We start from the raw sequence: 72089 nt of genomic DNA, 5'->3' as shown, positions 1-72089 counted from the left end.
TTATAAATGAAACCGAAATAAGACTTGCCGATGACACCAGTGGTAACATGACACGTGATACAGCTGAATTCAATTTATCTGCCACGTGATATAACACAACCATGCCATCTATTTCAAAGTATCCGTTGGAAACAACCAGTATCCGTCGTAGATCTGTGGCAGAGAATTACAATGAAACAAATATTCCAACCACAGCCTTTTCATACACACCATCAATAATACCGGCTGCAGAAAAAACATCTATTACATCTTTTTCAAACAAACCACCAAAAATACCGTCAACTTCAACAAGTTATCAAGAAACGAACCAAGAAAATATCTACAAGACAAACTCCCCGATTAATTCAAAGTTAACTTCCAGATCTACTTCATTCGATCCACCTCCGTCGCCTTATATACCACACGCTATATCGAAATCACAACAAAGATCCTCTGATTCTGTATTGCGTGAAGAGGATTACGAAACCAATATCGATACGACATTTGACTTTTAAAGAACTGATGCCAAAATTTTCTTTCATTTATTTTTTTGTTAGAATTGTGTATTTGAACGATATGTAAAAAAATACAATTGAATCATATAATATTTTTTCTTTATTTACTCACCTGAGGCAGACTGATAGTCTTTCTTCAGCGGAAATAGCCAATCTATAAATTGGTATTTTGTTTCTGAATATGTGGCCCAAGAATTTTCAACAATCTTTCAAACTTGTCATAGTTCATTTTATAATAGTCATAATGAATGCTAGGATACATTATGTAAAGGAGATTGGGCAAGAATGTATGAAGTTTGGTCCAAATGTCCACCACGAACGAGACCTATATAATTAAATAGTCCACTTAATTTAGAGTAACTTTTACTAAGAAAGTAAAAAAAAAAACAATGCCAAAAAAAAGTTATAGCCAAAAATGTATTCCTCATTTTCGGTAGTTTTTGTATGTTATCATTATTTTTTATTTTATTCCACTTCCATTTCCGCATTTTATCTAAAACTAAGATGAGTAAGACACATTTGCATATAAACAGCCCATATTTTTTTGCCCGATGGATGTACAAATCACTAACCAATTGAGGCGCCAGAAGTGCTTGAATATACTGAGCGGTGCCTGGATCTAAGAAAGTTCGATGTAACTGGTGGTGTCTTCTCTCTAATAATGAACGATTCTATTTTGTCAGAAGTATGAAAATCGAACATCACGAAAAGTAATTGAAAAAATGAAATTGAAAAAATCTATAAAATGTTTTATTTGATTTTGCTATAACTTTTTTCTGGCATTATATTTTTTTTTACTTTCATAACAAAAAATGTTCTATATTTAACGGGCTATCTAGCCATATAGGTCTCGTTCGTGGTGGACATTTGGACCGGAATCGCCCATTGTCCTTTGTGCAAAATGTTTGAAATTGGCCAAACAAACGTCTTTTTTCCAAAGGTCGTGTTCCCAAAAGTTTATTTTTCTTTTTAATCTTTTCTTTTTTCTCATTATCTCTTCGGCTTCTTCGTCTTCAATTATATGTGCAATAATGATTAAATCCAAAACACCCATATTACAGCTTAAACACAAGTTTCCTCTTGTTTTGTTGAAAGTCAACTGCGCTAGAAGAGCGGCCCGTGAATTAATCGCGGGCGGGCTCGAAAAGGCGCGCGGAGTCCCGCGACTTCGCGAGCATTCCAGCGAATTCTCGAGCAGTCGCGGGAATCCACGCGCGTTCTCTACCGAGCGGGTCGCTGCGCTTCGCTGCCCTTCTCCGCGCTTTTGGTGTGATTTGAGCCTAAATGCGCTTAAAAAGCCAAAGGTATAGACATAAGTCAGCCGAAGCCAGAAGCAGACAGTTCTACATGGTTAAAAAACGATGGAATGGCAATGTTCATCATAACATCCAACATGGACTTGAAGCAAATAACGTTAATAGAAAATTGTGAAACCGCCAGTGAAGTAATGTTGAAACTCGAATCAATTTACTACCAAAAAAGGGAACTGAACAAAATGATACTACAAGAAAAGTTTTATCGTATCTCGAAAATTGAAAATTTAGCCAAGCAATTGAAAGAAAGTGGTGAAACTGTGAGTGAAACAGCCATTATGACAAAAATACTTGGTACTCTCCCCTTTAAGTATAGGACTCATCGCCAAGCGTGGTTGTCGTTAGATCCTTCAAAGCAAAATATTATCAATCTAACTGCTCGTTTTCTTGATGAGGAAGCTAGCTTAACCTGTGAGGAAGAGCAAGAGACAGCCTTGTTAGTGACTAATTCTAAAAGCCAAGGGCAACCTAAACAAAATGAATACAGTGGTAATGGCCCAAAAATCATGTACCCCTTATTTACTAACACCCATCCTACGACCAAGGCAAGGGCTGAAACTGTGAGTCATCATCATCTCAGCCATAGGACGTCCACTGCTGAACGTAGGCCTCCCCCTTAGATCTCCACAGATACCTGTTGGAGGCGATCTTTATAAAGTCGTCTGTCAACCTTGTTGGTGGACGTGCTACGTTGCGCTTGCTACTCCGTGGTCTCCACTCCAGCACTTTTCGAACCCATCGGTCATCTGCTCTGCGAGCAATATGGTTTGCTCATTGCCACTTCAACTTGCTAATCCCGTGGCCTATAGGGTGACTTTAGTTCGTCTACGGATCATTTGGGATTCGATCACGTAGACTCGTGAAGAAACACCGAGCATAGCCCTCTCCATAGCTCGTTGAGCGACTTTAGCTTTGAGATGAGGCCGATAGTGAGGTCACTGGTAACCAGTGGCGGCTGGTGGGTTATTGAACTGGTGGTGCACATTACTAAAATATTAAAATAAGAAAATTCTACAAAACAATAATTGACATAAAAAAAAATTGGATATTGCTTCTATACACAGAATCTAGCAGATTACGAATGTCAACTGTGCCCAACACAGACAAACTCATTACATTTTGTAGGTGTACTTGCGAAGAATCATGTTTTTTTTTTTCACTCAAATGCGTCAGATCCTTGATTCCAGTTTCTGTCCAAATCGATTCTCCGCCAAAAATAATGCAAGAAAAACAAAAGAATGCATTAAGACGCTCACATCCACACAACCGTTTCTTTCTATTATATGTACATTTCACTTTTAAAACTTCGTGTAAATGCTTTATTTTTCGATTTGCACTCTTGTTTTAAACTTAAAAAGGGCCGTGGCGGTCCGGCCAATTTTATGTTCACTTTACTTTGAAAATTTTTGTTATTTTTTTTAATATAATCAATGTTTATACACATTTTCATCTAATACCAAACACAGTACAGAATGAAAAATGTTCAAAAATTTTTTATATTTTTCTCGAAGCAGTTTTTGAACGCCACCATCTTTCCCCATCTTTCCCCGACATAGTGGAGCACCCGTCATAGTCTTGCCTAACACACTCTTCTGGATCCAGATTCACGTTTGTGATGAAATTTATCGTCCATGGCTATCAATTCGACGAACCCTAAAAATTCTAAAAAAATTAAATATAATTTTAAAAACGTTTTTAAGTTATTCATTTATTTTGCAAAAATTCTGTTGCTGCGCAAAAACAGAATGTCATCAATTATTTTGTCTTTCATGGAGAATCTATAGTTACTAACTATTAAATCTTAAAGATGACAATAATGTTTCCACGCTTACTTGAGTCATTGGTGTTGCAAGAACTATTGTCAATAATTTATAAAGATAGGGAAATTTTAATTTTGACTTTTCCCAGTAAGGCAAAATATGTTCTGCTGAGTTCAACAATGGTTCGTCAAGAAATAAGTTAAAACTTTGCTGAGTCACGGTGTATAATCCTGCAACAGCATGCAATGAACTCATATTAATAATTTTATGGTCGTTTGAATGGTATATAGCAATTTTACAACTTTATGCATTTAAGGGATATTACAGGAGGCAATGCGAGGATCACAAAACAAAAAAAATTACAGTTTTTGCACTTTTTGGCAATTTAATTTAATGGTCCTGTTGAGTTTGAATGTGTGCGTCACCGCTCAGAACGTCCTTATTTATTTCGCATAGTTACTTTGTCATTACAAATATCTAAATCGAATTCGACATCTTACATACTACACAGTAAGTGGCCTTTATTGTTAAGTAGTTGCAATACAGACCTCGTGTGCTACATCCGTCTTCCATGTAGTTTTTTTTTTTTTTTCCTGGCATGGCATTCGCTACCTGTGAAATTCTGAGCAATCAATAACCAACCTAATGTCATACACACACACACACATACAAGATATCCAAGCATGTCGCAGACAGGTAAACTTATTGTTTTGTAACAGCTTCTGTTACGAATGAAAAGTGTGTTGTTTGAATGTTGACGAATACGTAGAACAGTATAACAACCCAACTAGCACACCAGTGGAAATAGCAGCCCATTTTGCAACTGTTATCTGTACAGTAGTGCTTTAGGGGTTCCGAAAGTAACTTTAAGTTCTACTATTGCTTTCTTTCCTTACATCTCTCTGCTGATGTGTCTCTTGATTTTCGATGTAGGTTCTGTTTTTTTTTATCAGTCATGGTATTAAGTTATTGTACGTGAATTTCAATGTTTTATTTATAAAATATATATGTAAATTATAATTATTTATCAAAAAGATTTTGGTAGAGAAAAAATTCCGACATTGACGTTGACGTTTGCGTTTCAAAAGTTATAATTATTTTTAAGGAAATTACAAATTGGTTAAAGTGGCTCCGAGAGCTTCAGACTCAGCAGTAGCAGTAACTTCATTTATGGTTTGAGCTGCGGCAGTTTCATTTAGATTTAGCGTTTTTGATGTCTCTGTATTACAGGCAGAGGAATATAAACCTGTATTGTAGCCAGAGGAGCCAGCAGATCCATTATTGTAATAATAGTTTTGCTGTTGAATTTCTTGGATTTCTGCCTCAGAAACTAAATTAAATATTTTCGTTTTCAAACAAATTGTATTTAAACTCTTTACATATATGTTACAGCCATAGTGATTAAATAGATATTATTCATAATCACTGGTCATTATATACAATACCCAAATTGACCTGACAATGTGATAAATTAATCACTTTATCTGGATATTATTCATTATAGCTGGTCAAAGTTAGCCAAAGTAATAAATATGGTATAACCAACTTTTTACTGGCTAATTCTTAAATACGGGTTTAAGTTATTGTCGACTTTTTTGTGATAAATCATCAAATGCTTCCTCCCGCTGTGGGTTAGCAGCGTGAAAGAGTGTTAGACTTAAACCCAATGGCCGAAAACGAATTCGCTGCAAAACCGACTCCACGTAGTCTTGTTTGCCCTACCTCTAGAGTGTAATTCAAATAAGCGCGGAGGGGCGAGGCGGCCTGCGAGCTGGGGCGCAGGTAGTTTTAAGGCTCGCCGCCGCGGCTGAGCTTGAAAACCATCTGCGACGATAAGCTCGCATGGGACCGCCGGAGCCCCGCAGCGCTGGAGCCGTGACATGGCGCATCCACACATGCCGCCGGGTTTCAGACCGGGTTAGGGGGAAACTCGCCTCTGGGCCGCGGCCCAGATTACACGGTATAATAACAGTCGGGAAAACTGGTCCGAATGTGCGGGCCAGATTACTATGTGAAAAAAGTAACGTAGGTAAATCGCTCTTTCTATTGCTTCATTAATTCGTATTTTAATTTCATTTCCTGTTTCATTTTGCTGGCCTTTATGGTCTTCTTCCTTGATAATTATTCTATCATTAGTGACTAAAGAACCACAACAGATTTCTATTTACGGATCGCCAAACCTTATGCCTACTTCTCTGAGAATACTTCCGCCTCTCTGTGAAGGGATGATTTTAAAATCATCGCCCTAGTGGAAGGCAAATTTTCCATTTCTAAAAGAGAAAATATTTATTGTAAATTATAACTGTAGGTAAAATGTTTTTTTTTACGTAACATTGCAGTACTTTGTTTTCGTTTTTTTTTAATCTTACCTTGCCTGTTTTCCTTTTTTTCTTTCCCCGTAGATACAAATTTAAATTAAATAGATTTGTATGCAACTTCAATTGACATTGGAGACATGACATAAAGTCTTTTTGCCTCCTGACGATTTTGAGCTGTGAAAAATTTCACAACTACCGGATTTTATGAAATTAAGTTCCAATGGGTCGATTTACCTACGTCATTTTTTTCACATAGTAATCTGGCCCGCACATTCGGACCAGTTTTCCCGACTGTTATTATACCGTGTAATCTGGGCCGCGGCCCAGAGGCGAGTTTCCCCCTAACCCTTCAGACCGCCTTGCTGCCGAATGCAGGCCGCCGGCTTTACTAGCGGTTGCCGGCGGCCTGCAGATGCGGTTGCAATTTTCTGTCTGTATGTGTTATCGCCACCCGAAGATAGTAGTCGGCGGCGGGGACAGTCTCCCCAGTTGATGCGACGTGAAGAAGATGTTAAAGCGCCGGTTACGCCGCACCCCGCGCACCCTGCCTGTGCGCTGAAGAACTTGACACGAAGTCACACAGATACGCCTTCTCGGGATCAGGATTTCAGGAATAAAACACGAGCATTTCTTGGTTCCAACAGTCCGGACGCGTCGTGTTGCTTCAACGGAGGCTCGATGATGACTGACTGTGTGGGCGCCGCGGCCCGCCTTTTATTGAGCGGGTCGTGGGCCCGCGTTGAAACAACACTAGCGCTCGGTTGTGGGCGGTTTTATTTGTCATACATAGGTAAATTCTTATATTACAATGTATTTATTCTAGTTACAATTCCAATTTTAATTATAATTAGTTTCTAATACGTATACATTACGTTATATATTATTCCCATAAGAACCTACCTAGTTTTCTATGCTAAGGCCCTGTTCCCACTACGCCGGACCGGCAGACCTGCCGGAAACCGGACACCGGACAGAGTGTTCACATTACATCGGATCCCGGAAGAAATTCAGACAGTCAAGTACTTACCTCAGTTGAATTTGGACCTGCGCGCACAATGGACGACGAAATTGTTGTGTTGTGGTGGTATCTTAATAGAAGGCAAAATAAAAGAAAACATTGGGTACACCCTATTTTACGGGAAAGATTTTCACTTGGAACATTTGAAACATTAATGGGTGAACTTAGAAGAGACGAATCAAAGTTCTTCAATTATTTTCGAATGACAGCAACCACTTTTGACGATTTACTGGGACGACTAGACATAAGAGTACGAGATACAAGTTTCAGAGAATGTATTTGCCCAGAACAAAGATTAGCCATATGTCTAAGGTAAGATTATTTTATGCACTAGATTGCGTAATAATAGTTTTGACGTAGGTACCTACTTAAGACTGAATTAATGAATGAATGTTTGCTATGTATGTTTGTTTGATGAATGTGAATATATATAATGTGTGTGTGTGGGAGGGTGTATGTATTTGATAATCATTATGAATTAAAAATGCAAATAACTTATTTATGTATTTATTTGTACTCAAACTTAAAACCCTTCAAAATCTAAGTAATCTGAGTCTTGGGAATGTATGGAATGATTACTAGATGCTGATGGCGAAGCTGGAATCGGATTCGATGACTGAGATGAAGTTGATGGTATAGATGTTGTTGCCTGTTGATTGCTACTATTATATTGCGTAGAGTATCCAGGGTGGTGTTGATCTTGCGTAGGTGTTGCCTGTTGATTGACGCTATTATGTGTGTAGTATCCAGAATACTGATCTGGTCCGGTCATCTGATTATATGAATCACGCCAATGTCCGTAATTTGGTCTCTCATTATTCCTACTTTTAATTTTTTGCAACATTGTCATGACGCTAGCTTGAAATTCTAAAGTCTCTTCGATAGTTAAAGTGTTCAAGATTGGTATAATGCCTTTGAAGAAAGACAGATGATGGTTTTCCTTTTCTGGGTTTATTCTGGAGTCCAAAAACTTTACCATCCTGTCATTTACCTCTTTATTATCAATTTTTCTTTTATCTTTAATTAAAGGTGAACGAAAATCTGATTCCATGCCTACTTCAGTCTCGGTTCTTGCTTTTTTTGAAACTGACTCATGTGGTGGTCAAGGTTCGGAGACTTTTTTCAAAAACATTAATTGCTCGTGATATAAATAATTTCGTGTCTTTTTGGCCGAAGATCCAGATTTAGACTCATCTTTTTGTTTCTTTACTGTCTTAAGCCACGAATCTCGTATATTATTCCATTTAGTTGAAACCTGTTTTCCTGAAATCAATAAAAAAATATCATAAAACAATACAATTTGTTTCTTGGTGACGTATAAAGTAATAATGTATTAACAAAAAATACTTTTTTTTTCAGATATTTAGCTTCAGGATGTTCATTCAAAGAAATACATTACTCATACAGAGTAGGCGTTTCGACAATAAGTAAACTAATAAAAGAAATGACCCACGTCATTTGGGAAAACCTAAAGACAGATTTCCTTAAGCTGCCTGATACTGAGAGAGAATGGGAGGACATCGTTTCAGGATTCGAAAGAAAAGCCAACTTTCCTCACTGTCTTGGAGCAGTAGATGGCAAACATATCAGAATTTTGAAACCAGCCAAGAGTGGTTCTATGTTCTTTAATTACAAGGAGTATTATTCTTTTGTATTAATGGCAGTTGTCGATTCAGAGTACCGATTTATTTTTATTAGTGTGGGCTCATATGGCAAGGAATGCGATTCTACTATATTAAAGGATAGTACATTTTGGCAAAAGATCAATGATGGTACTTTAAATGTACCAAAGCCTAGACCGCTTCATGAAAACTTGCACGAAGAATTACCGTTTATACTTATTGGCGATGAAGGCTTTGCTTTAACACCTAATCTCCTACGTCCATATGGAGGTACACATTTGAATACTGATAAAAAGATTTTTAACTATAGACTAAGTCGAGCAAGAAGGTATGTTGAGTGCGCTTTTGGTATTCTGGCAAATAAGTGGCGAATAATCCATCGAGCTATAGATCTGAACGTAGACACAGCAATTCAAGTAATTAAAGCTTGTACAGTCTTACATAATTTTGTAAGAGAAAAAGATGGTATAAATTTTGAAAGTTACCAAAATATAGAACATAGACAAGAACAAGAAACGACACCCATGAATCGGAATGTGTCAAGTCGAGGTGGCCCTAATGCCAACGCTATACGGACATCATTTACTAATTATTTTGTTTCGGATATTGGTTCCGTTCCGTGGCAGGCAGCAGCTATAAAATAAAATTTATCAATGCATTTACATTTTATCAATAAAACATTAAAAACTCACCGTACTGTTTTCTTTCTTTTTCATCCAGTTCATCGAAGTTTGGTTTCAGTATTAAACATACTTCACGCCATGCTGCTAACTTTAAGAGCCCTCGCACATTACGGCCACCAGTCGCCGCCACTAAACGCGACCACCAGTAGTTCGGCTAGACCACTACACGCCGCCACCAGTGGCAGCCACTAGTGGCCGCATCAAGCCACCAGTGGCTGCCACTTGCGTCAGACACTAGCTGCAAGTATCTCGACAGAGGTAGACGTGTGTTGCCCAAGAATGGACGCACTCTTGATTTCGCTATTGTTGCTTATTATTCTAAAACGTAGAAAACGGCGCCGAATTCAGAACCATCGACGACCAATTCATCGGCGTCACTGGGTACATCCAATTCTGACATCACGCAATAAAAATGGACAGCACAAATTGCTGTTCGAAGAGTTAAAATGTTATCCAGATAAGTTCTTCAAGTATTTTAGAATGAGCGTGAACTCATTCAATGAATTACTTAGCGTTTTGCACGATGACCTCAAACATCAAGATACACGCATGAGAAAAAGCATCTCTCCAACAGAAAGGCTGGCTATAACTTTAAGGTAAGTATCATTCATTCGTATCATTTTGCTTCTATTAGTTTGCGACTCACGTGGATTCTAGAACGTAAAACAAACAATTAAAAAAGCCAAATTGAAATAGAAATTATTTATTAATGAGAATTGAAAAATCGCAAACTAAATCAAGTTACATATCGCAGATATACATGTAGCTCTCTTCGTGCCGGGGATCGATGACTTTGAAATAAAATCCCGTTTTAAACACTTATTACAACTTTTATTTCAACAACTTTGGCTCGTTCGTTACACTCAGTACCGCGTGGTTGCCTCTAACACCGTTCATTCAGTCCCTCTCTCTCACTCCTTCGCTCACTCGCTCACGCCTCCCTCATATTCTGTCACGTTCCATTCCACTCGACATTCATTCCCACATTCGGCCGTCCTGCACTCATGTCTGTCCTCAGACATACACCAAATCTTATGTACTAACTAGACTAAAACATCATAATAACCACTACATAATTGAGTTAAATAAAATAAACTGGAACCATACTCTACAACAACCTAATACACATAACTACTTCCTACAAGACAATCTTGTTTCTGAATTTAAAACATACAACTCTACATTGGCAAAAACATTTAAATGTTACTTCGAACTTAATACAATTTATAGGTTTAGAAAACAAAATGTTTAGTTTTACATAGAAAAATAACATAGTAAATACTCTGGTACAGATAGCCCTACGCCATGGCACTGTGATAATGAACGAAAGTTAACCCCTCCTGAAATAAGAACTGCAATAATAACCTGCGGAGTAAGGTGACTGCTACTCCTCCAGCATCTCGGCGTCACCGTGTTGAGGCCATCTCTTCATTTGGTCAGCTGAACTGGATGAACGCTGGGGACCCTCTACAGAACTATCAAGTTTCTCTACGTCATAGCGATCCTTACGCTTGCATTTCACCACTCTATAAGGGCCTAGGTATTTAGGTTTCAGCTTCAACCCTGGACCGAACTGTGTTCTTTTAATCGCCACTAAATCACCTTCCTTATACTTTGAACTTTCCTTTCTCTTTCTATCATATTGTTTTTTATTTTCCTCTTGTATCTTTAGAATCTGTTCTTTGGCTTGCTGCCTTATCTTCTCTCTATTTTCATCATATTGTAGTGTATTTTCTTCCTGTAATAGTTGTAGAATTTCCAAATCTTCCTTACCCTTCATTTTTACTCCCATCAGTAGTTCAAATGGTGTTGTGTTTATGCTTCTCTGGAAAGTAGAGTTGAGTGCCCTCTGCACTTTGCTTACATGCTTGTACCATACTGCAGGATTCTCCAAACATAGTTTTGTTAAAACTGGAATAAGTATTCGATGTACTCTCTCCACTTGGCCATTACCACGTGGCACACCAGTAGTAATCTTTACATGAGATATCTTTTCTTCTTCACAATAACTCTTAAACTCATTACTTGTAAATGCCGTTCCCCGGTCTGTTATGAACCGCCGGGGGTTCCCAAATATTTGCTGATGAATCTGAATTTTCCTTAATGTCTCTGATGATGAGTAGTTTTCGTGGGAAACAGCCATACGAACTTCGTAAACCCATCTATCACCGTGAGTATGTAGTTGTATTGCTTTCTTGTCTCTGTAAGTGGACCAATATGGTCTAAATGCAGGGTATCAAATGGAACACCTTCTTTCTCTATCGGATTCAAGAATCCTTCCTGTTTTCCTTCCTTCCTTGTTGCTAGTAGGCAAGGAATGCAACTCAATAAAAAATCCTGCATCTTCTTGTCCACATCTCTAATGTAATATTCCTTATTCAGTAACTCTTTCATCTTAGACTTTCCAAAGTGACCTTTGCTGTGTACTCTGTTAATAATTTCTTTCTCCAAACTTCTTGGCACTACAAACAGCTTCTGCTCAGTCTTATACAACACACCATTTTCTAACCAATAATCGTCGTATGGACTTCCTCCTCTCAAAATTTCCTTTATGGCTTTTATGCCATCATCTTGATCTTGTGCTTGGCGTAAACTCTCCTGCAGAGTAGTAACCACTGCCACTGTTGGTATGCGGCTCAAAGCATCTGCATGCTGCATCCTGGAGCCCGCTCTGTGCTCCACTTCGAAATCATATTCACTGAGCATGAGGACCCACCTGGCTACCTTGGCTGACAAGTCTTTCTTCTTAAGTGTTAATTCAAAAGCCTTACAGTCTGTGACTATTTTAAATGGAATACCATAAAGGTAGTGCCTGAACTTCCTGATACCTTCTATGATGGCTAGTGCTTCCAATTCGTAGCTTGAGTACCGGCTCTGAATGTCAGTTGTCTTCTTACTCATGTAATGTACTGGGTGTAAGCCTGACCCTGGATGGTGTTGCATGAGTATTGCAGCCAATGCTACACCTGAGGCATCGGTGTGCAATTCAGTCTTCAACTTCGGATTGAAAATCTTCAGAACAGGTCCGCTAGCTAATTTATTCTTCAGTGTCTCAAAAGCTTTTCTTTCCTTATCCTCAAATATGAACTCTGTATTCTTCTTTAATAAATCAGTCAATGGCTTCGCCACAGAAGCATAATTTTCAATGTACTTCCTGAAATAGCTTGTCAATCCAACAAAACTGTGCAAGTGCTTGAGGGTTCTTGGCTCAGGGTACCTTATGACTGCATCCACCTTATCTGTACTCGGCCGTACTTCTCCATCCTTCACCCTGTGGCCCAAGTACTCAACTTCACGCTGCAGTAGGTTCGCCTTTTTCCAATTGATCTCCAAGCCATAATGTGCTGCGACTTCTAGCACTTGCTTCAACCTCGATACAGCCTGAACTTCATCCAAGGCTGGAATTATAATGTCATCGATAAATATGATTAACACTCCTTGGGAAATCAAATTTCTAAAGATTATACTCACAAATCTCATAAAAGTTTTGGGACAGGTGGACAAACCAAACGGGGCACGGAGAAATTCAAACTGCCCGTGGTGAGTGACAAATGATGTGTACTTAATAGACTCCTCGCTGACCTTCAAATGAAAGAACCCACTTTTCAAATCAAGTACACTGAATACCTTAGCTTCCTGCAATTTGTCAATCAGATCATGGATTACGGGAAGTGGAAATTCATCCTTAACTATTTTCTTGTTGACCTGCCTATAGTCCACACAGACCCTAGTCGAACCATCTTTCTTCTTTACTAGCACTAAAGGACTGGAGTAATCTGAGAAACTCACCCTCACGATGCCTTTATCAAGCCATTCCTCGATTTGATCTTCCACTACCTGTTGCTCCATAAGTGACAGTCGTCTGGGTCGCTGTCGCACTGGGATGTCATCCTTCAATACAATTTGAAGTTGGATCGGGGCCTCTTCCTTATACAATGGCTTATACTCCTCAACACATTGCATAACCTCACTCCTTACTGCTGGATCTTGAATGTGATCAACATTGACTGCTACACATCCTGGAAAACAATCAATTTGACCAACCCATTCACAACAACCAATGGGAAAAAACCTAATACCCCCTTCATTCATTACCACAGTAACACGACCCAGGAACTCTTGACCTATTATTACGTCGTAGGGCATCACCTCTGGTGGAACTAAATGAAAAACTACACCATTAAAACACTGATTATCAATCTCAAGTCCAACAGAGACGCTGCCCCTTGATTGTATTTCACTACGGCCTAATCCAGACATCGTTAACGTTTCACTCGCCACTTCGGCGTTCAACATAGGTAAATACAACAAAGATAATAGGTTCACATCACTACCTGAATCTACGAGAGCATTTAAAACTGTATTATTAATTTTAATGTCTTTTACCGGCTTCCGAACACATTTGTTTACATGCGTGATGTTAACGTTTCGATCTTCGTAACTCGTAGCTGTCACATTTACAGTGTTGACATCTGTCAATGTCAGTGACGTTTCATTGTCTATGACCGCGCGGACAGCCTCGTTTCCGCTTACTTCGTTCACCGTTCCGAACATAGCCGCGGGTCGCTTGGGTCCCAACTTTCCGGCCTCCCCGGAACCGGAAGCCCCGCCTCCTCGGCCGCCGTGAGCGCCGCTGCCGCCTGCGCCCGCCATCTTGGCGCCTGAATGACCCGATGCCGATGCTGTAGCCGTAGATCTCATCGGATTTACGGGACACTGGTTACGAATGTGACCGAACTGATTACACCCAAAACACTTCAATCCGTTTTTACACACACCCGCTTCATGTCCCATGTCACCACAGCTATAGCACCGCCTCGCCGATCCCGATGCTGCCGAGGACGCCTCCGCCGACCTCGCATGACCTTTTAACCTCTCGGTTCTCTTTTCTCGCTCCCTGGTTTTGGACTTCATTTTCTCATAGAAAGCCAGCTTTTCCTTCAATGCTGGAAACGTGGTCACGCCGTACAGAATCACCTTATTGCTCTCGTAATCGTCGATGCCATCCACGATGTACTGTATCGCGATGTAGTCGGGAAATTTCGCACGCCGCGCTAGCTCTTTCATATGCAACATGTACTGATAATACGTCTCGCCTTTTAATTTCTTGCGTGCCGCCATTAGCTCGTGCATTTCCTTGACGTTCGCGGTGTCTGGAAATTCCTTCACAAGCGCAGCCTTGAGATCGCCGTAGGTTTTGAATGCCTTCTCGGATTTTAACCATAGCTCAGCCGTCCCGGTGAGTGACCGGCGAGCCACGATCAAAGTTTGTTGCGGCGTCCACTGAAATATCTCAGCGTTATCCTCGATGTCTTGAGCCCACTTACTCGACGAGTAAGATTTGTCGTCTCCGCTGAACTTCTCGATGAGCCCCTCTGTGAGCCCGAACGCCACCGGCGCCGCTGCAGTCGTAATCGTCGTTGATTTCGATTCCATCGTGCTCCGTAACTTCGTAATTCAAATTTAATGGCCGCCGCGTCGCGCCGGCCGGTGCGTCGTAGAAAACTTCGTGGAAATTCGTCGTTGATCGATCCCGGACGAGCCCCCAAAATCTGTAGCTCTCTTCGTGCCGGGGATCGATGACTTTGAAATAAAATCCCGTTTTAAACACTTATTACAACTTTTATTTCAACAACTTTGGCTCGTTCGTTACACTCAGTACCGCGTGGTTGCCTCTAACACCGTTCATTCAGTCCCTCTCTCTCACTCCTTCGCTCACTCGCTCACGCCTCCCTCATATTCTGTCACGTTCCATTCCACTCGACATTCATTCCCACATACAGTTTTTATAACAAATACACATACATAGTCAGTTGTCAAAAAGATGTTCATTTATATCATCTGACAAAACAGAATTCATAGTATTATCAGATGCAGATGGCGAGCTAACGGAAAAGTCATGCTCAAAATTTGATTGATATCCCATAGAAGGTGGACGCGAAGCCGATTGATATCCCAAAGCAGATGGACGCGGAGTCGGTTGATAACCCGAAGTAGATGGTTGCATAGTATGGTATGAGCGTGGTTCCTGAAATGATGATGTGAAATATCCATGTTGTTGATTCTGTGATGTTCGCATATACTGTTTATATTTTTTTAGTACCATCAATACATCGGTTTGAGCATCCAATTTAAATTCATTGGGTATTTGTTTAAAGTGCGGGACCAAGGACAAAGCAAAGTTATGGTCAGCGTCTTCTTCATGCTTGTTAGAATGACGAGATTGTAATTGTTCTGAAATACTAACAAGTATATCAGTTTCTGCTTGAATGTCTTCATTATTTGTCTTGTTCTTTTTTGGCCTTTTTCTCTCAGTCGCATCGTGTACCTCGTTCGGTAATGGGCTGGGATCACGTCGTGTGTCAGCCAAGTTTTTTAAAAAAGATAGTTGTTGATAATATATATACGGCTTGCGACTCGATGATGCAGATCCACTTTTAACGCTCATTTGTTTAGAGTGTTCTCTTTTGAAACAGTCACGAAGGCTTTTCCATTTTCGCTGCAACTGGGATGCTGAAACATAAAAATAACATAATCAAAGGTTTCTAATCTGTTCTTTTTGTTGCAGGTACCTTGCTACTGGTTGTTCATTTGGTGATTTTGAATTAGTATATCGATGTGGTGCGTCAACTGCGAGATTGATTGTAAAAGAAACATGTAAATTGATCTATGCATCACTTCAAGATATCTGCGTACCACAACCAACTGAAGAGATGTGGAGTAAAATAGCTAAGGGGTTTGAAGAATATGCTAACTTTCCAAATTGCTGTGGTGCAATTGATGGAAAACATATAAGGATTATTAAGCCTCAAGATAGCGGATCCTTATATTATAATTATAAACACTATTTTTCCATCGTACTTCTAGCTATCTGTGACGTGAATTATAAGTTCACATTTATTGATGTCGGCTCTTATGGGAAAGCTTCAGATTCGACTATCTACAAAGAATCGAAATTATTCAAAAAATTGAAAGACCAATCCCTGAATTTACCTGCACCAAAAGCAATTTCTAGTAGTTCTGGTCCTGTAAACTACTGTTTTGTTGGTGATGAAGCTTTTGGTCTTGCAGAACACATGTTGAGACCTTATTCAGGAAAACACTTGAATATTGAAAAAAGAATTTTCAACTATAGGCTTTCTCGAGCCAGGCGTCATATCGAGTGTGCCTTTGGGATATTAGTGAATAAGTGGAGAATACTACATCGACCATTGAATGTGTCAATAGATTTCGCCGAAGACATCGTGAAGGCCTGTTGTATACTACACAACTTTGTTCGTCAGAGAGATGGATTTAATTTCCATCATACATTGACTGTACCAGGACTTCACGATATCGATAACGCCCACGTGCAATCTCGTCGTTCATTAAACACCAGAGATATATTGAAAGATTATTTTATTAGCAACGAGGGAGCTGTACCTTGGCAAAATAATAAAATATAATAAATATATAATAATAATGTAAAATAAAATTGTCCAAAAACTTACCTGCTTTGTTTTTTTCCGCTACATTTTTTTCACTAAAATTTGGAATAAATTTTAGGCACAATTCCTCCCAAGCTTCAGTTTTCTTACCCCTGTCGCTATACAAATCTGACTTTAAATCCCAAATAGCGGGTCGCTCTTCGACATCGGAAATAAAAGCGTCTACATCAAAATGAGGAATCGGATCCGTGGACATCATGCACGTGCATTCAGTACGCAGCTTACAACAAGACTAGACCCGGGAGACGGGATTGGGGAGCGGCGCGCAGGGGTGGGAAGAAGCCGGCAACTGTGGCCGTGTATGCGCACGAGTCGAACGACAAAACGCAGCCACAAGTAGCGAGCGCGCTCGACTCTCGCAGCTTGTGGCTCGGACGCGGCCACTCAAGCGCTCAGTGTGCGCCGATTCTATATAAAATGTATGAAGAAACGCGTCCGCAGGTTGTGGCGGCCACTAGTGGCTGAAGCGTGGCCGCCACTAAGTGGCCAGTGTGCGGGGGCTCTACGTTTTTGTCTTTATAGACGTCTTCGGTCTTATCCCACAGAACAGGTCTCTCTTGGACAAGCGTAATTAAAGTTTCTGCTTGAATATCCATGCTAAACGTCTACTTTTACCAGAAAATGCGAGCCGAATGACGTGAGTGGAACACGGGCGGGGCGAGGGGAGCACGAGCGGGGCGAGCGGGGGACAGATACCGGCACAAACTCGTTCACATTACTCCGGGCCCGGTCGTTCTGCCGGCAATTCGTAGTGACAAAACGCTCGGTAAAAATGCCGGGCTCGGCAAAAATGCCGGACCCGGGATAATGTGAATAGCTTCATATAAATTGTACAGCCACTAGCCCTTCCGGCAGATTTACCGGCGCGGCAGATCTGCCGGTCCGGCGTAGTGGGAACCGGGCCTAAGTCTCTTAGTAGGATCACCATTTTCTAGGCTAGACCTAATCTAGGAAGCCAAAGTGGTGATCCTAACCTTTGGCCTTGGAGACTTAGCACATGGCTGTGATCCGTATGTACCAACCACCCTTTGACCCATTCATGGTCACGAGGTTGTGTCCTGGCTCTCTGGCGCTGACACCCCTCGGCGTTTTACCCTAGGGTGGTGGCACTCACCGGATTCCCTAACCCTGCTCATCACGTCCCATGGTGAAGAGCAGGTCGCCTATTCCTGTAACTAAGCCGCCTTTTCACCACTAGCAGCAGCGGGGCGAGGCCCTTCAAAGCATGCTGCAGGCGACTTAGTTCTAGGTATCCTAAATATTGACTAAATAAAACCACCCCAATATAATATGTTTATTTTCCAACATTACTTACAAATATAAGGGTGCGTCCACATCTGGCGAATGCGCCGCGAATGCGCAGCACGCGAGCCGATCGCGAGCTGTCCGCGAGCTGCGCGCGTGCAGTCACTGCAATAGTTCGGTGCGCCTCTTTAGCGCAACTCACGCAAGGCTCGTATAGAGCGCGCGAGCGGCGCGCGATCTGCGCGCAATCAGTTCTCGCCCTTACAGTTCCGTATATTGGCTCAGTACTATCGAAGATGGCAGACGTCGCGCGCCGCCTGCGCGCCGCTCGCGTGCGGCGCTTAGGTCGCGCGCGAGCTGCGCGCGGGCGGCGCAGAAGCGGCGCACGAACAAAAATGCACGCGCGCAGCTCGCGAACAGCTCGCGATCGGCTCGCGTGCTGCGCATTCGCGGCGCATTCGCCAGATGTGGACGCACCCTAAGACATCTTAACTTATTGTTAAGGTACACATTAAACTTAACCCGTATCTTCCCAAGTCCTCAAAACTCATCTGATTGAAGCGAAACTTTCAGAATCATTTGTTAGTAGCCTAATTATCGATAATATGCAACAAAAAAAAAATTTCGATTTCCGGTATTTCAGTTACAGTACCGATCCAAAAATGGAACAGTAGGAGAATATGCCACTGTATTTTATTGTTGGTATTGTGTGCTTTTTAGGAAGATTGCTGTAAATAATGAAAGATATTTATGAATAATCTTATTTATTTTTAGTATATAATTTTAGTATTTTTAGTATTTTATATAACATGTAGTATAACATTTAGTATTACAATTTTATTTCGTATGAAACGCAGGAGAACACTTTTGGTGTAGGGCGACGTTGCATTTGCCACATTTCATTGTCGTGTTTTTATGACATAAACCACAACGGTTTTGTTTATCACTTTTGATAATATGGTGTGCCTTTCCATCTAACCTAATATCAACTGGAACTCGTTTTATGATTGCTAGAGATGATCTTGGAATAGGCTTCTTTACTGAAGAAGAATTTTCAGGAAAAGTCTGAAGATATGTTGTTACAACATGTCTTGTAAATGACAAATAGTCATGCTGATTGTTTTGTGAAGCTGGCGATAATTTATATAACTGAAAAGCATTATTCATACATACATTTATAGGAAACATAAGTAGCTGCCAGTACCACCTCTTCAGGCGTATAGAAATACGATAGCATCCCACATTTTGATCCAAACGGTCGACACCGCCCATATATTTGTTATAGTTGACGATGCAGCGAGGTTGGTCGACGTCTTTCTTCTGCTTGTCACAGTAACGTTTTACCTTAGCTAAAGGCTCCACACCACATTCGGTTGAGGCAACGGTAACAATATTGTTGTCATTGTAACGTACGAGGGTGATGTTCGTCAGAGTATCTGTACACTGGTCAAAAGACCCTCTGCTCATTTTCTTCATATCTTTCGCTTCTTTCAAGGGTGCCTTTTCTACCCTATTTGCCCTAACCGTTCCCGTCGCATCGTGTCCTAATGTTTTTATTTCATCCAACAAGGGTAAAGATGTAAAATAGTTGTCCATATAAAAGCTGTAAGTACCGGGCGGCAATTTGGATATGAGGTCTAAAACAACAGAAGCACCTACACCAAGTTCTGGGTGGGTATTTCCTGTGCTTGCCCCTTGATAAAGCTCTCCATATATCAAATATCCAAGACGAGTACATATAGACCAATTCTTATAACCGAACCGAATGGGTTTACCATGAATATGTTGCTTCGTCCCATGTTTCCCGAAATATGGAATCATGGATTCATCAATGCTTAGATTCCTGTCACCGGGATAATATTTTACCCATCTCTTATTGAGTAGATTCCAGAGAGGACGAACCTTCGCGAACTTGTCCTGTGGAGCTAAGTTATTATTATCGGCGACGTGAAAGAATCGTAATAGTTCTTCAAATCTGTTCCTAGGCATAGCAGCTGCCACACCTTGAAAATTACAATCAACACTTTGCTCCCAGTACATACGATATCTAGCAACACTGTTGTAACCAGACAGCAAGAGAATCCCTATAAATCGTTTTATTTCCTCAGTTGTAACTTTGAAATTGTGGTAACCTTTTTGAATAGCATTTTTTTCGGTTTCAGAGCGAATCAATTCAAAAACGTCTTCGTCAAAAAAAAGTTCAAAAAAGTGAACAGGAGTATCTAGGTGTTCTAAGAAATGTGGTGGCTCTGATGTTTTCTCTGTCTTCACTGGAATATCTACTTTCCTCCACTTTCGGGTAGCTGGACATTTTTTTTTCTTTGCCGGTGGTTGTACTGATAAGTCGCCGTGTGTATTATTATCTATAGAAACTTCATTTGATACGCTTTCTATAATATCTAAATTAGACTGTGAAGATACAGTAGCCCTAAACTCAGCCTGTGCTAAGAGCTGCTGCCTGGACAGGTGATTTATGTTCGAAGACTCCTCATCTCCACTGTCTTCATCACTTTTGTCGTAATTATCTGGGGGTGTTATGTAAATATCTGCTGACAATACGTCATCGTTGTCTTCAAGATGCGATATTATGTCATTTACCGACAATCTAAAACAAAATAAACGCAAAATTCAAAAATAACAATTATGTCACTACATAAAATGTTCCATATCCATATTATCCTACTGATCCATTATTGGATCGGTACGTATAAAAGTAAAAAATAAATGTAAATAAGCTAAATGTGCATTTCACTGTCTTGCAATATGATAACTCAACTCCTAGCCGATATAAATACGATACAATAATTATAAATTATCTAAAAAAAAAACAAGAAATACTTACATTCGGCGATGAGACATTTTTTCACAATTTCCAAAAAATTCAGTGCGTAACAAAACACAAATTTCGCGGCCCACCGAGGATCTGACAAGTGAATATGGCGGCAAGAACTGTCAGTGCTGCCACCATAGACAAAAAAAATGGCTGCGTTCACGAAATTTTAGTAAAAAAAATATTAAACTAACCGATCCAATAATGGATCACTGGGATGATACGGGTTAAACAACATAACACTTATACGTACATAAATCACAGTAAAACATGGCACATAATAATTAAATAATAACATCTTATCTTAATCTAAACATAACATTACTACATAAAACAAGTAAACAAGACACTTAAAGTTACGAAATATTTACAATTCAAGGAAGGAGACCGGTGCGCGCCTAACTGTGGATGGCTCTGCCTGCCACTACTTGAGACCCCCGTGTCCGAGGGTCTATGTTTCGCTCGCCGCGCGTAGTCCGTCGCCGACAGTCTCCCCCTCGTGCGTAGCACCGTCCTCCTGGCTCGGCGACTCTCCCGGCGCCTCCACCAGCACCACCAGACGCGTAGCAGGCCGTCGTAGCACGCCGCCCTTGGTTGTCACGTCCACGATGCGCGTTCTGCCGTCTGGACCAGGATACACGGCCGCGACCTTGCCGCGCGGCCAAGTGCACCGTGGAAGAGTGCCGTCGACAATGAGCACTACGTCGCCCACGCGCAGATCTGTAGCGCAGGCTCTCCCGCTGATCTTCCTCGGTAGTAGCGTGGGTAGGTACTCCCGCAACCACCTTTGCCAAAAGTGGTCGGCAAGGCGTTGCGTAGTACGCCAGGTGTGGCGTCCCACTAGCTCGCTGTCTGTGAAGCTCCCGATGCGTGCTCCACCACAAGAGCGCCCGATGAGGAAATGGTTTGGCGTCAGCGCCTCTTCTTGCCAATCCGCGGCCAAGTGAGTGAGTGGCCGCGAATTGACGACGTGCTCTGCTTCCAAGAGAAGGGTAAGTAGGACCTCCTCTTTGGGATGTCGTTCCTTCAGCGTGGCGTCTAGCGCTGCCTTGATCGAGCGCACTAAACGCTCCCATGCTCCCCCCATGTGAGGAGCGCCAGGTGGGATGAATTTCCATTGTAGACCCAGCTTGGCGGCCTCGTCGGTGATGTCAGGCTGCAGTGCAGCCATCGTGTCTTGCAGCTCCTTGTTGGCCCCCACGAAGTTGGTGCCGTTATCACTATAGATAACGCGGGGCATGCCGCGTCGCGCCGCGAAGCGTCGCAACGCCAGGATCATGCTGTCTGTTGACAGCGATGACACCAGCTCCATGTGCACGGCCCTTGTGGTGAGGCACGTGAAGAGTGCGCCCCATCGTTTTTCGGTGCGTCGGCCCACGGTGATCACCATGGGGCCGAAGTAATCGACGCCGGTGCACGTGAAAGGTTGGCACCCATGCGCCAGCCTCTCCGCAGGTAGGTTGCCCGTTGGTAGCGCGTGTGGCTGCGCTCTCCGCAGCTTGCACCACTGGCAGTGGTGCTGCACAGCACGCAGCGCTGCCCGTAGCCCGAGGATCCAGTAGTGTTGCCTTAGCTCGTTCATCACCGTGGCGTGATTCGCGTGATTGAACCGGTGATGGTAATGCGCCACGATGAGGCGCGCCACCTGGTGGCGCCCGTCGAGCACCAGTGGACGCCTGTATGCAAGGCTGACGCCTTGCACAGCGTCGATGCGGCCGCGCAGCTTGATGACGCCGTCCTCGAGCACCACGTCAAGGCGACGCAGCTGGCTGCCTCGCTCCAGCTGATGCTGCAGCCGGAGGTTGCGCAGGTCGTCTGCGAAGCTGTCGTGCTGGCTGCGCGCCAGCAGTAGCAGCTCTGCGTCGAGTGGCACAAAGCGCGTGCTAGGCGCCTGTGCGGTGGGTGGCGCCCGGGTAGGCGCCCGCTTCGGGCCCGCCTTGCGCCAGGCGGGTTCGTGGCAGGCGTGCACATGCACGCGTCGTCGGCACAGTTGCGTGAATTGCAGCACGCGCGCTGTCGCGCGCAGCAAGCGCGTCCAGGCGCTGAAGCGCGCCGGGTCGGGTGTTGTGTGCACGACGCTCTGCACCGTTGCTACCGCGTCGACTGCTCTCTCTTCGCCGGTCGGCTCGGTCTTAAATGACCGCCTGGCCGGCCATTTGTCCTCGCTATAGGTAAGGAAGTCGGGACCTGTGAACCAACGGTGATTAGCATTGAAGTGTTCGGGGACGTCGCGCGTCGCGTCGTCGGCGGGGTTAAGTGCGGTCGGCACCCAGCGCCATTCTTGTGGGCGCGTTGATTCTTCAATTTCGGCCAGCCGATGAGCAACGAACATCTTAAACGTCCGCGGGTCCGTCTTTATCCACGACAATACAACGCTGGAGTCTGTCCAGTAGACCTTTCGCTCGACTTGCAAATCTAGTTCCTCTTCTACCGAGCGCGCCAACCTGCTCCCAAGTAGTGCCGCCTGCAGTTCTAGTCTCGGTACCGACACGGGTTTCAACGGTGTGACTCTGACTTTAGCTGCCACCAGCCGCGTGTGGTTTCTGCCGTCTGCAGTACTGGTCCGCCAATACACTGCAGCTGCATACGCCTGCTCACTTGCATCTGTGAACGTATGCAGCTCCCCTTCTGTGCAGTGTGGCGCCAGGCACCTAGGAATCTGTAAGTCCTGTAGAACCTTCACGTCTTGCAGGTACTTTCTCCAGGCAACGTCCTCTCGATTCTCGATCTGCTGGTCCCATGACACTCCGCTGCGCCATATGTCTTGTAGTAGTTTTTTTCCCTGTATTAAAACAGGAGACGCTAATCCTAATGGGTCAAAAGTCGACATTACTGCGCTGGTTACCTCTCTCTTAGTGGGCGTGCGTATGCCCGACGCTATGTCCTGCGGTGTGTTGCGCAGGTTAGCCCTGAAACCTAATTTGTCTGAAGTTGTAAACCAGCGCAGACCCAGCGTCTTCTCTTCCTTCTCACCCAGGTCCACTTCCGTTTTTACAGCGCTGTTCGTGTCGATTAACTCATGCAGGAGCCCCGGTTTATTAGACGCCCACCCACGCAATTCAAAACAAGCCTTCTTGTGTATCATATTTACTTGCGACGTCACACTTATGAACTCTGTTTCTGAATGAAAACTGTGCAAATAGTCGTCCATATAATGATTGTTTATTATTGCCTCAGCCGCGGCGGGGTATTCTGTAGCGTGTTCTAATGCGTTTTTGTTTTTCACATATATCGCTGTGCTTGGCGACGACGTCGCCCCAAATATGACCGAAGTCATTCTATATTGAGTGGGCGTTACCTCTCTATTGTCGCCTCGCCATAAGAAGCGTAGACTGTCGCGGTCCTTTTCCCTTATTTTTATTTGTAAAAACATTTCCTTAATATCGGCTGCGACAGCGTACGGTCCGCGTCTGAATTTCAATAAAACACCGAATAGCGATTTTAATAAGTCCGGGCCCGGCAACAATGCATCATTTAGGCTAACGCCACGCGACCTGGCGGCTGCGTCGAAAACTATTCTTATTTTCTTTTTTACCGGGTGCGTCACCGCGAAATGAGGTAAGTACCACTGCTTATCATTTTTTATCTCATCAGCGCATGTCGGCGCCTTTTCTGCGTAACCGTTTGTTATGAGGTGGTCGATTTGAGCAGAGTATTCTTTCTTTAAATGACTATCTTTATCTAGTTTGCGCTCTACATTTTTCAATCTATTAAAAGCAGATGCGTAACTTTCCGGCATACACTTGACGTCGCGTTTCCACAATAGGCCGGCCTCAAACCGCCCGTCTTCTAGTCTTGTGCACGTACTTTCCAATATGTCAGTGGCCTGTGCCTCTATATCTGTGGACGGCCGCCTAGGCGTCACGCCTAATGATTCTATATCGAAGTGACGTTTAATTGTCTCGTGCATTTCTTCATCTTTATTAACTAAATGTGATATCGTGTTAATGAAGTTTACCGGGCGTGCTGCGCCCGCGTCGGTTCCGTGTAGCACCCAGCCTAGGTTAGTACGCGACGCCACTGGTTCACCCGGCTGACCTCGCCTGACCTCTCGAGTTACTATGAGGTGCCAATTGTCTTGGCCAATTAGGAGCCGTGGTGACTCGGGTGTATAACATAATTCATGTACAAGTTTGCTCAAATGTTTACATGCACTAATTCTATTTTTATCAATATACTGCGGCGCCAGCTTTAAATTATCCATGGTTCTAACGCGCTCTAGAAGTCGTTTCGTATTTTGGTGAACGCCTCGAATTTTAACATTTAATTTTTCAGATTCTAAATGCCTTATTAATCGACCGCCTACTGTTTCTATTAATAATTCCTCCTTTTCGCCGTTAGCGCCTATCTCTGTCGCCACCTCGGCATCTAACAGTGAGACGGTAGAGCCTTCATCTAATAAAGCCATTATCTTTTTAGAACCCGTGCGCCCATATATTTCAACCGGAATCATCTTTAAATATGCGCGTGTAGTGCACATAGTGTGCACAGGTGCGACCACGTTAGTTGAAATTTCCTTGACTTTCTCGTCGTGCGCACCTTTATTATCACTGTGAAGTAACTTGTGATGCCAACGTTTACATATTCGACACGGCGGCTTCCTGCATGAGCTTTTTCTATGTCTGTCTTTCAGACACTTGAAACATATGTTCGACTTTTTGACAGCTTCCCAGCGGTCATCGACCGACATCTTTAGAAAGTTGCGACACTCGTGCAGCGCGTGATCATTATCAGTGTTATTGCAAAGTGGACATACCTGGTTCCTTTTCGTGTTCCTGTTATCACTGCAATCCATGTGGTTTGTGCACTGACGTTGCACTCGGTTATCACTGCAATCCATGTGGTTTGTGCACTGTCGTTGCACTCGGCGAACACTGACATTTTCACTATTGGCGAACGCACCGCACTTGTCCGCTTCTTTGTTCAAGAACTCACTGATCATTGTCAAGTCGGAAAGTTCACTGCAGTCCGCACCTTCATGGTAATCGTACCATCGAAACTTTAACACTGTGGGCAACTTGTCAACAATCTGTTTTACCATTTCGGGCGAGCACAAATACTGTGGCCTTTTCAGACCTTTTATTGCCGCAACACTATTGTTTACTTGGCTCGCAAACACACATATGTCCCGCGGGTTATCACTAATTCGTTGTAACGCACGCACTTTTTCTAACTCCGCGAGCACCAGCGCCTCCGGGCGGCCGAATCTCCTCTTGAGCGCGAGGATGACGTCACCTGGTGCCGCCTCGGAGTACAGTAGACTCTTGATGGAGTCCCGGGCTGCCCCTCGTATAGCGCGTCGTAGGCGCGCCATATTCTGTGCCTCGTTGAATAGGGGCGCCGTATCTTCGTAGACAACCCGGAAGGCCGTCCACTCGCTGCTGCTGCCGTCGAACATCGGTAGTTCGTGAAGATACTTTGGCGGTGCCGTTGCTGCGCCGCTCCTCCCGAAGGCGTCCCTTAGGGCGGCGGCGAGCGTCTGCACCTCCATCGACGCGCTTCCCGATGCGGCCTCTTCCTTGGCCGTGACTTGCTGCACCTTCTTGGCCGGTCGTTCCGGGCTTTTCCGCCGCGCCTCTTCTCTGGCGCCGTCCTTAAGGACTGAGGTCTGGATCCAATCCTGGACCTGGGCGGTCTTCTCTTCGTTGTCTACTTCCAAATCTGAGTCGTCATCTTCACACTGTGCGAGTTCTAGGCGCACGCGGGCTAGTTTAGTCGCCGCCTGGGCAGCTTCCAGCTCCAGACGCGCGAGTTCTTCCCTTGCTTCTAGTTCGCGGCGCCTTGCTGCTGAACTCGTTGACTTGACGCTTCTTGGCCGACGACCTGCGCCCGCCGGCTTCTTCGAGGTGGCCTCTTCCTCCCAGACTTCCGGCGTTTGGTGTGGCGCCTTCTTGGCAGTCGCTTTTTTCTGACGCGACGCTGCCGTTGTCACAGTCGTATCCGTGGTGGTCGTAGTCTCCGTCAACGTTGTCGCTGATGTTTCTTCCGTTCCCGTTGTACCGGTGGACGCCGTCGCGGACGACGCCTCTTCCGACGTCGCTCCCCCCGTGGCCGATGAGGGTGCTTCTTCATCCTGACGCGTCGGCGGCCGCACCGGCACGCTCTTTTGCGACCTGGTAACTGGCATGTTAAGTTCTTCGATTGCAGGATCCGGCTCGAAGGACCAGCTGTTATCGCCACCCGAAGATAGTAGTCGGCGGCGGGGACAGTCTCCCCAGTTGATGCGACGTGAAGAAGATGTTAAAGCGCCGGTTACGCCGCACCCCGCGCACCCTGCCTGTGCGCTGAAGAACTTGACACGAAGTCACACAGATACGCCTTCTCGGGATCAGGATTTCAGGAATAAAACACGAGCATTTCTTGGTTCCAACAGTCCGGACGCGTCGTGTTGCTTCAACGGAGGCTCGATGATGACTGACTGTGTGGGCGCCGCGGCCCGCCTTTTATTGAGTGTGCGTTCGCGCAGCGGAATCACAAAATACATAGGTACAGAAGTCAATCTCATGTATGTACTTCACTTTTCATGCCTAAACTCGGCGGTCGCGCTAGGGTTGTCAACTTTTTATGCGCATAAAACTAACGTGGTAGTGGTACTCGTAGGTATCTAATTATTTGATTTATTGTTGAGAATAAAACAGGAAAAATGAAATATAAACCAATAATAATAAAATATTTAATGTGGCATACAAGAGGTTAATAAACACTTTCAACGGAAATTCGTTTGAACGAGATACCGAACTTTTTCAGAAACCGCAATTTACAATTTTGTTATTCATACATAATATACTTACCCTACTCTTTACTTGCGAAAAAAATATTTTTGTATGTAATGGGTTGGTGGTACAGTCCCTGATCTAAGCTTGCTTCTACCTACAGAAACCTTGATTTGCGAGTTTTATTTCGTCTACCTTACAACATACTCTCGCCATGAATTATCAACTCCTACTACTTAGTAATAATCTTTGAGGGTAGGTTGGGCGGTTCGCCTGGGCCGACACTAGCAAAACTTATTACGGCATTGGGCCAGAGGGCGCCAGGGCGCTTACCTACCCACCTAACTGTACCTACCTACTGCGTTTATTAAAAGAACCATCGAAATATGAGAAAATAAGTAGGTCCATACTATAGGTAATACGGCAGGCTAAAAAACGACAGTTCACTTTTTATTGTTGTATTAAAACAACCGTCCACTGAACAATTACATATAATACGACTTTTTTTGTTACTCCATTATTACTTTTTCTTTTGTTATTAAAATTAAAAATATTACAGTCAAATTACAGTTAGGTAGGTATCAAAACGCGTGCACATTTATCTACCTTGTGTGTGACGCGCGTATCTCAAGAAAACGGCAACCCCGCTCGCACTGTTTTGAGTTGTTTTGAGACAGCGCGTCTGTGAACACGCACACATAGACACCTATGTCTGCGTGACTCGAACGCGCTTTATATGTAGATTGACTTCTGTACCTATGTATTTTGTGGCGGAATGTTGTTGAATTTAAAGATTTTAATTATGCAGATAATTAGTGTAAGACGTCCTATAATTGTGTATGGTAAATACAAATTTGTGTATGCAGCCATTGTGGAGAAATTCACCAAAAACAGATTCCGCTGGGCGAACGTTGGCAAACGTTGTCCTGGCGGAACTTTTTTTAATCCATAGACTTTAGAAGAAAAGAGATGTGTCCGAAAATTAGTGTGTATTTGTGTATAATTGATTATGTATGAATGAAATCAGTGCATGCATAAACTTCGGAGAAATTCAAGTTTCCGCTACGCGAACGTTTGGCCATTAGCTAGTTTTCATATAAAGCGCTTACATAGAGAGCTGTAGATTTTTACGTACGTTGTTTTGAATTTGTTTATATTTGTTTAAAAAACAGATTTAGAAAAAGTTGTAGGGTTTAAAAGATAAAAATATAAACGTAAAATACACTTATTAGGTCTTAGTTCTTAAAGTATGCAGTTTGGGGTCTAGATTTTCACGTTTACACAAACCTTGTAAGTGTCTCCAACATGTTGCCAAGTATCAATGATATTCCGTTAGTAATTAAAAAGTTATAGGATATTTTACCATGAACAGATCACTGTTTACAAAGCAGTCGAATATCACGACGTTCTAAAGTAATTGCATGGTAAAATGTATGCCAATAATTAGTTTAATCATTCAACTATTCACTTGCAAAATTTCATGTCATTAAATTCAGTAATTAAAGAAAGACAATTATAATACTGACGGAGCATCGAAACCCTACATAATCCGACCAAGTTCGGACAGGTACAAAAAAGCGGCCGTGCCATATGTCTAAGCAACGTTCTTAACTTGGAAGGTTAGTATATTTATTAATATGGTACATTTGCGTACACAAGTGTTAGGAAAAAATAAAACAATTGCATTTCTTGAATGAAAAATATTTTTTAATAATAACGCCACTATCTACGACATTTTAGTTAAAATACGTAACGTTTATTAACGTTATTTTTAATCACGTAGTTAAGTAATTTATGTAAGTAATAATAATAAAAATATTTTTGTACACTCATATTTAAATAGAGAAGTACTTGTTAATTGAAGATTTATTTTTATCGTAGATAGTGGCATTATTATTAAAAAAATGTTTATCAATCAAGACATACAATTGTTTTATTTTTTCCTAACGCTTGTGTACGCAACTGTTCCATATTAATAAATACTAACCTTCCAAGTTAAGAACGTTGCTTAGACATATGGCACGGCCGCTTTTTTGTAGCTATCCGAACTTGGTCGGATTATATAGGTTTTCGATGCTCCGTCAGTATTATAATTGTCTTTCTTTAATTACTGAATTTAATGACATGAAATTTTGCAAGTGAATAGTTGAATGATTAAACTAATTATTGGCATACATTTTACCATGCAATTCCTTTAGAACGTCGTGATATTCGACTGCTTTGTAAACAGTGATCTATTCATGTTAAAAATCCTATAACTTTTTAATTACTAACGGAACATCATTGATACTTGGCAACATGTTGGAGACTCTTACAAGGTTTGTGTAAACGTGAAAATCTAGACCCCAAACGGCATACTTTAAGAACTAAGACCTAATAAGTGTATTTTACGTTTATATTTTTATCTTTTAAACCCTACAACTTTTTCTAAATCTGTTTTTTAAACAAATATAAACAAATTCAAAACAACGTATGTAAAAATCTACAGCTCTCTACGTAAGCGCTTTATATGAAAACTAGCTAATGGCCAAACGTTCGCGTAGCGGAAACTTGAATTTCTCCGAAGTTTATGCATGCACTGATTTCATTCATACATAATCAATTATACACAAAAACACACTAATTTTCGGACACATCTCTTTTCTTCTAAAGTCTATGGATTAAAAAAAGTTCCGCCAGGACAACGTTCGCCAACGTTCGCCCAGCGGAATCTGTTTTTGGTGAATTTCTCCACAATGGCTGCATACACAATTTTTTATTTACCATACACAATTAAAGGACGTTTTACACTAATTATCTGCATAATTAAAATCTTTAAATTCAACAACATTCCGCTGCGCGAACGCACACTTTTATTGAGCGGGTCGTGGGCCCGCGTTGAAACAACACTAGCGCTCGGTTGTGGGCGGTTTTATTTGTCATACATAGGTAAATTCTTATATTACAATGTATTTATTCTAGTTACAATTCCAATTTTAATTATAATTAGTTTCTAATACGTATACATTACGTTATATATTATTCCCATAAGAACCTACCTAGTTATCTATGCTAAGTCTCTTAGTAGGATCACCATTTTCTAGGCTAGACCTAATCTAGGAAGCCAAAGTGGTGATCCTAACCTTTGGCCTTGGAGACTTAGCACATGGCTGTGATCCGTATGTACCAACCACCCTTTGACCCATTCATGGTCACGAGGTTGTGTCCTGGCTCTCTGGCGCTGACACCCCTCGGCGTTTTACCCTAGGGTGGTGGCACTCACCGGATTCCCTAACCCTGCTCATCACGTCCCATGGTGAAGAGCAGGTCGCCTATTCCTGTAACTAAGCCGCCTTTTCACCACTAGCAGCAGCGGGGCGAGGCCCTTCAAAGCATGCTGCAGGCGACTTAGTTCTAGGTATCCTAAATATTGACTAAATAAAACCACCCCAATATAATATGTTTATTTTCCAACATTACTTACAAATATAAGACATCTTAACTTATTGTTAAGGTACACATTAAACTTAAACAACATAACACTTATACGTACATAAATCACAGTAAAACATGGCACATAATAATTAAATAATAACATCTTATCTTAATCTAAACATAACATTACTACATAAAACAAGTAAACAAGACACTTAAAGTTACGAAATATTTACAATTCAAGGAAGGAGACCGGTGCGCGCCTAACTGTGGATGGCTCTGCCTGCCACTACTTGAGACCCCCGTGTCCGAGGGTCTATGTTTCGCTCGCCGCGCGTAGTCCGTCGCCGACAGTATGTCTGTGTACTTATCTTTTTCATGTCATCAGCTTTGTTTGTCATGCCTGTGTAATGTACCTAATTAAAAAATATGAATAGAATATTGTTGTCAAAAAAAATTGTGTAAAAATTTACCAATTTTTTTTTCAAGAGGGTGTAATACTGTGGGGACAACAAATGATTGTACAACGTAGGTATACATATCGCGTACTATACTGAGTATTAATATCTAGCCTAATAAACCAGTTGACTTCTAACAGCGCATTGTTTCAGTCGTCGCCTCGTACACACATAATCCTACAACAACAAAGCTGCTTTCTAATCAGTTCCTATACTGACGCTGAACCAGTTAGCAGGATTAAAAGATATTGCAAGAATGCCAAGAGGAAAGTCGATGTTGATTATCCTAACATTGTGAAAGAGTATAACAAGAATATGGGCGGTGTAGACTTGGCCGAAATGTTGATCGCTTTGTATAGAACTCCGTTCAGGAGTAAGCGATGTTCGCACAAATTATTGATATTTGCGTCGACAATGCGAGGATCCTGTATCGCAAACACGCAAACCATGCCACTAAATGCATGCGGCTGAAAGATTTCCGCTACGAAGTGTACCACAGTTTGAACAGCACAAACAAAAGTGTTACGTATAAGAAAATGGATGAAAGCACGATGAGGCACCTTTGTAAAACAAGACCAGACAGTGCACGCTACGATGGAGTTATGGAAATAACTCCATGTATTTAAATGTATGCACAAGACCTGATATTTCTTATTGTTGTAGTTTATTAAGTCAATTTAATAATAACGTCAATCAAAGTCATTGGTTGGCTGCCAAGAGGGTCCTTCGTTATCTTAAGGGTTCAATTGATCATGGTTTGTTATTTTTGAAAAATAATAAAAATCTTGATCTGGATCTTAATAAAAAAACCCCCGACCCAAAAAAAGTACGCAACAATTATGACAAAAGGTTAAAAACGCTAAACCCTATAAAAAGCAAAAAATAACTTTTAACACTACGTAAACTAAATTTTGTCGTGTCGGGGGACCGCTCTAATTCATTACTTTAGATACGTGTTTTTTTTTTAAACGAATGTTGTAATTAGGTAGGTATCATTTGATTTATGTAAGTATTTATGAAGGTAAAAAGCGGTCCCCCGAAATAACTCCATGTATTTAAATGTATGCACAAGACCTGATATTTCTTATTGTTGTAGTTTATTAAGTCAATTTAATAATAACGTCAATCAAAGTCATTGGTTGGCTGCCAAGAGGGTCCTTCGTTATCTTAAGGGTTCAATTGATCATGGTTTGTTATTTTTGAAAAATAATAAAAATCTTGATCTGGATCTTAATAAAAAAACCCCCGACCCAAAAAAAGTACGCAACAATTATGACAAAAGGTTAAAAACGCTAAACCCTATAAAAAGCAAAAAATAACTTTTAACACTACGTAAACTAAATTTTGTCGTGTCGGGGGACCGCTCTAATTCATTACTTTAGATACGTGTTTTTTTTTTAAACGAATGTTGTAATTAGGTAGGTATCATTTGATTTATGTAAGTATTTATGAAGGTAAAAAGCGGTCCCCCGACACGTCAAAATTTAGTTTACGTAGTGTTAAAAGTTATTTTTTGCTTTTTATAGGGTTTAGCGTTTTTAACCTTTTGTCATAATTGTTGCGTACTTTTTTTGGGTCGGGGGTTTTTTTAAATTTATAATTTAATTTTATTTCATGCTTTTTAAAGGAGCTCCTTAATTTTTCCTTCTTTCATTTAATTTATTTTATCTTAAGATGGGTTCGCTATATGCGATCTCGGGCAAAGGAAGCTGTTTAACAATCCTCATGACAAACTGGCTCTGGGAGAATTGCACAGATTGAGAAACAATAAAGATTAACCTTTGGACATTCTAGATTTTCAGCAAAAATATAAATCGGTTTATCCGTTTCGTTCCGGCATTCCAGGGTTTCATCCGCCACATCCCATTTCCAGCATCAGGTTCTCGTCAATCAGAAACATGAAGAGAACTCGTCAAGACAAATTCAACGAGCCCAAACTCGATGGGTTTACTAAGAGGCAGTTCAGGGTTACGTCTCCTACCTTCGTGCCCTAACAGCAGACCAGCTCAGTGGTTCCAAAAAACATTAGTGTTTCAAATTTCAGATCCCACATATACTTGCAAGTAAACTGAGCGTGTAACATTCCTATCACATCTAGCAAACGAGCTGATGACCTTGAAGACCTGAACCAATTTCCACCAAACATAGCTAAGAACACTCCTGACTGACATACCTTTTAAACAAAAAAAACCGCATTACAATCGGATCATCCGTTTGGGAGCTACGATGCCACATACACACACACACACACACACACAGACACGTCAAACTTATAACACCCCGTCGTTTTTGCGTCGGGGGTTAAAAAGCTTTTGCAGATACAGATTGGGCGAATGACCCAACTGACAGAAATTTAAGTCATCTACTGGTTTTGTAATTAAATTAGGAGGAAATACTATCGCAAACTAAATCTAGAGCTTTTGGACTGCTTGTCCCTGATTATGAGAACAACCATGGGTTTTTACTAATTAATAATATAATAAGGACTAATTATGTAATTCTTTAATTGGGAAAGTAGAAAACAGCGTTGTGTTGCAATGTCAAGTACAGAGGCTGAATATATATCAATGAGTGATACTTGCTCTTTTTTTGTTCGAGTTAACTGGTAAATATTTTAAATGTGAATTAAGAAATGATAACCAGAGTGCTATTAAAATGTTAACAACTAAGGATTGTCATAAACGAACAAAACATATAGACTTGCGATACCATTTCATTAAAGATTTAATACGAGGGTCAAACTGAAAGTTCTTAGAAAATCAGAAACTGATTACATTAGCCAGTTATTAGTTTTATTATATGTTTTATTGTAGTGTTAGTACGTCGAACACAGCATTTGAGTCACCTCCGTTAAATCTTTCAATCATTTTACGGCACCAATCCACACTATGGAGATTTGAGCCTCAGTCAAATTATGAGGTATCCAGCGGGTGCAAAGCTTCCTGACCGCTTAATGTTCGTGGAGGATTTTGTGCACTTGACTCATAACGATGCCTAAGCTTGTCCGAATGTGCTGATAGGTCACTCTTTTGTCAGTCTCTATCATACGCCACACAACACAGATTTTATCTTCAGTCGTCGCCGTAGAAGGCCGTCCCTCACGTAAATCATCAGTGAAATTAGTGCGACCACGTTTAAACTCATTAAACCAGTTGTAAACAGTCGCACGAGATGGGGCTTCATCGTGAAAGGCCAATCGTAGTCTATCATAACTTTCTTGTTGACTTAAATGACATCGAAAGTCATAAAAAATCATTGCACGAAATTTTTCTCGTGTTAAATTCATGTTGACGTGACACAGACAATTTTCAATTTGCCGCCAAATCGTAAAACAAATGACAAATGAATTAAATATATACTCAGTAATATTGGCAAAGAGTTCTATTTTCAAATTTTAGAATTATTTTTTTATTATATTGTTTATAAGTGGCCAGTTCTAAAAACTTTCAGTGTGACCCTCGTAAGTAAAACTATGTTAATGTGAATTATCTTCCCACTATAGTTCGGCCGTTCAGAGAATGCGTTCCTGACACATCGCGATTGAACTGACGACGTAACTTTGTAATGGCGTTGCAGTTACGATAAAAATTTTTTGCTGATTGTTTACCGTTTTAACAATTGATGAAATAAATTTAAAACAACATTATTATATCAATAATCAATGAATGTTATAATTTTGGTCCAAACTGAGTGTCAAATAACTTGGTAAACAATATTTTTCTAAATCTATACTGCGCAATTACAAGGTTATGTCAGCGCTTTATATTTGTAGTGCTGTGCTAAAAATAACAGGCAAGTATCGTAATCAGTTCTTTTACAGTTATACTTATATTATAAAATAAAAGATTTGTTTTTCTTTTTTAAAATTTGAAAATAATGGACTATAAGATAACTTTTATGAATTTAATACAGCTAATTTCAGCTAATTATTAAAAGCTTATATTAGTATCTTAAGGTAACAAACTGCGTAAGTTAAAACTTCAATACCAATCTGTGTTTAATAATCTTAGCAAATTCGGATTTGTCTCACATAGCTTAATCTCATAGACACCAATAAGTAAGTAGTATAATATGTGCGCAGTCCTGTTTACTATATTATGTCTATGGTTTTTATTTGATTATCCGGCTTATGTTTAATGGACTTGTAGCGACATGAAACGCATACAACCTTTTCGACTCGCAACCTTCAATAGTCATGAAGAAAAATACAATGAAGTTCAAATGTCAAATTCAAAATTTTAAATTTTCAAAATCAGATTTTCGTTGTCGCAGGCGTACACATATAAATAGGGCGCCGCCCGTATAAATAAATTAGTCGACATAAATTCTTCGTGCGTAACTCATCTCCTTAAGACTGTTTCTGCTTTTCAAACTGACATCGGCGCTAAATAGGACTTCGATTGTGTTTTTTATTGCGTTCTTTTTACTTTTGGTGCATAATAATGCCTAAACGTGGACAAACATTGAAAAGTGGAGCCCGTGAGTTAATCATCAAGCTGCAAGATTACTTTGAGCGGGAGCGGCAAAATTGCGGACCCCTGATACCTGTCGAACAAGTACAAGAACGCGTCTCTCAGGCGCTTGGAGTTAGCAAACGAACGATAACAAATATTAATAAAGAAAAGTTCGGCTCGACTGGCATGGAAGATAATATTTTACGTACTCCGAAGAAGAAACGTAGAACTAAACCCGTGACAGATATTGACACCTTTGACGCCGATGCAATCAGAAATCATATATATGGTTACTATTCCAGAAATGAATATCTCAACAGGAAGAAGCTTTTGGCATCCTTAAGAGAAGCTGGACTGTTTAGGGGGGGTAAAACTGCTTTAACCAAAATCTTAAAAGATATAGGTTTTTCGTATAAAAAAACAGACAAAAGAAAAATTTTATTAGAACGATACGACGTAATTTTAAAAAGGATAAGTTTTTTGAGGGAAGCAAAAAAAATTGATAACTGGGATAATGTCGTGTTCATTGACGAGACATGGCTAAACGCCAATCACACGGTTTCCCGTTCCTGGACGGATGATACACAAGCGTCAACGTCAAAAGTACCAATGGGTAAGGGGGCCCGTCTGATAATATGCCACGCAGGTTCTGCAAAATACGGCTTTGTGGAGAACGCGTTACTGGCATTTCAATCAAAAACCACAAATGACTACCACGAGGAAATGAATGCCACTACATTTAAAGAGTGGTTCCAGAACGTGCTTTTGCCCAGCCTAGCAGAGCCTTCTGTAATATTCATGGATAATGCCTCCTATCACTCGGTTCAAATACAGAAACCCCCTACCCAAGCTAATAAAAAAGAAGAAATGGTGGCTTGGTTACAAGCAAAAGGCATTGACGCAAATATGCAGATGCTAAAAGCAGAGCTAATTAAATTAGTTAAAGAAAATAAAGCGGCAAATGTGCGATACGAAATCGATGAACTGGCTCTGGAGTACGGTCATCGCGTTCTAAGAATTCCACCGTATCATTGCCAATATAACGCGATCAAGCTAATCTGGGCTCAAATAAAAGGTTACGCCGCCCGCCACAATACTTCCCCGCCATTCAGCACGAAAAAGATGATGACCCTATTAAAAGAAGCCTGCGGGGAAGTCACAAGAGATGACTGGGCAAGGGTTGTTGAGAAGACTAAAAACCTGATTTTGGAACATTTTGACCGAGATATCAGGATTGATTCTGTTATTGATAATAATATAATTATACATGTAGGGGAAGATGATGATGAAAACACCACCTCCTCAAGCGAATCGGAGTCTGATTAATATTCTGTACGCACATTCAATTCAATGTACTTACTTTATTGCATAGAAATTGTAACTTTGTAACAAAGAATAAATAAAACAATTTTATTATATGAATATTACCTTTTTTTGGTTTCCACTTAAATAACTAAAATAAAAATTTAAATGATTCCGCCAATTTAAAACGAAAATAATCTTAAAATAATTTGGCGGTTCATTTTGGAGGAACGGTAACGAACTCAGTGTTATGTTGTGCCCATCACTAGTCGTGACTAACTGACAGGTGTCAGGAACGCATTCTCTGAACGGCCGAACTATAAACCTTTATCAGCTTCCAAGCATAAGGATTTCATAAGTCAGATAAATGTAAAACATGGTTTTTTAGTCTGTGGCAACCCTGTTGACAAGACGTCAACAAAACTTCTCCCAATTAATTAATTTAATTTAAATATAATTTTAGTGTTAATTTATAAATTATAATATTAATTCGCAATAATAATAAACTCTTATTGCTGGGACGGTATTTTTTTTATATACTTTGTGTTTTTACTGTGTAAATATAACCAAATCTCGACCTGTCAAAGTTCGAAACTTGGTATAACTGTGGTATAACGATCTTTGAAAGTTTTTGAATTCAAGTGCATTGTCATCGTGAAATCCTGTAAGTACTATCTTTTTTCAACTTAATTATCTTATAAATCTTCGTCAGTGATTACTGGGGAGAATAATTATCCTCAAAATAGTGCCTAGAAAATAGTTTCTCACACAAACTTAAACACTTTCATAAACATCTACCTGAGTTATTGTTTTTTTTCTGTGCAAAATGGAAAGAATAATGACCAGGAAAGCCACTGCACGTTTGGAGGAAGCTAAACTTGAACAAACACTAGTGGAACTTAATAAATATAAGGATTTGTGTGGGGTTCTACAGAGGGTACAGGATGACAATGAGAAGGAAGTACTTAATATTTTAAGCAATAATAGTAAACTAAAGAGTGAGATGGCAGAACTGCACTGTCAATTAGTAAACATCACAGAAGAACGGGATAAGCTCCAACACATTGTTGACCAGTTTGACCGGTGCAGCGATGAGTTTGACACAACTCTCAAACACAACGCTGAACTGAAGTGTAGGTGGGCAAATTCACTATAAACGGCGCAGGTTTCGAAAACCACTTTTAAAAATTTAGGTTTCTTTTCGGGTTTGAAATTGATGATTCTTTATAGATAATGTTATTAATTACATAAATTAGCTAAAAGTTTCTTGTTTAAATACATAATTATTACGTTAATCGTATTTTTATAAGGAGAGTAATGAAAATTTTGTCCTAATAGTCACAAAAAATAAAACTAGATAAAACTTAAACTGACAAGACGACATGAGAAAAATAGACTAGTGATTTTTACCCGTGTTCAATAGATTAAAAAAGAAAATTTTGATCGTGTTAAAATAACCACATTTTGTAAAAATTAAAAAAAAATGTCCATTAAGTAACAAAAGAATCCAAACTTAGGTTTCATTTTAAGTTTTAATTATTTAAATGATGAGCTAATGATAAAATGTTAACAAGAAATTATTTGCAATATGTTTTATTTATTAAAAACATAATAAGTTACATCATAATTAGTAATAATTCAACTGCTGTGAAGAAAAACAAGAAAAAAATTTAGGGACCGTTACTAAATAGACATTAAGTGTTACGATTTGGAATTGTTAAGAGTAGTCCACAGCATACCATTCAAAAGTAAAAAAAAAAAACATTTTTTTCTGATAAACTCTTTACTAAATCAGCTGTTTAAAAAATAAAAAATATTCTACCAATGCCTCAGGTTATAATTTGTTTCTGAAAACCTACTTAATTTTAATCAGTCTTACTTTAATATCAAATTAATATTTTTTATTGCCGTTTGAGCAGATCGGCACATAAAACTAACAAACAAGAACTACAACTATGGTCGATTTGGAGTTGAACACCAATGTATGAGAAGAAATGCTCATACGCTGGTGACCTTCTTCAAATTCTAAAATTTTATACTAAATTAAAAATTCACATTAACGTCGCCGGTTTTCGGGCTATTTGATCTTTTAAACGACCTTGTAAAATGTAGCCCGGAAAGGGTCGAAATCTTACTTTAAAACAAATCAAAAAATTTTAATCAAATTCAGCTGTTTACAACTGAATTAAACAAAAATTAAACCTCTAAAAATGCCTCGCATTATAATTTGAAAACCTACTTAGTTTAATCAGCCTTCATTCAGTCTTACCTTAACATTAAATTATCAATTTTCTTTATTAAAATTAGTGTAAAACATAAACCTAGAAACAAAAACAAATCAAAAGTCAATTTGGAGCTGAACTTCAATGTACGAAAAGCAATTCTCGTAGGCTGGTGGCCAGCTTCAAATTCATAAATACTGTACAAGATGTAAACCCTTAGGTACGTCCTATATAGTACTTATAATAACGGAACAATCTTCTAGCAAACTTCTTTTTCAGGAAACGAAAATAAACATCTTGTGGAAGATTTTTCAGTTTCAACTACTGAGTAAGTCCTTATTCGTCGACATATTATTTTACACAAATCAACGAGGGATATAAAAAAAAAATGGTAGGTACATAAAGCTAAAAATTGAACGACAAACAAGGATCACAAATAAAGTCAATTTGGAGCTGACCACCAGCACATGAGGAACAATACCATAACATGCAGATAATACACTTAGCCAATTGTCCAGTAGTATGACATGCAGTACAACACAGAACTCGCTTGACGTTTATTGAGGTTTTTGTTTCAGCATTATATTTATTTTCATCGGATTTTTTTTTTAATGGCTTGAGTGATTCGAGACATAAAAATGATGAATTATCTGTACCGGACGTCAAATCTATATATTCAGTAGGCGGTGATGGACTGCCGGATTTTGCCATTTCAACGGGTATCACAATAGACTCCTCAACACTGATTTCGTCAACAATACAATTTTGATCAATTTGGAAATGATTACTGACAAATTGATCATTCCCCACAATCTCATCTACTGAAAATGATTGATCAGTCATTTTCAGTAGATGAGATTGTGGGGAATGACACAAACACATTCCTTTAACATCGCCACAAAAACAGCTCAATTCTCTATATTTAATCTCGTTCTTTTCACTTGTAATTACTTGATGTAAGTTTAACGTGCCAGACAAGGTTTTTAAGTTTTGAATTTTGGAAATATAGTTTTCAATTTGACTGTCATCTACAAGATACATTTTTGTTGTTTTAAAGTGTTCTCTTAAAATGTAATATATTTGTGTTGCATCTTTTGCATCGACTCCGTATGAAACGTGTCTGTCCAAGGTTCGTTTGACAGCTCCACCTATGCCGTCCGCAATACTTTTGCCATGACCACTCTCTGAAAACGACCAGGTGCAGTATTCAAACTCCATTTCTTTGGGAAGAATATTCAATAAGTGAAAATTTCCCTTTTGACGGTACTGTGAGGTGGGGCCATCGGAAAAAAAGTGTAAAATGTTGACATTAGGAGTCATTTTTTTTATTTCCTGAAGGATGGGATTTAAATGTGTCCATATATTTTCTGGTCTATGGCTTGTATTTTCGGATATTGTACAAAACGATTGCATAATGTCTTTCCAAAAAATAGCCCCGGTATGTAGAGACACTTGGTTTTTGGATGATCCAAAGTGAAGAGCTTGAACTTCTTCTCTCATTTTGCAATCATAGTTTTCACTGAAGTCACAAATAATCACAGCTTCTTTCTCGCTTAAATTATTAATAATCATTTGATATTGTTTGTATTGATGCTTCATAACAAAAACATGTTTTTTGAATTTAATAATATCGGAATCAAATGCACATTTTAGTTCAGCGATTGATGTTGTTTTTAACGACTTTACTGTCTTTTTTGTCTTGATAATTTTGGATTCGTTCCCTTCCTTCTTTACAAATTCGTGGTCAACACGTTCCCATTGCCACCAGGTGGCATTTTTACGGTCATCATTGTCACTGTCATTATATTGTATTTTGTAATTTTTGCACCGAGTACATCTATTTGTCGCACAAAAATATGACTGACGGTTACAAGTAACTTGATCCAAAACTTCCTCCAAAGATATTTGTTTTAATGGTCCGTATAGCTGTAAAGCTTTGAATTTTAATTCAATATTCGCATGTTTGATACATAAACAAGTGTTTCTTGATTTTAATCCCGGGTAAAGGACGTAATAGGGTTTGTATTTCCACAACGACGTTATACCGTATTTACCACCTAGTTCTTTATATTTTTTAAATAAATTTTGTAATGTATCGGTTGTGTATCTTATTTGGTGTTTTTCGTTACCACGAGACCTGCATTCTTTTTTTCCTGCCGTTGCTATGGTGACATCGTCTCTTAACCAAAACTCTTCAATTTCTGTGCAACACGTTACCCTATTTTTTTTCTGTTTATTTCGAGCTGTTCTTTGAAGGCCAATTAATTTGGCGACATATGTCTTATTTCCGTATTTAGAGTTTCTTATTAGTCTTTTCAATACTTGTTTTTCTATTCTTTTCTCACAATTTTTATAAGTCCGGCGCAGTGTGGCTTCGAGAACTTCTTCTCTGGCTTTAAATTTATCAATTAGTTTTTTCTGTCTTTCAATTATCTTTGACGAAGATAATCGTAGGCGATAATATTGTTTTCTTTGTTTTTCTGTAATTTTAGTCAGCTGTGCAATTTTATTAAGTCCTTGCTTGATGGTTTTTTTAAGAGATTTAAGATTTCTTATAGTCCGCTTATCCTTGTCCGTGTTTTGTTTTTTCTGCGAAACTGTGGCTTCGTCTTTCAAAGTTCCTTCACACCGGTTTGCATTATTAGATTTCCTTGCTCTTTGCTTTCTTTTATTTTCTTTCCACTGTTTACGGCATTTGGTCTTTTCTTCTTCTGTCATTTCAGATATTTTTATCCGTTTGGCTTTTAGTCGAGCTAATTGTTTCTTTCTCACTTCTGCGGCCTTCTCCGGTAAGTTTTTAAGTTTGTCTCGGTACCTTTGAGCTCTTTCAGCAGGTGTTAGTGCCATGTTTACCTAAAAATAATATATAACTAATTTGAACACATAGTGTGATAAGTATTGTCATCATCACGTGAGCGGTTCTCATCATCATGCAATCATGACAAACGTGGGTTAACTTTGTGAGACATTCACGAACTGTACGATTTTATATAACTCGTTCATAAATTTTGTACATCCATTATTAAAGTAAGTTTTTTAGTTAAAAATAATTAGATTAAGTTCAAGTTTCGTAAGTGGGTAGACTATTTTACAGGTTACTAATATGGATCATTCATTACAATGATCACATTCATCGGACGGGAAGTGATCATATACAGAAAAATGGCACGTTTGACACCAAAAAAAAGTAGCTGCTGACAATATTTTAACGTCTTCTTTAGTCATAGCCAATATAAAATGTAGTGGCAAATTCTCCTCAGTTTTATTTTTACAGCCATAACAAGTTTCTAATAGTATAAAATGAGTCTGCGCCCAGGGCCAGGTAAAATTGTTCTGTACACATATCTGTAAATCTTTCTTCTCCAAAAATTTATCTATGTTAAAGAATATAACCATTTTGGGAAGTGATCTACGCCACGACCTGTAAAGTTATAAAAAAATGTTGTTGAGATACTATGAAACTAAACTAAATCAATACTTACCTATATTAAAATGTTACAATATATATATATATCTGTCTTACTAAATTTCATGGCTATATCACTGAAATTTTGTATGTTTAAGTTTTACACTGAAATACGTAATGATCGAGTATTTTGTATCTGACCGATTTATAATATAACCGACAATCATGCGGACTAACGGCCATTCCCAATATTCTATCTATCTGTTGACATCTATACTAATATTATAAAGAGGAAAACTTTGTTTGTTTGTTTGGTTGTAATGGATAAACTCAAAAACTACTAGACCGATTTAAAAATATTCTTTCACCATTAGAAAGCTACATTATCTGCGAGTAACATAGGCTATATTTTATCCCGGTGCGGGCAGTAGCTCCCACGGGACGCGGGTGAAACCGCGGGAAAACGGCTAGTTATTTATATGGAGCTTTTGACAAAATTCTATCTTTAGTAAGCAAGACAAAAGATAGGACATAGATTATTCGGAACGGCCGTAAGACCTGGTCAACAAAATTAGACCAACTTCCAGCCACAGAAATGAGACTTCACTTTTTAGGAAGTTTTCAGTGCGCTGAATCCAAATTTGGCTTCAGAATTGTTCTGTTAGCTCGGGATTTTGAGATATTCTGACCTAAAAGTGCGTAAAACACTGTTTTAACCATTTTAATGTATGCCTATGTAAACCGGCGAGTTTTTATTTAACCTGAAAAAGTATTCCAGGGGTCTCAGAGAACAAGTCTTTTTCTTTCAAATGGCGTTGAGTTTGCTCAAATATCATTTTTTTTCACTGAGATATTGCGATTTGAAGTTAACAAGTTTTTATCCAAATATATTGAGTATTTCCAATTATATGGGATTTTTACTTGGTTTATATGGAAAAAAACTTGTAGACCAGTGAATGAGAACCGCTCACAACCTACATGAACATTTAAAGTAGGTATGGGTAACCAGGTAATAGGAACAGACAATATCACTTAAAATCAGGTGGCCTGTAAACTCAAAATTTTATACCTTCTAGGTACTCACAGTGTGCAGTAAGCTTTACTTGTCCTTTTCGTAACGTTTTTGTCCACCCAATAGTAACGGTTACGAAAAGGACGTTACGCAAGTAGTTCACTTTTAAAACAAATGTGTATTACTCAAAAAATATAACTTTTAAGCTTCTAAATAGTACATAAAAGGCCTCACTAAACTTCAAGGTATTACTGCTCCAAAATAATTAACAACCAGATAAATAGTTTTATGTAAAAACACGTTACTTACCGAGACAAATTCTTTGGATAAAATTTTCGTTACGCACACGTGCGGCCACCAATTCACCTTTATTGCGACTAAATTTAAAATGGCGGCATTTGTTCCGTAGATTTTGGGCTTGAGGTTGCCATTAAAATAAAAAATAAATGATAAATGGGTGAATTGGTAGGAAAAGAACGTTACTATCTAGACTTGTCCTGTAATGTTTATATTATGGGACAACGATTTTATGCAATTATCTTACTATTTTGCTATTATAGCTATTGTTTATACTTAGTTTATTTGTAAGGATAACTTTAACACAATTGAATTAAAACATCGCAAAACTTATTGTGGGACATATATTTTTTTAATATCTATTAAATGCGGGAAAACTGATCTTGGGACAGCTTCAAATTAAGGTTTTGCTTCACTTCAAATTAATATAAAAAATATAAAACCTTATATTTATTGATAAATAAAAATCTTATTGAATATATTAAGAATTCTAATTGTGTTTATTACAAAGCTTTTCCGATAGTTTTCAAAATATGTTCAACTATCATTATTTGTTTTCATGGGACAACACGAAAACAGCTTGCGCCATTTAAATTGAAAATGCCCAGGTTCAGTGAGGCCCAGGACACTATTATTAGGATGGAGAGTACCAGCCAGAAACTTCAAACAGAGCAAACCAATGCACTGTTTGTTGATCTAGCAGGTTACAATCGAACTCCAAATTCATCTAACCTTTGTTTTGTTCCCGATTGTACAAACTCGGAACGTCTAAGAGTTCCTATTTACATTAAGCAACAAATATTAATGGACTACAAATTGTATGTCTCACCTAATGCCCGAGTATGGGAAGAACATGCAAGTGTATATAATTGGGAACTGTTGACTGAATATCAGTTTACAACGCAGCTTGCTCAAACTCATATAGTAGAAATGCTAGATTTATTAAGAAAAAAAACAGTAAAAATTATTGGTTGAAAATATGAACAACCATATTTGTCGTTATTGGACAGGCTGTATTACAAGTGAATTGTCAAATATATGTAAAAAACCTAAAACAGCTTTAGGATTGTACCTCATGAAAATAAGAACTGGGAATAAATCGGTAGCATGCAGTTACATGAAAAAGGCACGTCACTGCTTGAACGAATATTATTTACCTATACATTTAGGTGTAAATCATATTCCTCGAACAAGCCTGTCCAGTAGAAACCTTTTAATCCCACAGGGTCTTTTTGGAACAGCAGAAAATAACCCCATAATTATTTGCGATGGGACATACATATATTTACAGAAATCATCTAACTATCTGTTCCAAAAAAAAATCATATAGCTTACACAAGCTTGCAAATCTTGTAAAACCCTTTTTACTGGTGGCCACTGATGGCCACAACATCAGACGCTACAATTATGTAACGTAAGTAACTACCAATCCTAAGTGGGATGAAATCACTCGGGAGCTTCTTGAGGGTCAGGCACCGCATGACCGCCATGATATCATCGCAAGAGTTTTTCATTTGAAATTAAAATTAATGATAGATCTACCCACCAAAGATGACATTTTTGGAGAAATATTGTGTTATATGTATAGTATTGAATGGCAAAAACGCGGTTTACCTCACGCACATATCCTGCTTTGGTTAAAAGAACTGTTGGAAAATCAACCAATCAAACAGCCAATTACTGAGGGCTCGGACCAAACTTTCCAAGAGAATATGCCGCTGTCTAGTTATCCAAGTCTAAACACTATCTTACCTCAAGGTCACAGCGAAACCAACAACACAGAGACCCGTTATGTGTATACTTCTAGTATGCTTCATACTATTGATGAAGGGGTCCCTTTAAGTAACGTGATTTCTGTTAATGAACATGATATTGGGACTGAAGTGAGATTGGCAGAAATCACCCGCAAAACCGTTCCTCCTCTAAATTTAGAGCGGGAGCGAAGAGGAATTGGGTTGGTATTTCTTGTTTCCTGATGAAAAGAACGGCTTTGGAGAAGACAAAGATGTTCCCATTACACCTTTGGATTACTTCCAAGCAAGAATAATGAGTTCGGAAAAACGATTCCAAAGAAACGACTATCTTTTTTTTGCGTTGTCTGTTGTAGAATACTTTCGTGCCAAATCCAGCGTTTCTGTATCTTGTAGAATGCGACAAGGGTACGGGGAAAGAACACCTCAAGGATTAGTAGAGAACATGCATTTAACGATGAGAAACATAAGTAGTTCCACTGCCTATTGGAGGCGGTGTTGCTCAGAGTTAATTGCTATGGTTATGTCCCTTGGAGCTCCTTGGTTTATGACATTCTCTTGTAATGGTTTGAATTGGCCAGACATGATCAAAGTGTTACTTATTGCTGACGGTGGGGCTTTGCATGACTCTGAGAGTTTCATTTCCAGAACGCCTATTTTTGGTGCAAAAGTATCCAGTAGTGGTGGCACGGCAGTTTAGTGTAAGAGTAAATGCTCTACTGCGTTATTTAAGAAATAATACCTGCTTGGGGGGACCTGTTCAGGACTACTGGTACCGCATTGAATTTCAGAACAGGGGCAGTCCGCATCTTCATATGCTGTTGTGGTGTGAAGGGGATCCAGATTTCTCTACTGCGGAAGGCATGGCAGCAATAGAAAATGTCGTATCATGTTCTTTAAACCCTGACGATCCAATGCTGAGCAGTTTAGTTGAAAATGTACAGATACACAAACATTCAACCACTTGTTACAAAAACCGCAATGATATTGCTGTCGATTTGGTTTTTTTGACGAATTACTCTTAAACGCACATGGAGATCACACGAACTTCAAAGTCACGCCGCGCGAAATACTTATATTTACTATGGCCGAGGCTACCCACCGGCCGGGGCTACCCCCCTTTCCCCTACCTTCTTGTAGGCCCAATATAGTAACAACAGACCCTTTAAAATAAAATCGTTGAATTTACAAAGAAAACAGGAGTGAAATAGGAAGCAATAGGAGTCCAAGATGAGTGACCCAATCGAGCGTGGTATCCCTAGAGACGAAGATCAGGAAATGGATGCAACAACGTCGGACGAACAACCCCAGCAACCAAAAAGAAGTTTAAAAAGAATAGTAGATGCGGACGATCCAACCCTAGAAATCCCTGACCCTAAGAGGCCTAAGCTAATGCTGAATAAGCAAAAGTGAAATGCTTGAAGCTTATCATAAAATCTTATGAGAAGATGGCATTGATGATTGTGAGCAAAAACGCAACAGGCACTACCGAAGAAAGAAGACAATTCTCAGCAAGATTATTCAAATCAATACATACAGCAAACAACATTATGAATGTGCTCTTCACTTGCCACAATCTGAGGAGACAACAGGCTAGGCTGTCCAAGTCTAATCTGATAGAGAAGTCGGCCAGTACTGATTTTAAGGTGACCTTGGATGAAGGTGAAACTATAATTATCAGACAGGGAGCCTTAAACATGTGGGACAGGGAAGTTAATGCTTTAGGATTCAAATATGGTTCAACAGTTGACGAAATGGATGCAACAACGTCGGACGAACAACCCCAGCAACCAAAAAGAAGTTTAAAAAGAATAGTAGATGCGGACGATCCAACCCTAGAAATCCCTGACCCTAAGAGGCCTAAGCTAATGCTGAATAAGCCACTAAAAGTGAAATGCTTGAAGCTTATCATAAAATCTTATGAGAAGATGGCATTGATGATTGTGAGCAAAAACGCAACAGGCACTACCGAAGAAAGAAGACAATTCTCAGCAAGATTATTCAAATCAATACATACAGCAAACAACATTATGAATGTGCTCTTCACTTGCCACAATCTGAGGAGACAACAGGCTAGGCTGTCCAAGTCTAATCTGATAGAGAAGTCGGCCAGTACTGATTTTAAGGTGACCTTGGATGAAGGTGAAACTATAATTATCAGACAGGGAGCCTTAAACATGTGGGACAGGGAAGTTAATGCTTTAGGATTCAAATATGGTTCAACAGTTGACGAAATGGATGCAACAACGTCGGACGAACAACCCCAGCAACCAAAAAGAAGTTTAAAAAGAATAGTAGATGCGGACGATCCAACCCTAGAAATCCCTGACCCTAAGAGGCCTAAGCTAATGCTGAATAAGCCACTAAAAGTGAAATGCTTGAAGCTTATCATAAAATCTTATGAGAAGATGGCATTGATGATTGTGAGCAAAAACGCAACAGGCACTACCGAAGAAAGAAGACAATTCTCAGCAAGATTATTCAAATCAATACATACAGCAAACAACATTATGAATGTGCTCTTCACTTGCCACAATCTGAGGAGACAACAGGCTAGGCTGTCCAAGTCTAATCTGATAGAGAAGTCGGCCAGTACTGATTTTAAGGTGACCTTGGATGAAGGTGAAACTATAATTATCAGACAGGGAGCCTTAAACATGTGGGACAGGGAAGTTAATGCTTTAGGATTCAAATATGGTTCAACAGTTGACGAGGATAATGCTTGGATCGGAACGATAGGGCCATTCATGGATTTCTTCTTATCTATGCTGCGTTAGGATAGTTCTTGTTTTAACTTCAAGTGAGTTTAACTCTGATTTGGACCATTTTATAACTCCAAAAGAATAAGTAAGTATAGGGATCGCATATGTATTTATGGATTTAAATAAATTTTTACTGGCTAAGTGCATTTTGCATAAGGAACGAATTCTATTGAAGTATTCTTTTTTGAGTTTATCTTTAATGGATTTGTGTTCTAGTAATCTTGACCTAAGTTTTATGAAATTGTAACCTAAGTATTTATATAGTTCGGCTTCTTCCATTGCTTCAATCACCTCTTCTGTATTTGTTACGTAATTACCTTCTTATTATTATTTTAATATTATTCTGTGGTATTACACCCCGTTACCCCCACGTCTGTCACCCCGCAGGTAGGTAGGTACTAACTCATAGAACATAAAATAAAACAAAGTAGATATAATGCTGTCACATTATTATTCTATTTTGTCAGTTCACAATTGAAAGTCATTTTTGCTAAATTCTCATTTACCCTCACGACTAAAGTAATCGCAGAATCTTTCTCTTATCAGGCTTCATTAGTTGAGTTACGGGTAGAAGAGGGCTCCAAAACGTTCAGTCCCATATCAGTAGCTTTTGTAACTTTCTAGTTTGATGCAAAGTAGCGACTGGACTTGGTTTTCATTAAGAAATTATGTAAATAACAGCAAGCCGTTACTATCACTGAGGCTTTTTGTGACTCAAAGCATATTGCCTTTTGAAATACACCGATTTTTTTTGTTATTATACCAAAAGCACCTTCAATAACTGATCTAGCTCGTGACAGTCGCCTGTTAAATTCTTTTCGCTCATTATTATTGTTACATGCATTTTGTGGATATGGCTTCATTAAGTTTTTCCCTAGTGCAAAAGCCTCATCAGATATAAAAACAAAAGGAAAACTTTCGGATGTGTATGGCATTGGCGATGGCTCTGGTATATCTAATTCACTTTTACTATATAGATCCCAGAATTTCGTATAAAACAGAACACTCGGATACTCGGCCATTCGCACCAACATCAATCATTATAAATTCTTTATTTGCATTTGCCAGTACCATTAAAACAATACTAAAGTGACCTTTATAATTAAAATATAGTGATCCGGAGTGTTCTGGTCTTTGGATCTTAACATGTTTACCATCCAAAGCTCCTAGACAATTCCAAAATTGATATTTATCCCCAAAATCAGCGGCTATCCTTTCCATTCCTCTTTTGACGGTTTCTGAAATAAATAAAAAAAGTTAATATTCTGTTTTATTTTCTTTTTCAGGATGGTGATGGTGATGGTAATCACAATGAAGCTGAATCTGATAAACCACAAACAGAGCAAAAAGTGACTGCGACTATTTCTTCATTCATGAAAGCCCCACAACCACCCGCAAGACCACCTGCACTCAGCACGAAAAAAATGGTTCTTAAAACACAAAATGAATTACTCGAACGAGCATGTAATTATTTGTCAGAATCTCAAGTTAGTGGCACTCAGTCAACTGCATTTGACTGGGCCGAAACATTAGAACGACTGACCCCTACTCAAAAGTTATATGCCAAGAAGGCCATTAACGATATTCTATTTGAAGCGGAATTGGGAAATTTACACAGATACTCTGTTCAAATAAATGTCACATCAACCCCTTCACCTACACCATCTCCCTATTACACACTCAAGTCGCATCTCCACCCGAACCATCTTTCTACTCAGATACAACATCTCTCGACTACATTCAAACCCCAGTCTCAGTTCCTCCCGCACAATCTCCTAGCTACTGAGAGAGAGAGAGAGAGCCGTGATTGTTTCGCGACAACACAACCCTCCCGCGCGCAGGGATGTTCGCGCCAGGCGCGCGCGCTCGCGGGCGGCGGCGGAGGGAGGCAGTTGCCCACGCAGCGTTGCCAGACCGTACCAAAAAGTACGGTTTTCCGTACTATTCATCACACAACCGTACCACAACCGTACCTCAGTGTAGACCGTACCTTTTTCGTACCTTTTCTATATTAGTGATTTATTTTTTACTGCAAACTACAAAGGGTAAAAAAAAAATCGCCTTCTCCTGTTTTGTCAACATTATGAATTTGCGTTTAAAAAACTTTTTTCTTCCATCCAAATAAGACTTGGCTGTTTGGATTACATTCCTTGCCTTCCTTCCTCAGGAGCGATGAATTAAAAAAAAAAACAGAGCAAACAGAATATAGTCTGCGGGACTATCGCCGTTCGCCGATGTCTATAGTCAGTCTGGAACCGAGATCGAACTAAAGATAACTCATTCTCACAAGTATGTACGACGTGTGACGAAACAATACGAATCTATAGACGGAAGAAAAGTTAAGTCAAGGTAAGTTGATGTTGATGATGGTTTGCATTTTTCATGTTTTTTGTTTGCACTGCAAGAAGGCAAAGTTGTATGACTAGATGACAATGCTATTATCCTACTTCTTTTCTTATCACCACTGCCAAGGTGTGGTTCATTGCCTTTTATCCATTATTATTAAATAGATACTGACAAACTTAAAATTTTATGAACTATCTGTTCCGATCTGATGGTCAAAGGTAGAACTTTATTTAATCGCCTCGAATGTTTGACATCTAAATAAATTATTTAAAAATAATAATCACCACTAGCGTCAAAACGAAACAGATAAGTTTGATGTTGAAAAATGTACGTCCTGTTTTTTTAATGTTTTATTGAGGTTGCCATCTTGTGAAATAACAACCAAAGGAGAAGGGGACTTCTGGGCCCAGCAGTTAACTACCTGAAATATGTATTAAAAAAACCGTTACATTTTTTTAAATAAAATCACAAAATATGGTACCAGGATTCTACCCAGGAAGAGAGAAAACTTAAATTAAGATAATAAGACTAAATAATCGATTAAATAATGCCTGAAATGCCTGAATTACTAGTAATCTACTGTATTTTTATTCCGGCAACACTTGTTGGTGGCATGCGTCTGTCACTGACTGACAGATGCACTCGTTTGTTTTCTTTCATTCTGAGTGCGCACATATTTTCCTGGTTTTACTATTTAAACCCACGACCTTGGCTTTTCGACGGATCTTGCTACTCTGAATTACCTGGCTCTCGATTTTGGACAACTGTTACGCCTATCGATTGGATATCGACGACATGGATCGCTGTATGAATTGTACGATTGCGCTTGGTCGCAGTAATTCTATTGGAAGAAAAGTCTTGGAGGATGAGGCGATTTTAACAGTTATTCGTCAGTGGCGTGCATCTCAGCCTGTAAGTTTTTACCCATTTTTTACATATTCAAATCGTGCTTTTAGCAAGCCATTTTAACTTCATATCTATCGGTTTATTGGACAGTATTATATTAGATCAATAGTCAATTAGTTAGCTTAAGGTCTCTGCACACAGCGGGCGCGGCGCGGCGGGACGGGACGGCGACGCGACGCTGAGCAGTTGTAATGGTCTATTCACACAGCGGGCGTGGCGCGGCGGGACGGGACGGCGACGCGACGCTGAGCAGTTGTAATGTACTAGAGCGACAGTTACCGTCGCGTCGAGCGGGGCGGCTCTGTGTGAAGTCGTCCATAGTATCTAGACGACTACGACTTCACACAGAGCCGTCCCGCTCGTCGCGACGGTAACTATCGCTCTGTGTGAAGTCGTCCATAGTATCTAGTACATTACAACTGCTCAGCGTCGCGTCGCCGTCCCGTCCCGCCGCGCCGCGCCCGCTGTGTGCCTTTAAATAGACATATATTTTAATCTGTGGAATGTGGAGTTTGATCATTTCTCTTATAAAAAAAGTGAAGGTCACCCTCGAGTCCCGATAAATCAATTTCGGTCTCGGTTGTGACATCGACATTATTGAACATGCACTAGGGGTTGAACAAGATTTAAATGGTTATGTTATTTCAGGTAACCAGTGAGAACGTTGTATGCCAAGCATGTTGGGACTTGGCCCAAGATGTGGTTCTTGGAAGACGTGCGATTGATGCACCAACCCAAGTTGGCCATTCAAGCGTATGTCTCCGCTGTGGTCGTTCACTCTTAGCCCGGCGGTTCAACCACCTTCTTCGTAATGATTCTGCTCGTGAATCTGCGATATATAATGTGATTAGAGAGTGGATTCTACCACAAACGGTAAGATAGTTTAGTATTATATTTTAAATTATTTAAACTATATCTATACTAATATTATAAAGTGAAAGAGTTTGTTTGGTGCGTTCAACGCACTAATCTCAGAATCTACTAGTCCGACTTTAAAAAATCTTGTCTGTTAGATAGCCTATTTATTGAGAATGGTTACATAACATTACGCTACATCCAATAGCAGCGGAGCAGTAAACAAAGATGCTAGTGAAACCGTGAGGTTCAGCTAGTTAAAATAATAAAACATTTATTTGTAAAGCTAACATGATTTAAAACTAGCACTAAATCATAAAAATAAAACACTTAACTGAAAGACAAGGGCACCCGACACAGGTTAGGTTAGGGTTATTTTTTTTTATTACTATCTGGACTACTGTATTATAGTATAATAGTGAATTTTTATTTTTTTGAAGGTGGACGAGGCAAGTCGTATATGCCATTCCTGTTGGATATTAGCAGACAGAGCTGCTGTTCATATGAGTACAGGTCCTTCGACTTCCTCACAAAGTAACCCACCGCCAGCCCAATCATCAGTTGGTGTTTCTGTTGGACAATTGGATGAAAATCATGACAACATTCTACACGAACCTGAGAATGTTTCCATTCAACCAGAACAAAACCAAGGTAATGATGATGTGCATGAACCCTCAGTGGAACTACATTCACCAAGTGCCCCAATTGTGGAACCAGTACAACAGCACCCTGAACCAACAATTGTATTGCCAGATTATATGCGGGCAGTTGAAACAGAGCGACGGTGCTTCATAGAAGGTTGCCAGAGAACTGAACGATATAGAGTTCCTCTAGCAACGAGAAAAATGTTGCTTAATGAGCATAAATATTATGTACCACAAAATAATCGACTTTGTGATATACATTTAGTAATTGAGGCATGGGACTTCCTTGATAGTTTAAGGAGTAATTATTTACAAACATTTACTGCAAGACATATCCAAGATATGTTTACACTAAAAGAAACCCCAAAAGAAAGGTTTTTGAATTTTGAAAATATTGATAATATGGACGACCATGTTGTGCATACCTGGATCGGGTTTACTAAAGTTCAGTTCCGTCAATTATTTGATGAGGTTCCACAATTGATAGAAATTCGTAATAGTTCTTCAGTTTTAGCAGCCTATCTTATCAAATTAAGAAGTGGGGACTCAAATGAAAGATTAGCAACATTATTTAAAACATCTAAGAAAACTTTAGCCAAGTGGCTGTGTCAAGCCCGTGACATATTAACTGAACATTTTGTGCCTCGGCACTTAGGTTTAGAACACATCACTAGAGAACAAATAAAAGAAAGGAACTTAGCCATTCCTAGTGCTTTATTTGAAGGAGATTCTAGGCCCATCGCTATATTTGATGGAACTTACTGTTATATTGAAAAAAGCTCTAATTATTTATATCAAAAAAAAACATACAGTTTGCATAAATATAGGAACTTAACCAAACCTTTTTTAATGGTGTGCACAGATGGTTACATCATTGATGTTTTGGGCCCCTATCCAGCTACCACGTCAGACTCAGATATAATGAGACATGAATTTTTAAGTGGAAACCCACTCCAGGATTTTTTCCAAAATGGTGATGTATTTATACTGGATAGGGGTTTCCGAGATTCATTACCTTTGTTAAACCAATGTGGATATAGGACATACGTGCCTGCTACTTTGGCGCAGGGTGAAACACAGCTGTCAACACTTGACGCAAACAAATCGAGGGCAGTCACCATTTGCCGTTGGGTCGTTGAGATTGTGAACGGTAGGTTTAAAAGAGATTTCAAATTATTCAGGCAATGTTATTTTAATACAGCCTCAAGAAGTTTAATAAGAGATTTTAAGGTGGCTGCTGCTCTCATAAATAGGTTTCACCCTCCCATAACCGATAGAATAGACTGTGGGGCTATCATTAATCAGATTAATTTAAATATGAATAGACATAACATATTAGGTGATTTTATTGTTAACAACCAATATAATAGACGTAGGGCTGATTTTGAAACAATAACTATTCATAATGATAATTTAAATGATTTTCCCCAGTTGTCATATGATGAATTAATTCTTGTATGCTTAGGTACATATCAATTAAAGCAGGCACGGTCCTATTTTGGTGAACATTTGCGGGGAAATGATGGGTTTATAATAGAAGTGTGCAGGGAGGTAAGCAGCAGCCTTCTTCGACAGCTGTCAGCTTCAAATACTTCTTGGTTATTGCGAGGCCGAATACAATCCCGCCATATAAGTCGCAAAACATATTTTGTTTATATTTTAGTTGATAGCTGTCGAAGAGGACGAGATTCAATATTATCATATTATTGTAATTGTATTGTAGGTAGAAGAACTGTAGGCTGCTGTGCCCATGTAATGTGCATTATATGGTATCTCAGTTGGGCAAGATTCCAAGAAAATATCGTACCCCCTGCACAATTTTTAGATGACATTCTAATAATAATTGAAGATGAATGATAATACATGTTTAATTATTAAGTATATTGGTGTTTTATTTTACTTCCTTCTCCCTTTTTTAGTTTTTAAAAGGTTGGTTCCTGCTGCTTATAGGTTACAGGAAATTGCAAGTAGAAACTTGTCTTCGACTATAGCGAAAGGCCGCGTTTCCACTGACGCGGAGCTGGGCGGAGAGGAGCTTAGCGGTGCACAAATTGACCAATGATTATGCTTGAAATCTCCGCTCCGCTTCAATGGAAACAGTACGAGCGGGGTGGAGCAGAGCTGAGCGAATATTCATACATCGAGGCGGTGCAGAGCGGAGGACAGCGAGCATTGGGGTGCAGAGCGGAGGACAGCGGGGCGGTACGGAGCGGTGCGGAGCGGGGCGGTGCGTGACTCGCGTGCAGTGTGTCTGTAAAAATGCGCGATTCCAAAAGCATGCTCCACTCCGCTCTGCTCCGCTCACTGACCACTCACCGCTCTTCATCGCTCCTCTCCGCTCAGCTGCGCTCCTCTCCGCCCAGCTCCGCTTCAGTGGAAACACTGACCACTTTTCACCGCTCTTCTCCGCTCCTCTCCGCCCAGCTCCGCGTCAGTGGAAACGCGGCCAAAGTCCAGGGCACGCGCCGGTTGCCGCTGCGTAGGGTGATGTCTCGAAGATCTAACAGGTTAGGCTTTCACATGCTTCATGCATAAAACCATTACACAACCGAAGTGATTCAGAAGTATTTCGCAAATTACATAAAAAATACAATGTTATAATATAACCTAACTTTTACTATAATTCAGATAACTTGGTTTCTGGGTAGCCAAAATTCACCAAATTTTTAGTGAAGCCTTGTTATTATATCCTCTTACAAATAAGGCTACTTTGATTCAGTTAACACCTGGGCCCAGGAACCTATGGAGCCATTCCCTTCTCCTTTGGATAATTTCGGAGCATTTACGTATATCACATAAATTCATTCAAGTAATTGGCTATTTGACAGTTGTAACGATGAAATATGTTCAATATGATAGCTTGTAACCAAATAATATAATTACACAATAGGTATTTCGCTTCAAAAGAAATTTTAAATATTTTATTTTTGCAAAATAGATTTGCCTTTTTATCTGTGGATTATAAGATTCGAAACGTGGTCGGCCATCTTGTGACGTCACATCTCACAGAAAATGTCAAGCAAAACGTCATCTGTTAGTTTGAAACAACGTTCACTGATTGGCGAGAAATTGACGTTTTTGAAATGCGACGTCATCAAATGTCACGTGACCAGCTGTTTTCGCGTAAATTTTAAATTAATAAATACTTTTTTTACTATTAAATAACGCTTTTTTTCGTAAAAGCATAATTGTAAGAGGTTTATTATAAACGTACGTAAGTTTTTAAATATTTTTTCGAAGGCTGTCAAGTAGCCAATTGTATGTATGCATGTGATTCTAATATTTGAACTTATTATATTAAATAATAAATTATACTTCGTTTTAATATTTTTTGTTTCATAACTTTTTTTTCTACCTATACTTACCTACATTTTTAATAAGAAAATTGTTAATATTGTATTATGGTGTACGTATATACTCCGTGAACGGTCGAAGTAAAAGTTTGCGGAATGCACAGAACACAATGTATCAGATAGAAATGAAGACAATTGAAAATCTTAGTTATTTAAATTGTTAGTTGGCCTAGAAACTTTCATGAACAGATGGCGCCACCCGTCACATGCTTATATATTATATTGTTTCTATTTAGTGAATTACGCAAACTTACCTTCCCTTTCAAACTAAACTATCCGTACCTTACCGTACCTTTGCATGGTGCTGTGTGTGATGGATGGCATGTTTTTTGTCCAAACGCAGGTGTTGGGAAATGGACAGATTTATAACGAAGCGAAAACGTGACCCTCCTGATAATAATAGCTCTCAAAATAGTAACCAGCCTACTAAACCTGGTCATTCAACTAAGAAGAAATGTTTAAGTCCTAGTATCCCTGGCCCTTCATGTACTGATGCACTAATAATAATAAAACCTACCCAGCCACAAGAATCAAATCCTTCCAACGACTTCAGTTTGCTAGACGAATCAAATCTATCTAACAAAAAAAAACCACAAGCCTTACTTGATACTTGTAACGAAAATGAAGAAATCCAGATAGCAACAAGTAATGAAGAGCATAAAAAAAATATTCCAACCAAATCTAAAAAAGCATCGGATAAGACTGAAAAACATTTATATGTTTTTAGCGAGAAATGGTTAGAAATTAAAGAACTTTCAGAGTGGCTAGTTTCAGACACAGTTAAAGGCACAATCAGTGCAAAATGCAAATACTGTCAAACTACGTTACCCAACCACAAGCCGCACTTGATACGACACTCTGAAACTGATAAACACAAATCAATAATGAAAGCCATTAAATCCACATCAAATATTAAAGAATCATTAAAACCATCAGATGAAGATCTCTCAGTAAAAAGAGGTGAGCTTAAAATTGCTGCAATGCTGGCTACAAATAATTTACCATTCCTCTTATCAGACACTCTAGTTAGCTTAATAGCGGACATTTGCCCCGATTCGAAAATTGCTCAGAAGATGAAGATGGGTCGTACGAAAGCAACAGCAGTTGTAACACAAATTTTAGGGCCCAGTCTTCAAAGTACTTTGCATGATTATTTAAAACAACCCGGTAATTTCTTTTGCCTAATAATGGACGAAACAACTGATGTTGGCACAAAAAAACAATGTGCGATGACAGTGATATATTGTGACAAAGAATTTAAAATAAAAACAGAATTCTTCGATTTGCTGGAAATGGCCTCAGGTACGGCTGATGACTTGTATAACGCATTAATACAGAGCGTTGAAACTAAAAATATCCCACTAGAAAACTTAGTGGGATTTTCTTCAGACACGACGAACGTGATGGTCGGCGAATATAATTCTGTGTTCGCCAAATTGAAAGAAAGACTTCCTAACATAGTGTGTGTCCGCTGCTCTTGCCATATGATTCATTTGGCTGCCTCCAAAGCTTGTCTACAACTGCCAAAATCAGTAGAAGATATGTTACGGAACATTGGCTCCCATTTCAGCCGCAGCCACAACCGACAACAGAAGCTTGCAGAAATGCAACGCTTCTACCAAACACAAATTCATCAGATTCTTTTGCCGGCAACAACCCGGTGGCTTTCTTTAAAGGCATGTGTCGACCGAACGCTGGAACAGTATCCTGCACTGGAAGCCTATTTCAGACTTGAAATAGTGGAAGATCCGTCCAGAATAACTGAAAGTATCATTTTCAGTTTGCGTAACCAGTTTACAAAATTTTATCTCGAGTTCATGGCATATGTGCTAGACCTGCTAAATGACTTCAATATTACTTTTCAGTCTGAATCGCCATTACTTCATAAACTGAAACCTGCCGTAGAAGGGCTCATCCGCACAATTGCAAGTAACTTCATTGATTTACATCACGTCAAAAACACGCCTCCTCTAGAGATCGAACATAAAAACCCAAGGTTGTACTTGCCTTTGGAAAATTTGTACCTTGGTGTTTCTGTGGACTCAAGCCTCAAGGAGGTTCAAAATGATGTTAGAAAAGAGGACCTGGAAAGATTCAAACTAGATTGCCTGGCATTTTATGTTGAAGTAATAGAACAAATAAAACAAAGATTTATATTTACAGACCCAATATATGACATAATCCAAATAGTCGAACCAAAAATTATAAAATCGTTTGATCCACAAATGATAACTTCAATTTTAAACAGATTTCCTTTTTTAGCCCCCACATATCTGAATAAAAGTGCATTAATAAACGAATGGCGGGAGTACTGTTTATTAGATCTGGCAAGTGTGGACGACAGTATATCGATTCAAATGAATGCTGCTGATTTTTGGACAAAAGTATTTAAATTAAAGGACATAGCTGGTACAGAAAAATTCAAAAATTTGAAAATCCTGATAGGATTTCTATTAATTCTGCCTTTTTCTAATGCCTCAGTGGAAAGAGTATTTAGCAAACTAAAGCTGATAAAGACTGAACATCGGAATCGTCTCAATACCGAAACTATTGCTGCATTAATGGCTATTAGTTCATCTATACAGCAACAAGGTGGTATACACAATTTTGAACCCAGCTCTTCTATGTTAAATAAGAAGATAAAGTACTAAAATTAATTTGATTCAGTAGTGACGGATTTCGCTGATAAAGTAAACACCTAAATACAACATCAAATTACCTTTTTTGTAAATTTTGAAAACTAATGATTTCGAGATGAATAAATATTTATCTGTAGAGAAATATTACTAATTTTGTAGATTGAAATGAAAACTATTAACTTGCATTGAGCATGGGTGCAGGCTAAGTATTAAGTATTTTGGAATGAAGCAAAGCATATCTACAAACGGAATGACACATATCCAAACTATTGGAGCTTCAAGCATGTATTAGCAAGTTATTTATTTATAAACTCGTGGTAAGTCAAATTATTATTTTACAATTACAGTCTGTTGAGAAACTAATAGAAAATAATGAGACTCATACTTTCTTCGACTTTCTGTCACATTTGACACTAAAATATGGACACAAATTATTTAGATGGGATTTTCTTAGTTCCTAAAACATTATTTTCATAATTTTTTTGACAAACAACTTGTTTTCGCTGTAGGATATGAGTAGACTATAGCATTTTTCAACATTTTAGCAAAACCGTACTACTATGATAAATTATTATCAAAAAAATTTTTAATTCACTGCATCATTAACGAATATAATGACTTTACTCCTTTCCGTAACTCTATATTGATTTATAACCTCATTTCTCTAATTGATTTACGAATGAATTTGTTCGATATTGGCAATCGGTAATAATGTTCTACTTTACCATATCGTTCTGAACATTCGATTCCCTATCGCTTTTTTTCCAACCTATGGTCGCAGACAGCCAACTCGAAGAAAAATAAAACTGATCTAGTTCTTGCAGAAGTATCCCGACCTAACCGTACCTTGAAGTTAAAAACCGTACCTTTTTAGAAAGCCAACCATCCTTTTTTGGGAAATCATACTGGCAACACTGTGCCCACGGGACATCGTGACGATCGGATTGACTAGCCGTTTAGTCGCTTATGTATCGAGCGTAATCGTTTATCACAAACACTAAATTGTCTTTTAACTCAGTAGTGGGACGAGATTATTGTGTTGTGTTGTGTTGTATAAAGTGCTGTGTTTACTATGGGTTCGCATAAAAGTAAAAAAGAAAAACGAGAGTGTAAGTTGCGACGTCGGCTTTTGGCCGAGATGGAAAACCGTCGTTTGCTGAAGCGGGTGTCGTTGCTGGAAAGGTACATTGCTGCACCGATGTCGGCGTCGCCGTTGGAAGGAAATGCAGCACCACCGCCAACGAGTGGTGATACCGACGACGATGGGATCACAACACCTCCGCTGCCCTACCCAGAGGTGACGTCGGTGCCTGCGGGTGCTTCGGCGCCGACCGTGATCCGGCGAAGCAGGGCTGTCGGGGCGTCCGCGCCTCCATCGAGCGACGCCGCGCCGTTGGTAGCATTGGGCGCGGGCCGCCCATTGCAGCGCGCTTCAAGCGTACATTGTGAGGCATCCCCGTTTCCCAACCAGTTTCTTCAGCCTACTTCGAACCCGTCGGGCTTCCCACCTACGCCACAATCAAACACCATAAATCAGTCAGCCGCCAAAGTTTCCAGTGGAAAAGAATCACTGAAATCTTGGGAAAGGATTCCAATGCTGCATACACGAACATTCTTGAAAAGTTTGGATCTGATTTATCGAAGCTACAAACTCCATCGAGTATTATATCATTTATAGTTGAAAAAAATCGCAGCCAAAAAACTCGAAAAATTCGTGTACAACCAACATCGATCAGTCGCCGGAAAGAGAGAGGTCTTCCATGCAGTGGAAGGATTCAATCAGGACGACCAGCCAAGTCAGAAACTGTTAAAAGAAAACGTGTTCATAATATTGCATTTAATATTGATGAAAATGAACCATCTGCCAAAAAACATTGATTGTGTTAGGTATAACTTTTCCTAGGTATAACATTTCCTACTATATCATATTTGTTTTTGTATTATTTTGTCTTAATAAAAAGTTAAAAACCGTTCGAGTTTTCTTGTCTATTCATATTACCATTCACACAAAAATACCTTCAAATACACACGGGTTTGTGGCGCATACTCCTTGCAAACCCATGCGCGATTGGAGGACGCATAGTCTTAATTGAACACGTGTTTGGAAGAACATATGGCGTTACAAACCCGTGCGCGATTGGAGGACATGTGCCTTGAATTGAACACGATTTTTTCAAGGCAGTTAGCGCAACAAATCCGTGCGTGTTTCAAGGCAGCATTACCTCCTAATGTACACGGATATGGAAATACGCCGCCCGAAATGGATTTTATTCAATTCTATTATGAAGAACAAAACCATGCAGCTGCTAATATATTATCGCAAAGTGATTTAAAATATATAATTGACAAGGTGGGGGAAATTTCGAATGATGGAATTGGAAATTGCTTTCTAGACACACCTGTTTGTGAAAATGAAACACCACGACAAGTACCTGAAAATGATAATGAAAAATCTTTGGTTACAACACCAATGCCAAGTCCATGCAGGACCTTTAGGGACCCCGAAAATGAGTTTAACTATTTGAGTGAGAGTAGCGCTATTCTTTCTGATGCCACCTTAAGATCTAGTCCGTTAGGATCCAGCGAAATGTCTGGTTCATCAACACCGCACCATAGAAAAAAAAAGCGTCAGTATGTAAGAAAAGCAATAACAAAAAACAGAATTATTAACAAATCTAATTGGCTAGATGAAAAAAGGAAGGTGCTCGTTAATTTGGGTGAAGCCCATGCATCTCAATCTGGCAAACAACAAATGGCAAAACAAATAAAGGGTCCATGTTCTTCTAACTACGATTAAAATGTTTTGAAAAGTTTTAAAATTCCAGTGATCTTTTTTATCACACTGGTGACCATTTTGTTTGTGTAGTGATCGCGGTGAATCGTGAGTGTTCTTCAAGAAAACAAAATATATCGGTAAGTTATGCTATATTTTAGTTAGGCTATACAATTTATTCTGACAGATAATGCCATTTACGATTGTGCAAACACTGGAAGATGGAAAAAAGGTGCTTAGCTGCGTTCCTGAAGGTTGTCTCGAAAAAAATGGCATTATCTGTAATCTCAGAACAAATTGTACAGCCTTGTCAATGAAAATATAATATTACTAGCGTAATGAATGTATGCGAATACATTCATCGTCCGTCGTCGTACGTCGTGGTGGCCTAGTGGGTAAAGGACCAACCTCAAGTACGAGGGGGCGCGGGTTCGATCCCAGGTCAGGCAAGTACCAATGCAACTTTTCTAAGTTTGTATGTAATTTCTAAGTATATCTTAGACACCATTGGCTGTGTTTCGGATGGCACGTTAAACTGTAGGTCCCGGCTGTCATAGAACATCCTTGGCAGTCGTTACGGGTAGTCAGAAGCCAGTAAGTTTGACACCAGTCTAACCAAGGGGTATCGGGTTGCCCGGGTTACTGGGTTGAGGAGGTCAGATAGGCAGTCGCTTCTTGTAAAACACTGGTACTCAGCTGAATCCGGTTAGACTGGAAGCCGACCCCAACATGATTGGGAAAAGGCTCGGAGGATGATAATGAATGTATGCGAATATTTGGTATTCGCAAATTCGCGTATTCAAAAAACTTGGTATGCACTACAAATAATGCGTGTAGGTAAATTATATTACCTAACAAAAGTTATTTTCTTTTGCAAACATTTTTTATTTAGGAAATCAGAATATTTCTATAATCATACAGTTCTAGTTTCCTAAGGTTGATTACCTAATACAAACGAATTATTATTTAGTCACTAGTAGCATCAAACCATGACTAAATAAGCTTTGTTTACCAAACCTGTATGGCCTCGAAAAATGCTGACAAACTTACGAGAGTAGAAAATTCGCTTCCTGGTGCTGACTGGTTTTTGATGCCATATATAGTTAAAAGGTTAGGCTTAACCTATGATGAAGGTCAGCTAGCTATATCAATTATGACCGAAGTAACAGACACCGAAGAGGACGGCATTCCTACAAACATCAAGGAAGAAGGAAAAGTAAGCAAAGTCTCATAATGACATACTGGAACGATGTTTTTTATTATCTTTACCCCCAAAAGTTTATTCTATGTTGGAAGTGACAATGGACAATGTGCGTTATTTCCCACCGGATTCTAATTTCGAATTTGAAGAAGTGGAACCAACTTCAGACGAAATCCTCATTATTTCAGATACTGAAGATGTGGCGTAAACTGACATTTGTTTTTTTTTTGGTAATGTTTACTCCAAATAAGTCCAGTTTATTTCTCCCTTTTCTTTCATAAACTCAAATTTTAATAATGCTATCCACTGCAGTTTCAACTAATACTTCAACGGAGGAAGCTGCTTTATGGAGTGCGAAAAAATCTTTGAATTCATTATTAGATGGGACTTTACCGAATCCCTGCCCAACATGTCTGATACTTCAGAATTTCCTTACAATTAGTATTTCAGTGGCGTCGTGCGAAAGAAATTTTTCAAAACTAAAACTGATAAAAAATTATCTACGATCAGTCATGAGTGAAGAGCGACTTGCTAGCTTGTCTATTTTGTCGATCGAAAGAAAAACAGCGTCGTTTTTGTACTTTGATGACGTAATTAATAAATTTAGTACATTAAAAGCCAGAAAACAAAATTTGAAATGTTTGTAATTCATTTTAATTACCTACTTACTTGTAGTGTTATTGCTTGTTTTTTTATTTCTAAAGCTGTAACTGAATATTGATAAAAATTTTAGTTTCTACATATTTGCATTTGTTAATTTAGTAAATCTGAAGGGGGCGGGTGGATTTTCAAATTAGCATATTATTGGTGGGATTCTATTTTTTCACAAAAATACCACTACGCCATATGTAAAATATACCTAAGAATATTCTTTATACATTTATTTATGATTAGTAGGTAATAAAATAACAAAACAATTATACCACAATATTAAAACTTAAAAATTGTATCACGGAAATCATTAACTTCTCCGTTACTTTCATTACCATGTTTACTAATTTTACAAAATCTCATACAAGTTTGCCTAAATCTTATTTGATTTAATTCCTTAAGTAATGTTTTAAGTATAAACTTAATATTTATTACTTTTCTTAAATCGAGATTTACCCCTAATATCGTTATATAACCATTTAAAAATTCGTCACAAAAATATCGTCATTAGTTTCCACGATTTTTGTTTCAAGAAATTTGTTCAACGAAAATATTTCATACAAGTAACCAAACGCATTTCGAGTAGCTTCCCCCGCACGCCACTTCAGTCGTCGTTGATATTCATACGAGTCTGCACGTATACATAGTAAAATTACGTTTTGAAGTGAATTGATTTTAGTTTGTCAACGAATTCCGTCATTAAACGATTGGAAATATTGTTGGTAAGTATATTTTACTTTATTTTAATGATAAATGAACATGGATAATATTGAATTTGTATTAATTATGAAGAACAGTGTTACATTGTAGGTTTGCGTTTGCTTGGACAGGAACGTGTTTCAACTTGTTTCGTCATTTATCGTAACATCATTCATCGTCAATTTGTAGATGAGGTGAATGATTTCTTTTGAGGAAAATGAAATTTTTGTTACGTTCAATGACGCTATATAGAGGTTAATGATTTAGGTGTAATAAATTAGGCATTTCAAGAGCAATATATATTTATATAATTAGGTTCTTCTAAATTTTATTACTGGACAATAGAACATTTAGATGTAAATTAATAGTTTTAAACTAACTTGTTTACTCTATTTCATTACTCAGATGAGACAGCTATGGCTAAAACGAAAGCAGAACGTTTAGCTCAGCAAAAACAACGAGCCAAATACAAGAAACGTAAAGAAGAAAAGAAACAGACATCCATCACAGAAAAAAGTCCACGTCAACAAAGAAAATTGCGTAAGTAGTGGAAGGAAAATTCGAAGAAATATAGACAGCGACAAAAAGAAGCGGCATCAGAGTTTCCAAATGTAATTAATGTTCAAGCAGATGAAATTTCTGAAGAAACCGATTTTACAAAAGACCCTATCGGTTTATTTACAAAAGAAGACGTACAAAAAGCAGTAAGGAAGATAAGATATCACGAATTGAAGAAGAGAATTAAATTGTTAAATATTATAAAGAACCTGCGGAAAATTAATGAAAATCAAAGTATGAAAATTTTAAGGCTAAAAGCAAATCTCAATAACAAGAGTGACATATCAAAAAAACAGAATGATGATAGCAACCTAGAGATAACTAAAGAGAAGGCGTGTATAATAAGAATCGTTTTAGAACTATTTCCCTTTTGAGGTCCAAAAAGAACACAAAATTTCACTTGCTTCGCCAACAAGTGTTAGAATCAATCGAAAATTTTTACAACAATGACGATGTAAGTACTATTTCTGCTGGCAAGAAAGAATTTATAACAAAAAACAAGAGGAGGATGCAGAAACGGTACCTTACAGCCCCACTGAAAGTTTTACACAAAAAATTACTATCAGAAGCAAATTTTAAAGATTCATTTTTCACGAAACATCGCCCGTTTTGGGTACTTCATCCTAAACCTTCAGGCAGGGAGACATGTTGTGTAAGTGACAAGCAACAACTAGACAATCTGGAAAGAAGTTTAATGAATAAAACTGACAGATCAAAACTATAACAACAGCTGGGATTTTTGTTTCAACCATGTGAAGGAAATGCCTTGACTTTTGGCTATAAATTGATCGACTCAATGGTTTCACGGGAGTTTCTGTGTTCTGTGTGAGCTCCTGGTCTGGGGGAAGACGTGGCAACGTTTCGAAGGTCCCTATGAAAGACTACAAAATCTTGTCAAATGCTTCTGTGATATGATACGTTCATGGGATTGTAAATTTACTATGGGACAAACTGTAAAGTTTTTTAAGGTCATTCGGAAAAATGCTGAAAGGAAGTCAATAAATTAGCGCTCTGGCAGCTAGCCGTAGTCTAAATTCGAGGCGACGCCGTGCTGCAGCTGTGCGGTGCGCGGTGAGCGGTGCTGTGCGGTGCTGATTGCGGTGCCGGTATAATGTGCCATGACCCTAATGTACAAAGCAGCGGAACCTTCGCGAAGGCAGAAGAGCAAAGGCGTTGCACTCGCGCACGCGGGACAAGGCCTGTTGCACCAGTCGGCTTTCGTTCGCTGCGCTAACGCCTACATTTCAAATTGTAAAAACCGTTCTTGCTTTTCTGCTTAGATCTGTCTAGGCTAAACTGTATGTACTGTACTGTATTTTGTGCTTGTGACTCTCTGTGCTTCTTCTTGTTCTTCCTTCTGACTTTCTATTCTGTGTGTGTGTGTACAAACTGTACGTGTACTTGTGCTGTGCATAATAAACTTTCCGCTTCTGTATTGTGCACCCTGGACTATCATTTATTCTCCACTACACGTCACCCTACACACCTACAAAAATATACTTGCAACTATGGATTCCTCGAGCACTAGTGTAGTGTCCCCTCTATATCATAATCTTTGTTATCCTAATAGTGTATAAATTAATTATATTTCATTAATAAACGCAGTATATTCTGAGCAGTCAACCGTTTCATTTCGCTCCTTTACACCTACCGTACATGGCGATCCTGCCAAAAGAAGGTGTCATACGAGTGTCGCGTATGTGATACCTATCGCGCAGAAGTCTGAACTGTTTTTGGTATAAGAATGTAAAACAATAAGTGAACTTTAGTCATCGTCATTGGCAAGATGAACAATTTAGTCTCACTCATAGTACCCTTGTGTATTGTTTTATACGTCGAAAAGTGCCAACATGGGAACCACACAGTCAAATGAAGAAAAAGTTGTCGTCCAAAACGCAGCCGGTGGGTCCAACCAGGCATCATTTGAAGAAATCAAGTTTCATCTCAGTACTGCGAGCATAATTCTGAGGATAATCGCATTGATTTTGGGAGTTGGTCTACTTATTTTCCTGTACCGAATGTATAGGAAGTGTCATAGGCGCTGGATGCAGCAGGAAATACATCGGCAAAACTTGCGCTCTTCATTTCTTCGTCGCGGCCGCCGGGATGCAAAAAGCGAGAACATAGCATGACGGTGCGACGTAATATACGGTATCAGTTCGGTAAATAATATGTTCAAAAAAAAAAAAAATGTGAAGTGCGGTTAAATGGAGATAAAATATTTGCTTAGATATAATATAAAAAAGGTGAAAAGTGCAGTGCAGTTAAGTGCGTGTTAAATAATATTTCCTAACAAATATATTAAAATAAATACATAATAATAAATAAATACGGCCTAGACAACACATAACGACATAATACATTTCGCAATCAAGTATGACTACTAAGACTTTGAACTTTACTAGTGGACTCTAAGTTATAAAAACAAATAAAACGTGTGTTACTATCATCGGTAAGTTCTACACGTCATGTGACGACAACGCTTGGTAAGTTATGATTTTACAATTAAAAGATTTGTATGATAAACTGAAAAATATAAGGACTTATTTGATTAAAATTGGTCCTAATAGGCGTCAAGGGCAGATTATTATTAAAAAGTTAGAGGAGGCAAAAATATTTTATAGCGAGTATACGTTACTTATAAGTGAATTAAACGAAGAGATAAATAAAGGAAATTTATCTACCCAGGACACCGATTTAGTTACCAAATTGTCCTTCGATTTTCAGTCTCTGTATACTGATATAGAGTTCCTGTGTACAAAAAATAAATCTAGTGATTTTAAAGATAAAGTTTCTGATATAACCGACTCTGAAATTAATGTAAACATGGCGGAAACATTTAATCTAAAAACTGCTTTATCCTTACTTACTCAAATGACTGACGATGAACTCAATACTAAACAGTTGATTGATAACATCGAGTACTATGCCTCTGTATTGGAAAAAGATGAATGTAAACGTAAATTGATTCAGTTTGTATTGAGAAGCAGATTGTCCCAAGGTGCAAAATTGAAACTAAAGTGTAGTTATTCAAATGCAACTGATTTGATCAATGATATGCGGAAAGAGCTTTTGCCCCAAAAATCAGCCCCTGCCATACAAGATAAATTGCAAAAATGTAGACAAAATAATTTAAATATTCAGGATTATGGTAAGGAAATAACCGAGATGTTTGTGCGATTTTTAGGGGTGCTGATTCCAGTCCCGAGAAGGCGCTTTCCATCATCATGGAATACGATGGCATTAATCTTCCCGGCGCTAGCCGCCAGCGTTACAATGTTTACGAAAGCTACGGAAACTTGTTTCCACCGAGTAGAGGCGCGTCACGTCCACCACGAAGAGGACGAGGACAAACGCGTTCGAGGCAAGGGTTTCAAACGGCAAGAATGGAGAATAAGCGAAAAATTGAAGGTGCTAAAACAACAGTTGGAATAGATACGATGATAAAATCAACATTACATCCAGGTGCGAAGTCAGATGATGACTTACTCGCAAAAATAGGTGAAAACCATAACTTGAAGGCAATTACATTAACAATAACTACACGAGGTATTGGTTTTGGACTATGTCACCTAAATTTTATAGCCGTTTCGTACCACGAGATTGTGGTCCCAAATGTTTACGCGCAATATCGAGTATTCTTAGCAGTTTTAGAAGCAAAGTTAGAAAACCTGAAAACTGCTTACCCTTTGCCGGCCCGAGATACAGATCAAGTCTACAATTGTGAAGTAATCGCAGATTTGCTGCGTATAGCACAAACCGTTGTGATAGCTCCGGAACCGGTAAAACGATTAGTAAACGCAGTAGGAATCATCAGTTATGATGAAGGGGTGTATATCCCAGCCGTCTCGCGTGTCGAAAACGACGACCGTGGTCGTTTTATTCCACAACCCCAGAACATATTGTTTTCATCCCTGAGACGAACAGTTGAAGCCTTAGCCGATCCTGCGACCCCTGAGCGTTATCGAAGACGCTTTATAGAGAATAACCCCATACCAGGAGTCATATGGCATAACCATCTACTTCAAAACGCGGATGAGATAATACCGCCGAACTATAATCACGACAATTTACGTGATGATATAGCATTGTTGGGACCATATTATTGTCCCTAAGATGGTTGATGGATGTGTAGACTTTAAGAGCACCGGAAAATTGTCTGCATTCGTTTGTAATAAGATGTCAGACCTACGCATACCACCACGTGAAGCAGGGGACACTACACTAGAATTAATGACAATAATACAAATTAATTTACGTTGGTCGCTATATCTATTTGTACTCTGTCAAGTAAAAGATAAAAATTTATTTTACTGAAAATAAAAATACAATTTAATAATGTATGCGTTGTCTTTAACTTACCTTTACAAATATCTTCAATTTTTTTATCAGTTTTTTACAAACTTGTGGTACTATTTTACGTATCAGTTGTTTTGACACTCGAAAAGTGTACGACAAGGAAGCATAAGAATCTCCAGTCAACAAGTACCTCAATGTAATGGCAAGTCTGATATGAGAACTAGTAGCGTTCCATGTATCCTGTTTAACTATGGAAGGTGCGATCATTTGCAATAAAGTTTCAAAATCAGATGATGACATTCGAGTAAAATTTACAAACGATCCGTCAGACTCGGAGACCACTTGGACGTAGTTATGCAGAAACGTTCCAACCCACAAGTCACCCGAAATCGAGTTATTGTGATTGAACAGCCTAAAATTTAGCATATGGTTATCTAAACTCAATATAATTCAACAATAAAACCTCTAGTACCTTTACTAGTTAGAATAAAAAAGAATACAACTGAAACGCGTAATTCAAGTTGAATTTGAGATAATAATTTGAGATAATTTGAGATAATTTCTAAAAAAAAACATTTAAAAATAAAGGTTATTATTAATGTAAATAACCAGCTTATAATCCCACTGTTTGATATTCCACACTTGTTGAAAGGAATTAGAAATAATTTATTAAATAAAGAAATGCATTATATTCACGAGAACGTTTTAAAAATAGTAAAGTAGGAGTACTTTCAGGTTTATGAAGCCGACGTGTCACGTGGGGAATTAAGTATGTTGCATAAATTGACTGATGAACACATTGATCCCGACAAAACAAAAAAGATGAGAGTGAAAAATGCGGCTCAAGTATTAAGTCTGTACCTATCTCTTTTATTCTAACTCTCCCATAACGGGCCTGCTGGAAGAAATTTCTTTTGGGATAACCTGTGCCCTTGTACAATTTTTTCTATTATATATTCTTGTTTGTGTTTTTATGTGTACATAAACTGTTAAATAAATAAATAAGTCGTAGTAGGGCAGTTGCTACCGATAATTGTGCTGCAAGAGGAGATTGTTCCTCAGAATGTCGGTATCTAATACCATTAGTACTATTAATTGACAAATTATTCGATTGCGTCATCTTTTGCGCCGCCATATGGCAAAATAGGGTGAACCATACTATTGTTAGCACCCCCCGATGATTGGCACTCTGATATAAAAATACAGATAATAAGAGGCAATTTCTGCCCATCATGACGTATGCGGGAGTTATATTCTCCCATGCAAAACCCCGCTATATCCATAGAATACAGGTCCTGCTGAATAAATATCTCCGTAGGATAACCGGTGCGTTATTCTACGCGCAGAGTGCCTACCGTGGCGAAATTCCTCAAACGCCTTTCCAAGCGTCACTTCGACCACTTATTGTATCGGCCGCCCGATACGAACCTTCGCGGATGAGTAAGCTCCGTCGACCAAGGCACACCTTAACCCATCCTGACGACCCCATCAGTTCTCCAAGAGAGCCGTAGAGAAACTAGCACTATTAGAAAATACAGATACAAGCGGAAATACCCTCACCGCCGAGGTACGCGTACGCGTAGAATTTCAAACTCCCCCCCCCCCCCCCCCGACCCTTGCTTAGCCAGCCCGCGTAACTGAGCATTAAAGTTAAAACGGCCCTAAAATTATGATCCAGTCTGTCCCTTTGCTGTAGTCAGCGACGCCCTAAGCCGAGGCTCGTACCCCTAATATTCTACAGTGGCAACACTATTGTCAGCCATTTTTATTTCACAGCTGTTTGTGAGTTTTAACAGAAAACAACATGTCGTGATCGTGTTCAATTTATCCATCCAATTTATCCATGTGAAGCTATTTCCACCTCCAAAGCCACATCAAGCCCAATTCAGAAATAGACATGACATAACTGTTGGATTTTATATTTTATAAATTGCAACATTAAGTTAATTTTAATTATATTTTTGTACCGTGGCAACATCGCTCTCTCTGTTGCTCTGCGACACGGACCGAATACACGTAATTATTTGCAATCGCCGTTTTAATTTCTGAATCTCCTGCATCAGCCCACCAGCCCTATCGACACACTACAACGCTGCACAATAACATCCATCAATGTTCAGTTGGTAAGAAAATAACTATCATTAAATTGGTTCCTTACCTTATACTGCAGTAAATTAAAAAGTGTGAGACTGTTCCGGCTATCTTCGAGCCATTACTGACGTAACGCCGGCGGCTGCGGGAGGGAGGCGCGCGGCGGCCGCGGTTGGGGGACACTCGCTATATACCAGCATAAAGAACGCACGCGCCTCGTCTTAATTTTTACTTATGTAAATTGGAGTATTAAACTTGTCAATTTCAACCGTCCGGCTGGAGCGCAGGAACACCGTAGTGCTCGCCGCTACGCCATCTACGTGTATTATCAGCTGCGCAGATTGGAGCGCCGCACAATCAACATTGTGGTTTGATGAACATTTATTATCTTAACTAATTTGTTTATTCGTCCTTAACAATGCGTTCTGGAAGTGATGAAAGTTAAGACAACGCGTCGGTAAACGCAACCTTAAAGGAATTAATAAGTTTAAGAGGTACTAAAAAAGGTTGTGC

At 39.3% G+C, this 72089-nt stretch overlaps 6 protein-coding genes across 6 annotated transcripts; 4 read left to right on the top strand and 2 right to left on the bottom strand.

Moving 5' to 3' along the window:
* The first annotated feature begins 6786 nt into the window (after nucleotides 1-6786).
* Nucleotides 6787-16697, top strand: LOC124644015 (protein ALP1-like). Its single transcript, XM_047183193.1, has 3 exons — nucleotides 6787-7215; nucleotides 8263-9804; nucleotides 15777-16697. Exons 1-2 carry the CDS (start codon nucleotides 6941-6943, stop codon nucleotides 9167-9169), a joined length of 1182 nt encoding a protein of 393 aa, XP_047039149.1. The 5' UTR covers nucleotides 6787-6940; the 3' UTR covers nucleotides 9170-9804; nucleotides 15777-16697.
* LOC124643938 lies at nucleotides 14992-18013 on the bottom strand. The gene is made up of 3 exons (XM_047183058.1): nucleotides 17097-18013; nucleotides 16699-16915; nucleotides 14992-15721 (listed from the first exon to the last, which is right to left on the bottom strand). The coding sequence occupies exons 1-3, from the start codon at nucleotides 17289-17291 to the stop codon at nucleotides 15018-15020; spliced, it is 1116 nt and encodes a 371-aa protein (XP_047039014.1). The 5' UTR covers nucleotides 17292-18013; the 3' UTR covers nucleotides 14992-15017.
* A 3208-nt stretch (nucleotides 18014-21221) lies between these two features.
* LOC124643937 lies at nucleotides 21222-26897 on the bottom strand. The gene has a single exon (XM_047183057.1). It carries the CDS (start codon nucleotides 26895-26897, stop codon nucleotides 21222-21224), a length of 5676 nt encoding a protein of 1891 aa, XP_047039013.1.
* A 10896-nt stretch (nucleotides 26898-37793) lies between these two features.
* LOC124644022 lies at nucleotides 37794-45049 on the top strand. The gene is made up of 2 exons (XM_047183198.1): nucleotides 37794-38248; nucleotides 44657-45049. The coding sequence occupies exons 1-2, from the start codon at nucleotides 37938-37940 to the stop codon at nucleotides 45021-45023; spliced, it is 678 nt and encodes a 225-aa protein (XP_047039154.1). The 5' UTR covers nucleotides 37794-37937; the 3' UTR covers nucleotides 45024-45049.
* A 4754-nt stretch (nucleotides 45050-49803) lies between these two features.
* LOC124644009 lies at nucleotides 49804-61277 on the top strand. The gene is made up of 3 exons (XM_047183185.1): nucleotides 49804-49988; nucleotides 50729-50910; nucleotides 57009-61277. Exon 3 carries the CDS (start codon nucleotides 57019-57021, stop codon nucleotides 59314-59316), a length of 2298 nt encoding a protein of 765 aa, XP_047039141.1. The 5' UTR covers nucleotides 49804-49988; nucleotides 50729-50910; nucleotides 57009-57018; the 3' UTR covers nucleotides 59317-61277.
* On the top strand, nucleotides 51302-55193 carry LOC124644007. Its single transcript, XM_047183183.1, has 3 exons — nucleotides 51302-51819; nucleotides 52462-52686; nucleotides 53109-55193. Exons 1-3 carry the CDS (start codon nucleotides 51703-51705, stop codon nucleotides 55167-55169), a joined length of 2403 nt encoding a protein of 800 aa, XP_047039139.1. The 5' UTR covers nucleotides 51302-51702; the 3' UTR covers nucleotides 55170-55193.
* Nucleotides 61278-72089: the final 10812 nt, after the last annotated feature.

The sequence above is a fragment of the Helicoverpa zea genome, chromosome 29, assembly GCF_022581195.2.
Source record: "Helicoverpa zea isolate HzStark_Cry1AcR chromosome 29, ilHelZeax1.1, whole genome shotgun sequence".
In the NCBI taxonomy this organism is placed as follows: Eukaryota; Metazoa; Arthropoda; class Insecta; order Lepidoptera; family Noctuidae; genus Helicoverpa; species Helicoverpa zea.
The sequence above is the reverse complement of the archived record's forward strand: the minus strand, read 5'-3'. Positions and strand labels throughout refer to the sequence as shown.

Coding starts and splice junctions, on each gene's coding strand:
- LOC124643938 (XM_047183058.1), bottom strand. CDS start 17,291: ATGGATATTCAAGCAGAAACTTTAATTACGCTTGTCCAAGAGAGACCT. Junction 16,916..17,096: donor ACATTTTATATAGAATCGGC/GCACACTGAGCG, acceptor TCTTGTTGTAAG/CTGCGTACTGAATGCACGTG. Junction 15,722..16,698: donor AGCGGAAAAAAACAAAGCAG/GTAAGTTTTTGG, acceptor TTTATGTTTCAG/CATCCCAGTTGCAGCGAAAA.
- LOC124644022 (XM_047183198.1), top strand. CDS start 37,938: ATGGAAAGAATAATGACCAGGAAAGCCACTGCACGTTTGGAGGAAGCT. Junction 38,249..44,656: donor AACGCTGAACTGAAGTGTAG/GTGGGCAAATTC, acceptor GAAAATGCCCAG/GTTCAGTGAGGCCCAGGACA.
- LOC124643937 (XM_047183057.1), bottom strand. CDS start 26,897: ATGCCAGTTACCAGGTCGCAAAAGAGCGTGCCGGTGCGGCCGCCGACG.
- LOC124644015 (XM_047183193.1), top strand. CDS start 6,941: ATGGACGACGAAATTGTTGTGTTGTGGTGGTATCTTAATAGAAGGCAA. Junction 7,216..8,262: donor AGATTAGCCATATGTCTAAG/GTAAGATTATTT, acceptor TTTTTTTTTCAG/ATATTTAGCTTCAGGATGTT.
- LOC124644009 (XM_047183185.1), top strand. CDS start 57,019: ATGGACAGATTTATAACGAAGCGAAAACGTGACCCTCCTGATAATAAT.
- LOC124644007 (XM_047183183.1), top strand. CDS start 51,703: ATGGATCGCTGTATGAATTGTACGATTGCGCTTGGTCGCAGTAATTCT. Junction 51,820..52,461: donor AGTGGCGTGCATCTCAGCCT/GTAAGTTTTTAC, acceptor ATGTTATTTCAG/GTAACCAGTGAGAACGTTGT. Junction 52,687..53,108: donor AGTGGATTCTACCACAAACG/GTAAGATAGTTT, acceptor ATTTTTTTGAAG/GTGGACGAGGCAAGTCGTAT.